This window comes from Trachypithecus francoisi, unplaced genomic scaffold, assembly GCF_009764315.1.
Source record: "Trachypithecus francoisi isolate TF-2019V2 unplaced genomic scaffold, Tfra_2.0 Lachesis_group5, whole genome shotgun sequence".
NCBI lineage: Eukaryota > Metazoa > Chordata > Mammalia > Primates > Cercopithecidae > Trachypithecus > Trachypithecus francoisi.
In genome coordinates this window covers 22,647,174-22,718,311 of record NW_022681470.1, presented here as the reverse complement: position 1 = coordinate 22,718,311, position 71,138 = coordinate 22,647,174, and the positions used below count along the sequence as shown (strand labels likewise).

General features: G+C 43.0%; 3 protein-coding genes and 2 pseudogenes across 4 annotated transcripts in view; 1 reads left to right on the top strand and 4 right to left on the bottom strand.

The window, feature by feature from the left end:
* Positions 1-4,637: 4,637 nt before the first annotated feature.
* LOC117076687 (60S ribosomal protein L17-like) lies at positions 4,638-5,265 on the bottom strand. Its single transcript, XM_033200480.1, has one exon. The coding sequence runs from the start codon at positions 5,214-5,216 to the stop codon at positions 4,662-4,664; it is 555 nt and encodes a 184-aa protein (XP_033056371.1). The 5' UTR covers positions 5,217-5,265; the 3' UTR covers positions 4,638-4,661.
* A 2,209-nt stretch (positions 5,266-7,474) lies between these two features.
* LOC117076686 lies at positions 7,475-10,912 on the bottom strand (annotated as a pseudogene).
* Positions 10,913-27,436: 16,524 nt separating this feature from the next.
* ALDH9A1 (aldehyde dehydrogenase 9 family member A1) lies at positions 27,437-55,343 on the top strand. Its single transcript, XM_033195603.1, has 11 exons — positions 27,437-27,978; positions 29,380-29,525; positions 33,592-33,721; positions 34,459-34,593; positions 36,751-36,947; positions 37,852-37,992; positions 48,622-48,810; positions 49,031-49,118; positions 50,603-50,744; positions 53,063-53,175; positions 55,025-55,343. The coding sequence occupies exons 1-11, from the start codon at positions 27,798-27,800 to the stop codon at positions 55,117-55,119; spliced, it is 1,557 nt and encodes a 518-aa protein (XP_033051494.1). The 5' UTR covers positions 27,437-27,797; the 3' UTR covers positions 55,120-55,343.
* Positions 46,391-46,903, bottom strand: LOC117074301 (annotated as a pseudogene).
* Positions 55,344-64,984: 9,641 nt separating the features above from the next.
* MGST3 (microsomal glutathione S-transferase 3) overlaps positions 64,985-71,138 on the bottom strand; it is a 25,331-nt gene continuing 19,177 nt past the window's right edge. For both annotated transcript variants that reach the window (XM_033195591.1, XM_033195592.1), the window contains 5 exons: positions 70,637-70,760; positions 69,512-69,585; positions 68,552-68,609; positions 66,251-66,323; positions 64,985-65,238 (listed from right to left, as the gene is read on the bottom strand). In XM_033195591.1, coding sequence (XP_033051482.1) covers positions 65,102-65,238; positions 66,251-66,323; positions 68,552-68,609; positions 69,512-69,585; positions 70,637-70,753 — 459 coding nt within the window. In that variant the 5' untranslated portion in view covers positions 70,754-70,760 and the 3' untranslated portion in view covers positions 64,985-65,101. The remainder of the gene's footprint in view (positions 65,239-66,250; positions 66,324-68,551; positions 68,610-69,511; positions 69,586-70,636; positions 70,761-71,138) is intronic.

Below are 71,138 nucleotides of genomic sequence, written 5' to 3'. Positions count from 1 at the left end.
AACCATTGTCAATACTTGGTTATCTGTGATGGTCACATGATGGTCAACTTTGTGTCAACTTAGCTAGGCTATAGGACCCAGTTATTTGGTCAAACACCAGCCCAGATGTTGCTGTGCTGTTATTTTTTCGATATGATAAACATTTACAATCAGCAGACTTTGAGTAACACATATTACGTTTCGTAACATGTATGGGACTCATCCAATCAACTGAAGGCCTCACAAGCAAAGACTGAGGTCTCCTAAAGCAGAAGGAATTCTCAAGATTGCAATGTAGAAACCTTAACTTAGTTTCCAAATTGCTGCCCTGTGGAATTTGACTCAAGACTGCAACTTCAACTGTTACCCTGAATCTCCAGCCTGCTAGCCAGCCCTACTAATTTCAGACTCGCCAGCCCCCACAATCACATGAGCCAGATCCTTAAAATCTCTCTCCCTGTCTTTTTATCCTATTGTTTCTTTTTCTCTGGAGAACTCCGACTGATACAGTGCCTGTATTAATGATGGAGATGGCCCTCTGTCTCGCCAAATCCATTCTTCACTCTCATAGTTAGTTTCCCTTGCAGTTCTTTGTGGCATTCAACTAAGTTATCTCTGCTGGAATGGGAAGAGAAGTGATGTGAACCATTTCATGCCTTACCAATGAAAACTTCTTGCTATATTTCTTCTCTGGATGACTGGGAGGGTCATGCTGGGAGCGTCCTTGGAAACCATGTGTTGAAGATGGCAGCCTGAGTCTTTCAGTAACCATGTGGAGCTGAGTCCCCTCTTCCCCAACCCTGCTCCTACAGATTTTGAACATTTTACTTAGTTGTCTCTGAACTGTTAGGTAAATTGCAAAAAAATTTCTATTGTGTGTAAACTATTACATTTTGAATCTTTAATACACTAGCTTAACTTACCCTAATTTAGAAATCCAACACCTAAAACATAGGGATTGGCTTAGTAGATACACAGCAGGAGGTTAGGAACTGATATCATTGACTGAAAGACGGAGCCTCTTCCTATGCCATGGCAAAATATTTGGTAAAACTGTTGCTGTGGTAACTTGACAAGCAGACACAATTCTCATGGTACTGGTACTTCTAGGGAAGGTAGATGGAATGAGCCAGAATGTAACTGTGAGTTGGCTGCTGCTGGCTGTTTTGGGCTAGGTATGTTCAAAAAAGAGATGAGCTCAGAGTAGAATCTACTGGTTTGCAAATGAAGGAAGGGAATAGAGTCCAGAAGCTTGGGGACTTAAAGATTTCTAAAAGCCAACTGCTTCAGTACCGTAATAGCCGAGACAAGACTTGTAGCTCAGAAGACTGTCATTGAGACATTTCAGTCAGACAAAGATCTTTCAATCATGCCCAATTGTTTCAGATAGTTTCAAGACAACTGACACTAAATTGAGAAAAGAGGGTTTGGGGCATGAAAGAAAAGAGATAAATAAAATAGGCTTAAGTACTCTCTCTAGAAAGGAATCCTGGCTATGGCTATTGATTGGCACATGGTACTGAATAGAAGAAGCAAACAGATTAAATGTCTTGTAAGCTTTTTTTTTTTTTTTTTTTTGAGACAGAATCTCGCTCTGTTGCCCAGGCTGGAGTGCAGTGGCACAATCTCGGCTCATTGCAATCTCTGCCTCCCAGGTTCAAGCAATTCTCCTGCCTCAGCCTCCCGAGTAGCTGGGACTACAGGCGCCCGCCACCAGGCTCGGCTACTTTTTGTATTTTTAGTAGAGACAGGGCATCACAATATTGGTCAGGCTGGTCTCAAACCTCTGACCTTCTGATCCGCCTGCCTCGGCCTCCCAAAGTGCTGGGATTACAGGCATGAGCCATGGCGCCTGGCTGTCTTGTAAGCTTTTGAAGCATAAGTATTGCTGAAGAAACCTCAGGAAGTTTGGCCTAAAAAGTTTTTGTTAAAATAAAGCAAATCTTGTTCTCCCAAACTTGCAGAAATCAGGCTGCAAAAGTTGAATAATCTTTGAAGAAGGCGTATTCCTCACCACCTCCTTTAGAATTTTTTTCTTTTCACAGCTTTTTGGTCTTTTGATTAGGATGTGTTCTTTCTTTCTTTTCTTTTCTTTTTTTTTTTTTTGGAGACGGAGTCTCACTCTGTTGCCCAGGCTGGAGTGCAGTGGCCGGATCTCAGCTCACTGCAAGCTCCGCCTCCCAAGTTTACGCCATTCTCCTGCCTCAGTCTCCCGAGTAGCTGGGACTACAGGCGCCCGCCACCTCGCCTGGCTAGTTTTTTGTATTTTTTAGTAGAGACAGGGTTTCACCATGTTAGCCAGGATGGTCTCGATCTCCTGACCTTGTGATCCGCCCGTCTCGGCCTCCCAAAGTGCTGGGATTACAGGCTTGAGCCACCGCGCCCGGCCTTTTTTTTTTTTTTTTTTGAGATGGAGTCTCGCTCTGTCACCCAAGCTGGAGTACAGTGGTGCAGTTTTGGCTCACTACAACCTCCGCCTCCTGGGTTCAAGCAATTCTCCTGCCTCAGGCTCCCGAGTAGTAGCTGGTATTACAAGCATGTGCCATCGCACTTGGCTAATTTTTGTATTTTTATTTTTATTTATTTATTTTTTTGAGACGGAGTCTCGCTCTAGCCCGGGCTGGAGTGCAGTGGCCGGATCTCAGCTCACTGCAAGCTCCGCCTCCCGGGTTTACGCCATTCTCCTGCCTCAGCCTCCCGAGTAGCTGGGACTACAGGCGCCGGCCACCTCGCCCGGCTAGTTTTTTGTATTTTTTAGTAGAGACGGGGTTTCACCGTGTTAGCCAGGATGGTCTCGATCTCCTGACCTCGTGATCCGCCCGTCTCGGCCTCCCAAAGTGCTGGGATTACAGGCTTGAGCCACCGCGCCCGGCAATTTTTGTATTTTTAGTAGAGACAGAGTTTCACCATGTTGGCCAGGCTGGTCTCGCACCTCTGACCTCAGGTGATCCACCTGCCTCGGCTTCTCAAAGTGCTGGGATTACAGGTGTGAGCCACTGTGCCCGGCCCAGTGTCATTTCCTTAATGTTTATTTTGCTTGAAGTTCATTGAACTTCTTGGGCTAGTAAGCTTGTAGTTTCCATCAAATTTGGAAAAATTATTTTAAATTTTTAAATTTACTTTTACTTTTAGAGACAGGAGGTCTCACTAATGTTACCCAGGCTGGTAACAAACTCCTGGTTCAAGCAATCTTCTTGCCTCGGCCTCACAAAGTGTTAGAATTATAGTCATGAGTCACCGTGCCTGGCCGAATGTGGAAAAAACTTTGACCATTATTTCTTCTAGCATTTTTTCTTTCTACCTCCCAACTGCTGTATCTCCTGAGACTCTAATTACATATATGTTCAGTCACTAGATATTACCCCACAGCCCACTAATTCACTTTTTCTCAGTCTTTTTTTTAATCTGTGTTTCATCTGTAGTTTCTATAAAATTACTGCTATGTCTTCACATTCACTAATATTTTCTTCTGTAGTATCTACCTGTTCATGTCATTCAGTTTATTTTTAATTTCAGATACTAAATTTTTCATCTCTAGACCCATCTCGATATGGATCTTTTATGTATCTTCCATTTTCCCATTCATCATGTTTATACTTTACCTTTTAAGCATAGGAAGTATATGTATAATAACTGTTTTAACATCTTTGTCTAATAATTCCATCATCTGTGTGTTTTCTGGGTCTGTTTCTTTTGACTGGTTTTCCTCCTGATCATGGCTTATCTTTTCCTGCTTCTTTGCATGCCTGATAATTTTTTATTGGCTCCTGGACATTGTGGATTTTACTTTACTAGGTGATAGACTTTGTTGTATTACTTTGAATATTTCAAGAGTTTTGTTCTGGGACAAGATAAGTTATTTGGAATTGGTTTGATTCTTCTGAGACTTGCTTTTATTTATTTTATTTATTTATTTTTCTTGAGGTGGAGACTCGCTCTGTCGCCCAGGCTGGAGTGCAGAGGCACAAGAGGCTTGCTTTTAAGCTTTGTTATGGTGGCCTAGAGCAGCCACTAGCCTAGCGCTAATTTGACCCCATTATTGAGGCAATAGCCTTCTGAGGACCCTACACAGTGCCCTATATTATAAGATCTTTCCACACTGGCTGCTGGGAACCCAGACTATTCCCAGTCCTATATGGGGTCAAGGGATTTTCCTGCCTACTCCTTTCTGGTGGTTTTTCCCCTGGCCCTGGGTAGTTTCCTCATTGCTGAACACTGCAGATCAGTACTCAGCCTATTCTACAAGTAGAATGATGTTTCCAGGAGCTGAGAGGGAGGGAAATGGGGAGATGTTGGTCATAAAGAACAAAGTTCCAGTTATGCAGGATGAATAAATTCTGGAGCTCTAATTGTATAGTATGGTTCCCATAGTTAGTAATACGGTATTGCATACTTGACATTTGCTAGGAGAGTAGATCTTAAATGTTCTTACCGCACACACAAGAAAATGGTAACCATGTGAGGTAATCGATATGTTAATTAGCTTGATCATGGTAATCATTTTACAATATATATATCAAAACATCACAATGTACACCTTACATACATACAGTTTTTACTTGTCAGTTATACTTCAATAAAGCTGGGGGAAATAGAGGGAGAATAGAGGGAGGAATCTCTTCAAATATCCAAAATTCTTTCTTTTTTTTTTCCTTTACATTACATTTATTTTAATGCTGAATTTACTCCCGTGCCATAAGTTTTTGTTTCTTCAGTTTCTTCTGGGATATCTTTTTCTTCTGGGCAACCTCCTCTTCTGGTTTAGGAACAATCTGTTCCTTTTCAGTAAGGATCATCTCAGTGTGGCAGGGAGAGCTCATGTATGGGTTAATCCGACCATGAGCTCTGTAGGTCCAACGGCGCATCTTAGGTGCTTTGTTCACTTGGATATGCTCGATGACCAGAGAATCTACATCTAAACCCTTAAGTTCAGCATTACTCTCTGCGTTTTTAAGCATGTGCAGCAAAAATTCAGCACTCTTTTTGGGCCATCGACCTTGTGTCCAGCCCCACTGCTTGGCCTGGATACACCTGCCAACTCCACCATTGTAACGTCGGAATGGTACACACTGTTTCTGTAAAGTGACATCTTTCAGATACTTCATGGCTTTTCGAATATGCATACCCTTGATGGCCTGGGCAGTTTCACGAGTGTTCTTAAAGTGAACACGAAAATTGGAACCTCTTGATTTGCATGATTTCGTGGGGTTCTCCGGGTCAAGTGAATAGCGAACCATTTTCACAGATTACCTCAGGCTGCTTAGGGAAAGAGCCAAAATTCTCTTTTTAATAGTTCCCTTCTTTTTTTTTTTTTGAGACAGAGTCTTGCTCTGTTGCCCAGGCTGGGGTGCAGTGGCGTGATCTCGGGTCACTGCAAGCTCCGCCTCCCGGGTTCACGCCATTCTCCTGCCTCCCGAGTAGCTGGGACTATAGGCGCCCCCCCACCATGCCCGGCTAATTTTTTGCATTTTTAATAGAGACGGGGTTTCACCATGTTAGCCACGATGGTCTCCATCTCCTGACCTTGTGATCCGCCCGCCTCGGCCTCCCAAAGTGCTGGGATTACAGGCATGAGCCACCACGCCCGGCCAATAGTTCCCTTCTTTCTGGCACTGCCCCACAAATTCTAGCTGCTTTGATCTTCCTAAACTCTGAAATACCTGTGTTCTATTTGTTTTTCCTGTTTTTAGGTAGAGAGCTGGGAAACCTGAAGAGCTTACTTTGTTTCCCTTCTCTCAGAGATGACCACCTATGCTACCTGTTGTCCAATGTTTATAAGTCATTGTTTCCCATATTTTGTCCGGTTTTCTAGTTGTTTAAGGCAGGAAGGAAAGTGTGGTTCCAGTTATTTCATCATGGTTGGAAGCAGAAGTTTCAATACCCACTTAAGATGAGAATCTGGAGGATAGAGAAAAGAGTACTTCCCAGAAGGCACCGCCAGGGACTTAACATCGCCTGGGTTCTCCCAAATCTCGATACTCCCCTTTAGCAACTTACAAGGCAGACCCTCAGATTTGTTGAGGACTTAAACACACAGCTTAACCTTTCCTTTATATTCTTTTTTCTTTTTAAAAAAATTATTATTTTTTTTTAGACAGGGCCTCACTATGTTGCCAAGGCTGGCATCAAACTCCGGGGCTCAAGTGATCCTCCTGCCTTAGCCCCCTGAGCAGCTGGGATTACTGGTGCTTGTCACCATGCCCAGCTCCTTTCTGTTCTCTTTTCTGCCGTAATTCCAGGTGTCTATACCATCCTTATAGTCGACCAGTCCAGTAATAGCAGCTCCGACTTATTGAGCCTACTGTGCCAGATATTTTATCTATGTTTTTTTTTTTTTTTTTTTTTTTTGAGATGGAGTCTTGCTCTGTCACCCAGGCTGGAGTACAGTGAGGCAATCTTGGCTTACTGTAACCTCTGCCTTCCAGGTTCAATCAATTCTCCTGCCTCAGCCTCTGGGGTAGCTGGGATTACAGACACCTGCCACCACCCCCAGCTAATTTTTGTATTTTTACTAGAGCCAGGGTTTCACCATGTTGGCCAGGCTGGTCTCAAACTCCTGACCTCAAGTGATCCATCTGCCTCAGGCTCCCAAAGTGCTGCGATTACAGGCATGAACCACCATGCCCAGTCTATATATGTTGTCTTCTTACATTGCTCCTACCAGTTAGTTATAATTTGGTCCTTTTTTTTTTTTTTGAGACGGAGTCTTACTCTGTCGCCCAGGCTGGAGTGCAGTGGCCGGATCTCAGCTCACTGCAAGCTCCACCTCCCGGGTTTACGCCATTCTCCTGCCTCAGCCTCCCGAGTAGCTGGGACTACAGGTGTCCGCCACCTCGCCCGGCTAGTTTTTTGTATTTTTTTAGTAGAGACGGGGTTTCACCATATTAGCCAGGATGGTCTCGATCTCCTGACCTCGTGATCCGCCCGTCTCGGCCTCCCAAAGTGCTGGGATTACAGGCTTGAGCCACCGCGCCCGGCAAATTTGCTCCTTTTTTTAAAAAAAAAATAAGAAAACAGACACTGAGAAGTTTTAGCGGTTTAGCAACTTGTTCAAATTCATTTGTTGTTAACGGACAGAGCCAAGATTTAAAAGTAGCCATTGCTCATCATATACCTTGTTAAACTAGCTTTGCAATTCCTAGACATCCTTTACTGTGGCAGACCTCCCCTCCACTTCACTCTAACAATTCATTCCCAAGAATTAATGTAATCACCACCTAAAGCTTTGAAATATTGAACAGAGAAATCTCTTTGAACACACATATCTTAGATGCTTCCAACCTTAACTTTTCCCCATTCTTCTCTTTTTCTTTCTTTTTGAGACAGAGTTTCACTCTTGTTGCCCAGGCTGGAGTGCAGTGGCACAATCTCAGCTCACTGCAATCTCTACCTCCCGGGTTCAAGCGATTCTCCTACCTCAGCCTCCCAAGTAGCTGGGATTACAGGCATGTGCCACCACATCTGGCTAATTTTTTGTATTTAGTAGAGACAGGGTTTCACCATGTTGGTCACACTGGTCTTGAACTCTTGACCTCAGGTGAGTCACCCCTCCCAAAGTGCTGGGATTACATGTGTGAGTCACTGCGCCGGCCTTTTTTTCTTTTATTGAAAACTAAGTTATCATTCAGTGTCACAAGGGCCTTCAGGTCCTTTGTTCCTCTTTATCTGCCCCATTACCCCATTAATCCTCAACCCTAGATGAATCCAAGCACCTGCTTGTTCTCCTCCTGGATCACTGAGCGAGGATGGAAAAAAATTTACTCAACATTCAACTCAGCATTGAGTATCGCTCAACAACTTTTTACTAATTCTTAGCAAAGTTTATTTCCCAGAAATGCTGTTCCAAAACTTTATCTTCCTTTTTCTTTTCTCCTTACTTTCAGCAGGTGATTTTCCTTCCTACTTCACAGAGAAAACCAGCTCTCTTCCAGCCCTGCTCCTTCACTTCCAAACATATATCTGTACTCATATTTTCACCTTTTCTCTTTTTTGAGTAAACGAAAACAGTATTTCTTCTCTTTACATTTTTACTTGCCCTCTTGACCCCACCTCTTTCTTGATGCCTTTGGGACTTTTCATCAGTTATTTCTTATCTCTCTCTTTTTTTTTTCTCCAGAAACTTTAGTTTCCAAATATGTTGAGCAAAAATATACAACCCCAACAGCAACTCTTTCTCCTAAGGGTAGATCCTGCAATATATCTAGGGAAAGGGACATAAAGGTGAGGGGGTGGAGGACTTTGGGGTACATCCCAAACTTCCCCTAAAACTAAACAGTTTATTCTCTGCACTAACAACACAGGGATCCCCTGATCTCCTTCTACATGTTTTGAGGGGCTGAAGGCTCTGCTGTTCTTCCTTGAATGAGAGCCTGGGTCCATACTTCTCTATAAGGGACGTCCAGAGGAAGGAGTGCCCACTACTCCTACAGTAATCCTGGCCAATCCCTGCACCCCATTTTAGAGGTTCCCTGGGGGGTGGTGAGACATGAGGGGAAAGCACCTCTGGAGGCACAAGGGGAAGGCATCCATAGCCAAGGTATCTGAGAGGGAGTTTATGCCTCAGTTGTGGCTCATGCTGAGGTGATGACCACACTCTTCTGATTTTCCAGCCTCTTCTTCTGGATCCTTCTAGCCATGAAGAAAACGGCCAGCAGAAGTCAGAGAGAGCCAACCAAGATTCCTACACCGAGGCTCAGCATTTCACCTGTAGGATACAAGGATCCCACCTGGATGAAAAAAGCAAAGGTCGTTGCTGATTGAGAGGCTGAGGGGCTCAGTAGTTCTTTACCAAGACTTGGAGGGCCCCTCTTCTGTGGAGAACAATGTCTCCTGAAGCTTTTCCAGCTGTTCCATTGAAATCCGGGCCCTTGGACTGAAAACTGTCCAGGGCACACTACTAGCAAGGGGAAGTTGTGAGCGAGCTATTGTAAAGGAAGAACTGCCCTAGCTGTCGGGGGAGCAGCTCTCTCACGGAGGTCTTCTGATCTTTATGCTTGATTTCATGCAAGTGACCCAGAATGTGTTCATAAGCTATATCCTTTTTGTTTGTTTGTTGTTTGTTTTTTGAGTCTCACTCTGTTTCCCAGGCTGGAGTACATGGTGCAATCTCAGCTCATTGCAACCTCTGCCTCCCAGGTTCAAGCGATTCTCCTCCTACCTCAGCCTCCCAGGTAAGCTGGGATTACAGGCGCGCACTACCACACCTGGCTAATTTTTGTATTTTTAATAGAGATGGGGTTTCAGCATGTTGGCCAGGCTGGCATAAGCTATATTCTTAGTCTCACTCACCTCAATTAGGATGCCCAGGACAGTCAGGCTCTGAGGCCTCTGAGCAGCTTCACTCAAGCTATCACAGGAATCAGAATCATAATGTATGATGTGGAGCTCGGTAACTGTGGCTTCACTGTTGATCTGGTGTTCTGAGCCTCCTGGGGATCATCCTGACCCCAGTGCAGGTGGAGCTGGGTAGCTACATATTTTCTGGAAAGTCTGCTTAGATACAGGGTAGAGGGCAGAGACAGTTGCATTGTGTAGCTATTCTTGTGCAGGTCTAAAGGCTCAGTGCCAGGCCAGTCATATCCATGGGGCTGCAGAGCAGTCATCTAAGGGTCAATTGTCACACTCTCTGGATATCGAAGGGGGACTGTGTATTGTTTCCACACTTCAGGGTAAGAGGCTGGCCAGTGGTCCTGACCATGTGGGCACTCGTATGTCCAGTGTTGACCCTCATCTGCAGCCAGGATCCAAATCACCTCTAGCAAGAGGATGAAGAACAACATGGTATCCCAGGAAGGGGCACAGGATACTGGGAGTCTGGAGACTAGAAGACTAGGGCAGACAGAGAGAGAGAGAGATGGGGAGAGAGGCAGAGAGAGAGGTGAGTTCCTCATGTTGAGTGTATTTATCCCTTTTTTTGTTGCTATCCCTGTCTGTGTCTCTGTGCATTTCCAAGGAATTTGATTTTCAGTAGGGTACCGTGGGTTTCTGGGTCCCCAGAACAAGTCTCTTGCTGCTTCTCTCAGCCCTCTCTCTTCATCTCCCTCTGCAGTCTCCATTCCACTTGATGACGCAGTTATTTCTTATTTCTCTTGGATTTGCAAGTTCTCCCTCTTCCTGGCTACTTTTTTCTTCCTGAAATTGTGTTGCACTTTTCTTTCTTTCACTATCCTTTTGGAAAATATAGTTGTACATTCAATGTATGCACTGCACCTCTGGTTCATTCCATAACTTATTATCGTCTGCCTTCTTCTCACCCTTCAATTGAAATTGCTCTATTTAAAGATACTAAAGATCCCTTACTTGCTAACGTTAATGATTTCTTCCCAATTTTATCCAATCTGATTCTTTTTTTTTTTTTTTTTTGTCAAATGATCCTTTATTGAAATATTTTCCTTTGTGCTTAACTGGCTGGGCATTCCACAGCACCACTGTTGATGTCATCTATGATGTCATGAGGGTGCCGGCCATCAACATTACAGCCCACAGACTGGGCAGTCCCCAGGATCTTTTTAATGGTTCCAGAGAGTTCTCTGGCTAAGGATCGGTGCCGCGCTCTGTCGAGCAATGTTGACGATCTCATCAAAAGTGATATTCCCACTGTGTTTAATGTTTTTCTGTTTTTCTGTCTCTTGATGGTTTCTGGAGGGCTTTGATGATCAGGGCAGAGGCAGAAGGCACCACCTCAATCTGGGTCTGTCTGTTCTGAATGGTCAGTTTCACTCAATCCTCAGGCCCTTCTAGTCACCTGTTGCCTTGGCAATGTCATCACCAACCTTTTTCGGGGGGGCCGATCTTGGGGGCCAGCGCAGAAGTGGCACCGACTTTGCCTCCGGTGCACCTCACGTATACGATTTTGATCTCCTTGGGGTCGAACTTCGGTGGCATGGTGGAGGTGGCTGGTGTAGGGTGAACCCAGATTCGGGACGACCGAAGAAAGTTGCACCTTGTTAGCCAGGATGGTCTCGATCTCCTGACCTCGTGATCCGCCCGTCTCGGCCTCCCCCGTCTCTACTAAAAATACAAAAACTAGCCGGGCGAGGTGGCGGGCGCCTGTAGTCCCAGCTACTCGGGAGGCTGAGGCAGGAGAATGGCTTAAACCCGGGAGGCGGAGCTTGCAGTGAGCTGAGATCTGGCCACTGCACTCCAGTCCGGGCGACAGAGCAAGACTCTGCCTCAAAAAAAAAAAAAAAAGAAAGTTGCACCTTGGCCTCCTCCAAGCCGAAAGCCGAAAGGGTTCCCAATCTGATTCTTTTTTTTTTTCTTTTTTTGAGACGGAGTCTCACTCTGTCGCCCGGGCTGGAGTGCAGCGGCCGGATTTCAGCTCACTGCAAGCTCCACTCCCGGGTTTACGCCATTCTCCTGCCTCAGCCTCCTGAGTAGCTGGGACTACAGGCGCCCGCCACCACACCTGGCTAGTTTTTTTTTGTATTTTTTTTAGTAGAGACGGGGTTTCACCATGTTAGCCAGGATGGTCTCGATCTCCTGACCTTTGTGATCTGCCCGTCTTGGCCTCCCAAAGTGCTGGGATTACTGGCTTGAGCCACGGCGCCTGGCCCCCAATCGGATTCTTAAACAGCATTTCCTACAGAGTTTAATAAGTCACCTGAAAAAACAATGCTGAGTTCAAATAAGATTGAGAAACATCGGGTTGTATAACATTGAGCAGATCTCTTTACTGCAGCACTTATTTGCGTTCAAAATATCCTAATAATCATTGTGATTTCCAAAATGGGGATATGTTAAGTACTGTTTTCCAAACTTATTTATCAACAGAATCCTTTTTATATGGAGCATCTTGCAAAATTAGTGTTCTGAGAGTCATAACATGGGAAACAATGCTTAATTGTTTTGAATGTGGTCCAAGGACGCTTGCATCAGAATCACTTTGGATGTTGATTATTGATATGAAAACTAATCACCACGTCTTGCTATGTCAGACGCTCTTCTGCCAGAAGACGAAAGAGAACAGCCTTTCAAGGAACATGGAGAAGTTAACATGTGAGGATGTCAGAACAAGAACACAGAGGGTGCCTCGGTCCCTAACACTTTGGGGGCCACCGTATTATCCCTGGACTGGACTGTTATATAATAGAAAATAAATTTATTTCCTGTATATGCCATTGCTATTTTTGCCTTTGATAATGCAGCTGATCTGAAAACTAATTAATTCAGAGATAAAAAGAGAACCTACTTTCTGACTAATCATGGTGAGCAGTCTCTGTTCTGTTCTTTATAATAAAGCATGGATTTCTCTGTTGTGATTTCTTCTTATTTAAGGTAAAAAGATAAGGTCTTTCTTCTTTTCTTCTTTTTTTAAGTTTCAGTATCTTTTGAGGTACACGTGGGTTTTGGTTACATGGATGAGTTCTATAGCGGTGAATTCTGAGATTTTAGTGCACCCATCACCCAAGCAGTGTACACTGTACCCAGTGTGTAGTCTTTTATCCCTCACCCTTCTCCCAACCTTCCCCTTGAGTCCCCAAAGTCCATTATATCACTCTGTATGTCTTTGCATCCTCATAGCTTAGCTGAATCAAGATCTATTTTAAAGGTAAAAATGTTAACACTTGATAATGGATTGGATGTGGGACATTTAGAGATTGGATAGGTTGGGATTTTTAAAAAGTTCTGAATTATAATTTATGTTAGAAATTGTCCAAAGCACTTTCATTAAACTTCTGATTTCTCTATTGTGTTTTTCTGTGACTCAAGGTTAAAAAAAAAAGGAAACTGGCTACATAATACAACAGCTACTTATTAAGTTCTTACCATTCGGGTTTGTATTCAGGAGTATTCAGGTTTGTATACTCCTAACATCTAATTCAATGCCTGGTGCAGAATGGGTTCTCAAAAAACATTGGAAAGGCAGATGAAAAACTGCCTACACATTAGATTTCTCATAGCAATTGTAAACGAGAAGATAATGGAACACTACATTCAAAATTCTAAAAGAATGTTGTTTTCAACTTGAATACTATAATTATCTATGCACACCTAGATCATCAATCATATGTGAGAGAATGAATATTTTTCATTTGGGCAGTCTCACATGATTTACCTTCCTTGTGCCCTTTCTCAGGAAGCTACTACTAGAAGATGTCTCACAGAATGGGAGAAAATTTTTGCAATCTACTCATATGACAAAGGGCTAATATCCAGAACCTACAAAGAACTCAAACAAATTTATAAGAAAAAAACAAACAACCCCATCAAAAAATGGGCAAAGGATATGAACAGACATTTCTCAAAAGAAGACATGAATACAGCCAACAGACACATGAAAAAATGCTCATCATCACTCGCCATCAGAGAAATGCAAATCAAAACCACAAGGAGATACCATCTCACACCAGTTAGAATGGCAATCATTAAAAAGTCAGGAAACAACAGGTGCTGGAGAGGATGTGGAGAAATAGGAACACTTTTACACTGTTGGTGGGATTGTAAACTAGTTCAATCATTATGGAAAACAGTATGGCGATTCCTCAAGGATCTAGAACTGGAAGTACCATATGACCTAGCCATCCCATTACTGGGTATATATCCAAAGGATTATAAACATGCTGCTATAAAGACACATGCACACATATGTTCATCGCGGCACTATTCGCAATAGCAAAGACTTGGAATCAACCCAAATGTCCATCAGTGACAGACTGGATTAAGAAAATGTGGCACATATACACAATGGAATACTATGCAGCCATCAAAAAGGATGAATTTGCATCCTTTGTAGGGACATGGATGCAGCTGGAAACCATCATTCTCAGCAAACTATCGCAAGAACAGAAAACCAAACACTGCATGTTCTCACTCATAGGCGGGAACTGAACAATGAGATCACTTGGACTCGGGAAGGGGAACATCACACATCGGGGCCTATTATGGGGAGGGGGGAGAGGGGAGGGATTGCATTGGGAGTTATACCTGATATAAATGACGAGTTGATGGGTGCTGACGAGTTGATGGGTGCAGCACACCAACATGGCACAAGTATACATATGTAACAAACCTGCACGTTGTGCGCATGTACCCTAGAACTTAAAGTATAATAATAAAAAAAAAGCCATTAAATTTCAGATACAAAACGTAAAAAAAAAAAAAAAAAGGGAGTATACCAAGAAAGAGGAAGACATGGAAGACCAGAAACAGGGTATTGGCAGGGCAGAGAACAAAGGGAATGCTTAGGATGACAGCAAAGACAAGTCCCAGGGCAACTGTGGGGGAGCAGGTGGAGAGAACAAGCAATCCAGAGTAGATGAGGAGGTCGGAAAACTCCAGTACAGGTATCTCCAAGGAAAACAAAACAAAAAGCCACATAAATTATCTAATAGGTTTGACCATATAGAAATTATATATTGACTTTGTTTTACAGAGCTGTTGGAGGGTGTGGAAGGACTTAGTCAAGTATTCATAAGAAAATTAGAAGCAACTGTGAACTGGAAAAATATAAAAATTTGTGCAAAAAAGGAAATATAATTAAAATAGACTACTTCGCTTAATGGTGATTAATATTTACAGAGTCGTATAATAAAAAAAACTCCCTGTATATCATGAATGAAGTAATTACATACCTTTGTCAAAATTTATTGCACTGTTCCCTTAATATGAGTGCATTTTATTAATTGTAAACTATACCTCAATACCTCTAGCCAAAGGCTGCCTGCTCTGTTGGACAAGACTTTTTTTTTTCTTTTTTCTTTTTTCTTTTTTTAAAGAAATGGAGTCTCGCTCTGTCGTGCCCAGGCTGGAGGGCAGTGGCGCGACCTCAGCTCACTGCAAACTCTGCCTCCTGGGTTCAAGCGATTCTCCTGCTTCAGCCTCCAAGTAGCTGGGATTACAGGTGCCCCCCACCACGCTCGGCTAATTTATTGTATTTTTAGTAGAGATGGGGTTTCACCATATTGGCCAGGCTGGTCTCCAACTCCTGACCTCAGGCGATCCGCCCGCTTCGACCTCCCAATGTGCTGGGATTACAGACATGAGCCACTGCATCTGGTCTTTTTTTTTTTTTTTTTTTTAAGACTGCTTGCAAATTGGTATCAAAAAGTTTAAAAACAATTATATCTTTAGACGTAGCAATTCCATGTCTAGGATTCTGTCCTAAGACAACAAGCCATATGGGCAAATTCAGCTTGTAGGTAGAGCAAAACTCCACTTCTTTTCTCTTAGACTCCTGATTGGGCTAGAGAATTAAAATGACATAAAACAGATTAACAGGAGAAAGCATCCGAATTGTGAGTGTGTGTGTATGTGTGTGTGTTGTTTCTTTTCTTTTTTCTTTTTCCTTTTTGTACAGAGTCTTACTCTGTCACCCAGGCTGGAGTGCAGTGGCTCGATCTTGGCTCACTGCAACCTCTGCCCCCTGGGTTCAAGTGATTCTCCTGCCTTAGCCTCCAAAGTAGCTGGGATCACAGGTGCACACTGCCATGCCCGGCTAATTTTTGTATTTTTAGTAGAGACAGGATTTCACCATGTTGACCAGGCTGGTCTTGAACTCCCGACCTGAGGTGATCTGCCTGCCTAGGCCTCCCAAAGTTCTGGGATTACAGGTATGAGCCACTGCGCCTGGCACAAATATATTTAATGCAAGTTTTAGGTGGCACACAAGAAAAGAAACAGTTCGAGTCAGTTCCTTAAATAATAAATTGGACAAACAGTGGTAAGTTATGATGAAGCAACTAAATTATGTGGAAGGACTTAACCGGGCTCATGCCTGTAATCCCAGCACTATGGGAGGCCGATGTGGGCAGATGACTTGAGCCCAGGTGTTCAAGACCAGCCTAGGCAACATGGCAAGATCCTGTCTCTACAAAAAACACAAATATTAGCTGGATGTGGTGGCACATGCCTGTAGTCCCAGCTACTTGGGAGGCTGAGGTGGGAGGATCGCTTGAGTCCAGAAGGTTGAGGTTGCTGTGAGCTGTGATAGTGCCACTGCACTCCAGCCTGGGCAAAAGAGTAAGACCCTGTCTCAAAAAAAAAACAAAAGAAAGGAAAAGAAACAGCACAAAGGTTAGAGTGATCTTTTTGCACCTGCTGTTTTTCTTTTTTTCTTTTTTGAGTCAGGGTCTCACTCTGTTGCTCAGGCCGGAGTGCAGTGGCACGATCATGGCTCACTGTAGCCTCAAGCTCCTGAGCTCAAGTGATACTCTCACTTTAGCATCCCTGTTATTTTACAAATGCCTTTAACTTAAATGGTATGCCAGAATGGCTTGGGTTTTTGTTTGTTTGTTTTTTGAGCCAGTGTCTTGCTCTGTCATCCAAGCTGGAGTACAGTGGTGTAATCATGACTCACTGCAGCCTCGACCTCCCAGGCTCAAGCCATCCTCCCACGTCAGCCTCCCAAGTAGCTGGGACCACAGTTACGCACCACCACACCTGGGTACTTTTTTATTGTTTACTTCGTGTAGATACAGGGTTTTGTTATTTGCCCAGGCTGGTTTCGAACTCCTGGCCTCAAGTGATCCTCCCACCTTGGCCTCCCAAAGTACTGGGATTACAGGTGTAAGCCACTGGACCTGGCCTCTTTGTTTGAGTTTTTAAAGTTTTGGGTATTTTTAGAATTGTGGTCTCATTGTGTTGCCCAGGCTGGTCTCAAATTCCTAGGCTCAAGCAATCCTTCCCCCTTAGATCCTCTCACCTCAGCCTCCTGAGTAGCTGGGACTATAGGTGTGTGCCCAGAAAAAACACTGACACAACCACTGATATACATATCAGTATATACAGGCAATGGCTCACACCTGTAATCTCAACACTTTGGGAGGCTGAAGCAGGAGGATTGCTTAAGCTCAGAAGTTAGAGACCAGCCTGGGCAAGATGGTGAGACCCTGTGTTTAAAAAAAAGAAAATAAGAAAAATTAGGCATCCTGGTACATACCTGTCTTCCCAACTACTCAGGAGGCTGAAGCGGGAGAATTGATTGATCCCAGGAGCTTGAGGTTGCAGTTAGCAGTGATCACACCACTGCACTCCAGCCTGGATGACAGAGTGAGACCCTTTCGTAGAACACAAAAATCATATCCTTTTTTTTTTTTTTTAAAAAAAAAAAAACCTTCTGAATCTCTCATTTTTATATCTTATACATTTGGAAGAGTTGGAATAATTTCTATATAATGCTACTGTCTTAGATAACAGACAGATTCTAAATTTCTCTGTAAGGTCAGTACCCCTTTAGTCCCTAGCTGATTATCAACTCCAAGAACAAATTCCAAAGTCAATGACCCTGAATTTCATTTGAGAAAAACAGGAAGGCACTACAAACTATGAACGTTGTTATTATAATAGCAACTGTATAGTGCTTTCTAATTTTTAGACCACTTTCACATACTCTGTTTCATATTACCTCAGGTTTATAAATTAAACCTATTTTTGAAAATATGAGTATTATAGCCTAAAAAGTTGTTAAAAATGAAAAAGACTAGATTATCCAAGCAGAGATGCCTAACTAGCATTAGGGGACATCCTCATCAGTATGGCAATTTCAAAGTCCTGGTTTGTAACACCCGACTCATGTGTTCATTCAACAAATATTCATTAAGGACCTAATCCTAGTGTCAGGCTGCCTAGATTAGGAAACCTGTTAGGTCTTCAGTGAGAAAATTATATTCTGTATATGAAGAATGTGAGGACACTCAGGCTTCAAATAAAATACAATCTGTAAATTATTGTTAAGTGAAAGGCCCTGTTAAAATGGGCAGGAACAGGATTCTGAATAATTTTTTCCTTTCTTTTTGTGTGGATGGTTTTCTGGCTCCCCACTGAAGGAGTTATTAGATTAGTAAACATACTATTGTTCAGGAAAGAAAAATAAATGTGGTGTGTGTGTGTTTGATGTATTAATAGTTCTAGAGGACAGACTAAGAGCTGGTACTCCCTAAAGATCTTTTCTCTTTCTTGCCTGCCCTTCCTTCCTTCCTTCCTTCCTTCCTTCCTTCCTGCCTGCCTGCCTGCCTGCCTGCCTTCCTTCCTTCCTTCCCTATTTCCTTCTCTCTCTCTTTCTTTCTTCCTTTGTTTTTGTTTTTGGAGATGGAGTCTTGCTCTGTCGCCCGGGCTGGAGTGCATTGTCGTAATCTCGGCTCACTGCAGCCTCTGCCCCCAGGTTCAAGCGATCCTCATGCTTCAACCCCCCAGTAGCTGGGACTGGAGATGTGTGCCACCACACTTAGCTTTTTTTTTTGTAGTTTTTTGTAGTTTTAGTAGAGACTGGGGTCTCACCATGTTGCCCAGGCTGGTCTGGAACTCCTGTGTTCAGGCAATCCACTCACCTCCGCCTCCCAAAATGCTGGGATTACAGGTGTGAGCCGCCGCGTCCGGCATTGTCTTTTACTCTGGAGGTTGTGTCCAAGAAGAGTACTGCTAATGGTGAAACTAAGCCAAAGCAACACATTGGCAACTGGATGACCTGAAGGAGAGGCCAGTGAAGGACCCTGGATCACACAGTATAGGTTCCCAAGGACTTCTTCCTTTGGGAGACCTGGAGATGGTCGAAGGGGATCCAGATGCTTTTCTTTTCCTCCACTGGTTGTCTGGGGAAGGAAATGTGGAAATGGAGGGGGCTTTGGGGCACCCAAGTTTGGCTTTAAGCAAGTTGTGAGGTAGGCAGTTTCCTCCTTGGATCTTTTACCCCTTTAGCAATGATTCCACTCCTTTTCTATCTCTTTCTACCCCCAAATCTGCCCTCCAACACATACCCATCTAAGGGGTGCTTCTCTTTTGGCATTCCTTCTGCTCCCTGTGGCATCTTTGTGCCTTTGAATTTCACCCTGAACTTGTAAACAGGCCAGCATCCTCTGTGGCTTCTGGGCTGCTTACTGGGTAGTGCTGACAAACATCCTAAGAAATTTTCATGTCCTTTAAATCTTCTCCCTAGGACCAGATTTCTGGGTTTCTGATAAATATTCACCAACATAAGAGTGAATTTTGATAGCAACCTTCATGGGGTCAACATCTCAACCTGGTGTAGTAAGAAGAAATTTACTTTGGACTTGCACAGAGCTGGACTCCAGCCTTAACTCCTCTATGGGGAAGCTCTACGACCTTTCTATTAGTTTCCTCATCTATACAATGGGGATGATAAAACCTATCTTGCATGATTGTCACTGAGATATCTGACAAAGTGCCACATACTACCTCCTAGCTCAATCTGTGTTAGTTTCCTTTTCTTTTGTAGGGTATTATGAGCATCATGTGAGAAATTAAATGTGAAAGAGCTCTGTAACCTATAAAACTCTTTCTACATATTGGATTTTGCTAATAAAAATAATACATTAATAATCTAATAATAAGGGTGGAAGGAGGCAGAGGATCAGAAAAAATAACTAATGGGTACTAGGCTTAATACCTGGGTGATGAAATAATCTATACAACAAACCTCCATGACACAAATTTACCTACATAACAAATCTTCACATGTACCCCTGAACCTAAAAGTTAAAACCAATAATTTAATAATAAAAGCACAGATAGGTAAGAGGAACAGCTAGATATTTAACAGCTAGATATTTTGGAGGAGATCTGTTTTCTTTGGGGAAGGGTCTTACTCTTTTGTCCAGGCTGGAGCCGTGGTGTCATGAGAGCTCACTGCGATCTTGAACTCCTGGCCTCAAGCAATCCACCTCAGTCTCTCAAATAGTCAGGACTACATGCTTCTGCTACCATGCAGCTAATTTTTAAAATATTTCCTAGAGACAGGGTCTCACTATGTTGCCCAGGCTGGTCTTGAACTCCTGGCCTCAAGCGATCCTCCTGCCTCAGTCTCCCAAAGTATTGAGATTATAGGTGTGAGTCCTGTGCCTGGATAGAGGTTTGCCAGTCTTATAATCTAGGAATTACTTCAATAGACATCACGACCACATTTCCAAAACAAACATCAGGAATTATGATGTGACAAGTCAAAATGCATTGGTTGGGGACAGAATCTTTTAAATAGAAATTGTCCCATAAAATTTGAGACGTATAGTTTCTGTACCTAAATGAACATTCATTGATCTTGGAAATCTATAGTGCTGGTCATCACCAACTCCTGATACGTTTCAATTCTGTTTGCAATGGACAATAATAAAATAATATGTGAGTGTGGCCTCAGGTATTCTGAATTTGGTAACTGCTGTTTCCATCTGAGGACCAAGACCTACACATCTCAGTAGCATTGAAAAAGTTAACAAACTGGTATAGAGTGCCAGAAAATTTGATCAGAATACTTTATATATACTCTAAACCGGAAAACCACACTCCCTAATATTGTGCTGGTGTGCTGGCCGGTAAAGGAAAAAACACTGAGAAAGACAGCAGCCCCTAAAAGAGAAACAATCCTAAAAGAAACGTCCAAATTGCCAATTACTTTCTGTTTGTCAAAGTCTCTACTGGAGGTGCTTGGAAGTTTGGTGAGAAGAACGAAGCTTTGTGCAAGATCCCTCAGCTGACAGGCCTGTGAGAGCCTCCGGGTGGCTGCTTTGTTTTACAGAAGGCATTCTGTTTCCTGACACCTTTTCCTATGGTCTTTGCTCTTCGTATTCTGCATGTTAGGCTTCTGTTTCTATCAATATTTGTCATTATTAGCATTTACATTGCTCCTTCAGAATTTATTTATTTTCAGACAGGGTCTCACTCTGTTGCCCAGGCCTGAGTGCAGTGGCACGATTATGGCTCACTGCAGTTTGGACCCCCGGACTCAGGGGATCCTCCCACCTTAGCTTCCCAAGTACCTGGGACCACAGGCATGTACCACCACACCTGGATAATTTTTGTTTTTTGTTTTGTTTTGTTTTGAGTTTCACTCTTGTCACCCAGACTGGAGTGCAATGGCATGGTTTCGGCTCACTGCAACCGCTGTCTCCCAGGTTCAAGCGATTTTCCTGCCTCAGCCTCCCAAGTAGCTGGGATTACAGGCGCCTGCCACCACACCCAGCTAATTTTTGTATTTTTAGTAGAGACGAGGTTTCACCATGTTGGCCAGGTAGGTCTCAAACTCCTTGTCAGGCCTCTGAGCCCAAGCCAAGCCATCACATCCCCTGTGACTTGGACGTATATGCCCAGATGGCCTGAAGTAACTGAAGAATCACAAAAGAAGTGAAAATGGCCGGTCCTTGCCTTAAGTGATGACATTACCTTGTGAAAGTCCTTTTCCTGGCTCATCCTGGCTCAAAAAGCTCCCCCACTGAGCACCCTGTGACTCCCACTCTTGCCCGCCAGTGAACAACCCCCCTTTGACTGTAATTTTCCTTTACCTACCCAAATCCAATAAAACGGCCCCACCCTTATCTCCCTTTGCTGACTCTCTTTTAGGACTCAGCCCGCCTGCACCCAGGTAATTAAAAAGCTTTATTGCTCACACAAAGCCTATTCAGTGGTCTCTTCACACGGATGCGCATAACATTTTGGTGCTGTGACTTGGATCGGGGGACCTCCCTTGGTAGATCAATCCCCTGTCCTCCTGCTCTTTGCTCCGTGAGAAAGATCCACCTACGACCTCTGGTCCTCAGACCAACCAGCCCAAGGAACATCTCACCAATTTTAAATTGGGTAAGCAGCCCCTTTTTACTCTCTTCTCCAACCTCTCTCACTATCCCTCAACGTCTTTCTCCTTTCAATCTTGGCACCACCCTTCAATCTCTCCCTTCTCTTAATTTCAGTTCCTTTCATTTTCTGGTAGAGACAAAGGAGACACGTTTTATCCGTGGACCCAAAACTCCGACGCCGGTCATGGACTCGGGAAGGCAGCCTTCCCTTGGTGTTTAATCACTGCAGGGACGCCTCTCTGATTACTCACCCACGTTTTAGAGGTGTTTGACCATGCTGCAGGGACACCTGCCTTGGTCCTTCACCCTTAGCGGCAAGTCCCGCTTTTCTGGGGGAGGGGCAAGAACCCTGACCTCTTCTCTCCCTGTCTCTACCCCTTCTCTGCTTTTCTGGGGAAGGGGCAAGAACCCCAACCCCTTCTCTTCCTGTCTCTACCCCTTCTCTGCTTTTCTGGGGGAAGGGCAAGAACCTCAACCTCTTATTTTTGTGCCCTGACCCCTTATTTCCGCACCCCGACCTTTTATTTTGGCGCCCCAACCCCTTATTTCCATGCCCTGACCTCTTATTTTTGTGCCCCAACCTCTTATTTTTGCACCCCAACCCCTTATTTCTGCGCCCCAACCTCTTATCTCTGCACCCCAACCCCTTATTTCCGTGCCCCGACCTCCTTTCCCACTTTTCTGGAGGACAAGAATCACCCAACTCCTTCTCTCCATGTCTCTACTCTCTTTTCTCTGGGCTTGCCTCCTTCACTATGGGCAACCTTCCACCCTCCATTCCTCCTTCTTCTCCTTAGCCTATGTTCTCAAGAACTTAAAACCTCTTCAACTCACACCTGACCTAAAACCTAAATGCCTTATTTTCTTCTACAATGCTGCTTAACCCCAATACAAACTCGACAGTAGTTACAAATAGCCAGAAAACGGCACTTTTGATTTTTCCATCCTACAAGATCTAAATAATTATTGTCATAAAATGGGCAAACGGTCTAAGGTGCCTGACGTCCAGGCATTCTTTTACACATAAGTCCCTCCCTAGTCTCTGTTCCCAATGCAACTCGTCCCAAATCTTCCTTCTTTCCCTCCCACCTGTCCCCTCAGTCCCAACCCCAAGTGTCGCTGAGTCTTTCCAGTCTTCCTTTTCTACAGACCCGTCTGACCTTTCCCCTCCTCGCCAGGCCGAGCTAGGTCCCAATTTTTCCTCAGCCTCCGCTCCCCACCCTGTAATCCTTTTATCACCTCCCCTCCTCACACCCCGTCTGGCTTACAGTTTCGTTCCTCGACTAGCTCTCCCCCACCTACCCAGTAATTTCCTCTTAAAAAAGTAGCTAGAACTAAAGGCATAGTCAAGGTTAATGTTCCTTTTTCTTTATCCGACCTCTCCCAAGTCAGTTAGCGTTTAGGCTCTTTTTCATCAAATATAAAAAACCCAGCCCAATTCATGGCCCGTTTAGCAGCAACCCTGAGACGCTTTTCAGCCCTAGACCCTGAAAGGTCAGAAGGCCGACTTATTCTCAATATGCATTTTATTTTATTACCCAATCTGCTCCTGACATTAAATAAAACCCCCAAAATTAAATTCCAGCCCTCAAACCCCACAATAGGACTTAATGAACCTCGCCTTCAACGTGTACAATAATAGAGTAGAGGCAGCCAAGTAGCAACTTATTTCTGAGTTGCAATTCCTTGCCTCCACTGTGAGACAAACCCCAGCCACATCTCCAGCACAGAACTCCAAATGCCTGAACCACAGCTGCCAGGGGTTCCTCCAGAACCTCCTCCCCCAGGAACTTGCTACAAGTGCCGGAAATCTGGCCACTGGTCCAAGGAATGCCAGCAGCCTGGGATTCCTCCTAAGCCGTGTCCTATCTGTGCAGGACCCCACTGGAAATCGGACTGTCCAACTTGCCTGACTGGAGCTCTGGCCCAAGGCTTGCCCCTGGAGCTCTGGCCCAACTTGCTCCTGGAGCTCTTGCCTGACTGGAGCTCTGGCCCAACTTGCCCCTGGAGCTCTGGCCCAAGGCTCTCTGATTGACTCCCTTCCAGACCTTCTCGGCTTAGTAGCTGAAGATTGACAGTGCCCCATCTCCTCGGAAGCTTCCTGGACCATCACAGACGCTTTGAGTAACTCTTAACAGTGGAGGGTAAGTCCGTCCGCTTCTTAATCAATACGGAGGCTACCCACTCCACATTACCTTCTTTTCAAGGGCCTGTTTCCCTTGCCTCCATAATTGTTGTAAGTATTGATGGCCAGGCTTCTAAACCTCTTAAAACTTCCCCACTCTGGTGCCAACTTGGACAACGTTCTTTTATACACTCCTTTTTAGTTATCCCCACCTGCCCAGCTCTCTTATTAGGTCAAGACATTTTAACTAAATTATCTGCTTCCCTGACTATTCCTAGGCTACAGCCATACCTCACTGCCACCTTTTCCCCCAGTTCAAAGCCTCCTTCACATCCTCCCCTTGTATCCCCCCACCTTAACCCACAAGTATAGGATACCTCTACTCCCTCCTTAGCGAGTGATCATGCGCCCCTTACCATCTCATTAAAACCTAATCACCCTTACCCGACTCCACGCCAATATCCCATCCCACTGCACGCTTTAAAAGGATTAAAGCCTGTTATCACTCGCCTGCTACAGCATGGCCTTTTAAAGCCTGTAAACTCCCCTTACAATTCCCCCATTTTACCTGTCATAAAACCAGACAAGGCTTACAGGTTAGTTCAAGATCTGCACCTTATCAACGAAATTGTTTTGCCTGTCCACCCTGTAGTGCCCAACCCATATCCTCTCCTATCCTCAATACCTCCCTCCATAACCCATTGTTCTGTTCTGGAACTCATACATAACTTTCTTTACTATTCCTTTACACCCTTCATCCCAGCCTCTCTTTGCTTTCACTTGGACTGACCCTGACACCCATCAGGCTCAGCAAATTACCTGGGCTATACTGCTGCAAGGCTTCATGGACAGCCCCCATTACTTCAGTCAAGCCCAAATTTCTTCCTCATCTGTCACCTATCCCGGCGTAATTCTCATAAATACACACTTACTCTACCTGCTGATCGTGTCTGGCTAATTTCCCAAACCCGAATCCCTTCTACAAAACAACAACTCCTTTCCTTCCTAGGCATGGTTAGTGCGGACAGAATTCTTACACAAGAGCCAGGACCGCGTCCTGTAGACTTTATGTCCAAACAACTTGATCTTACTGTTTCAGCCTAGCCTTCATGTCTGCGTGCAGTGGCTGCCACTGCTTTAATACTTTTAGAGGCCCTAAAAATCACAAACTATGCTCAACTCACTCTCTACAGTTCTCATAACTTCCAAACTCTATTTTCTTCCCCCTACCATTGCTCTAGGCAACGCTTACGCCGATAAGGTGACTAGAAAAGCAACCAGTGTTCCAACTTCTATCCCCACAGCAGTTTTCCTCCTTCACATCAGTCACTCTCACCTACTCCCCAGCTGAAACTTCCACCTATCAATCTCTTCCCACACAAGGCAAATGGTTCTTAGACCAAGGAAAAGATCTCCTTCCAGCCTCACAGGCCCATTCTATTCTGTTGTCATTTCATAACCTCTTCCATCTAAGTTACAAGCCGCGAGCCTATCTCTTAGAACCTCTCATTTCCTTTCCCTCCTAGAAATCTATTCTCAAGAAGGCCGGGCGCGGTGGCTCAAGCCTGTAATCCCAGCACTTTGGAGGCCGAGACGGGCGGATCACGAGGTCAGAGATCGAGACCATCCTGGCTAACACGGTGAAACCCCGTCTCTACTAAAAATACAAAAAACTAGCCGGGCGAGTGGCAGGCGCCTGTGGTCCCAGCTACTCGGGAGGCTGAGCAGGAGAATGGCGTGAACCCGGAGGCGGAGCTTGCAGTGAGCTGAGATCCGGCCACTGCACTCCAGACCGGGCGACAGAGCAAGACTCCGTCTCAAAAAAAAAAAAAAAAAAAAAAAAAAAAAAAAAAAAAGAAATCTATTCTCAAGAAAATCACTTCTCAGTGTTCCATCTGCTATTCTACTACCCCTCCCTTTCCTACACATCAAGCTGGGGGATTTGTCCCTGCCCAGGACTGGCAAATTGACTTTACTCACATGCCCCGAGTCAGAAAACTACAATATCTCTTAGTCTGGGTGACACTTTCACTGGATAGGTAGAGGCCTTTCCCACAGGGCCTGAGAAGGCCACCGCAGTCATTTCTTCCCTTCTGTCAGACATAATTCCTCAGTTTGGCCTTCACACCTCTCTATACAGTCTGATAACGGACCAGCCTTTAATAGTCAAATCACCCAAGCAGTTTCTCAGGCTCTTAGTATTCAGAGAAACTTTATATCCTTAACCATCCTCAATCTTCAGGAAAGACAGAATGGACTAATGGTCTTTTAAAAACACACCTCACCAAGCTCAGTCACCAACATAAAAGGGACTAGACAATACTTTTACCACTTTCCCTTCTCAGAATTCAGGCCTGTCCTCAGAATGCTACAGGTTCCAGCCCATTTGAGTTCCTAGGTGGACACTCCTTTTTATTAGGTCCCATCTCATTCTAGACACCAGACCAACTTGGACTGCACCCCAAAAAACTTGTCATCCCTACTATCTTCTGTCTAGTCATACTCCTATTCACCGTTCTCAACTACTCACAAATGCCCTGCTCGTGTTTACACTGCTAGTTTACACTGTTTCTCCACGCCATCACAGCTGACATCTCCTGGTGCTATCCCAAACCGCCACTCTAAATTCCCTCTTAAAGTAAATAATCTTTGCTGGCAAGGCTATTCTGAGCCTCCTTAGGCACTCTCTAATTAAATGTCCTAGGTCCTCCCAATTCTTACTCCTTTAATACCTGTTTTCTCTCCTTCTCTTATTCAGACCTTGTGTCTTCTGTTTAGTTTTTCAATTCATACAAAACCATATCCAGGCCATCACCAATCATTCTATATGACAAGTGCTTCTTCTAACAACCCCACAATGTTGTCTCTTACCACAAGCTCTCCCTTCAGCTTAATCTCTCCCACTCCAGGTTCCCATGCTGTCCCTAATCCCACTTGAAGCAGTCCTAAGAAACATCACCCATTCTCTCTCCATACCACCCCCCAAAAATTTTCGCCACCCCAATACTTCATTATTTTGTTTTATTTTTCTTATTAATATAAGAAGGCAGGAATGTCAGGCCTCTGACCCCAAGCCAAGCCATCACATCCCCTGTGACTTGCACGTATACGCCCAGATAGCCTGAAGTAACTGAAGAATCACAAAAGAAGTGAAAATGCCCTGCCCCGCCTTAACTGATGACAGTCCACCACAAAAGAAGTGAAAATGGCCGGTCCTTGCCTTAAATGATGACATTACCTTGTGAAAGTCCTTTTCCTGGCTCATCCTGCCTCACAAAGCTCCCCTACTGAGCACCTTGTGACTCCCACTCCTGCCAGTCAGAGAACAACCCTCCTTTGACTGTAATTTTCCTTTACCTACCTGAATCCTATAAAACGGCCCCACCCTTATCTCCCTTTGCTGACTCTCTTTTTGGACTCAGCCTGCCTGCACCCAGGTGATTAAAAAGCTTTATTGCTCACACAAAGCCTGTTTAATGGTCTCTTCACACAGACACACAAGCATGACACTCCTGACCTCAGGTGATCCGCCCGCCTCGGCCTCCCTAAGTGTTGGGATTACAGGCGTGAGCCACCGCGCCTGGCCCAATTTGTATTATTTTTATTTTTTTTGTAGACACTGGGTCTCCCTTATGTTACCCTCAAACTCCCGGGCTCAAGCGACCCTCCAGCCTTGGTGAGAGCCACAGCGCCTAGCCTCTCTAAGAATTTAAAAAGCAGTTTCAGATCACAATATCATCTATCTCGTTCACAGTCCCCTTGCTTTTTACTGTAACCCTTTAAAAAGCATTATACAGATAAAGAAACGGTGGTTTCACAGTGAAGTAACCACCAAAAACTCTTGGCATGCCAATCCTCTGCCTTCTTCAGGCGACAGGATTAAGAATGGGATCCTAGGATGCTTATATGCAATGATGAACCCGAAAACGCTTGCAAACTGCTACACAAATATTAATCACGAAAAAGGAAGTCCTCTTCCCACCTGGAGACTCTGTGGGGTATGGCGAGGTCGGCAGGCGAATCTCGTGTCTTGCTCCACCCTCCTGACGAGGCGAGGGCCTAACCTGGACCGCGGACGAATCGAGTGACTGCCTCAAAAATCTCCTAGAACCTATCCCCGTGGCCCCGCCCTTCGCGGCCTCTCAGTCTCTGCCGCGGAGCCCCGCCTGCCCCTCATGTTTCTCCGAGCAGGCCTGGCCGCCCTCTCGCCGCTTGTTCGCAGTCTTCAGCCCTCTTCTGTCGCCGCCATGAGCACTGGCACCTTCGTCGTGTCACAGCCGCTCAATTACCGCGGCGGGGCCCGCGTGGAGCCGGCTGATGCCTCCGGCACTGAGAAAGCTTTCGAGCCGGCAACCGGTAACTGCCCCAAGCCTGGGAGGCTGGGGCGCCGCGGGGACGGGTGCGCGGATTTCCCGGCCAGCCCCCGTTTCCTGTGTTCTGCAGGGTTGACCTGAGCACAGACTGTGACAGTGGAGAGTCTAAGGTTGTGTGTGTAGGCAGCTAGCGATTCTGGGGCAACGCGAGTGCCTCTGGGCAGGGATGGGAAGGGAGGAAAAGGAAAAGCTGATGGTAGGATAGTGAAGAGTTTTACCGGGGCCAGAACAGAGTTCGCAAAGTCCTGGTGTGGGAAGTCGTGCGTCTGTTAACTTCCTTTTTTTTTTTGAGACAGGGTTTCGCTCTGTTGCCCAGGTTGAAGTGCAGGGGCACGATCTCAGCTCACTGCGCCCTCGACCTTCCGGACTCAAGTGCTTTTCCCGCCTCAGCCTCCCTGGTAGCTGGGATTATAGGCTCCCAACCACGTCCGGCTAAGTTTTGTATTTTTGGTAGAGACGGGGTTTCAGCATGTTACTCAGGCTGGTCTCCAACTCCTGAGCGTAGGTGATCCTCCCGCCTCGGCCTCCCAAAGTGCTGGGATTACAGGCGTGAGCCACCGCGCCCAGCCAGCTGTTCCCCTTTTAAAACTAGGACTGATGTATTATTGTCTTCAAATGTGTGCATAGGAGAGAAATTCTAAAAGAACCGGGCGGGGTTGTGGGGAAGATAATTACTTGTGCTGGGAATGAAGGAGCGCGCTCATAGATGGTTTCTTTTTTTTTTTTTTTTTTGAGACGGAGTCTTGCTCTGCCACCCAGGCTGGAGTGCAGTGGCCGGATCTCAGCTCACTGCAAGCTCCGCCTCCCGGGTTTATGCCATTCTCCTGCCTCAGCCTCCCGAGTAGCTGGGACTACAGGCGCCCGCCTCGTCGCCTGGCTAGTTTTTTGTATTTTTAAGTAGAGACAGGGTTTCACCGTATTAGCCAGGATGGTCTCGATCTCCTGACCTCGTGATCCGCCCATCTCGGCCTCCCAAAGTGCTGGGATTACAGGCTTGAGCCACCGGGCCCGGCCTCTTTTTTTTTTTTTTTTGAGACGGAGTCTCGCTCTGTCGCCCAGGCTGGAGTGCAGTGGCCGGATCTCAGCTCACTGCAAGCTCCGCCTCCCGGGTTTACGCCATTCTCCTGCCTAAGCTTCCCGAGTAGCTGGGACTACAGGCACCCGCCACCGCGCCCGGCTAGTTTTTTGTATTTTTTTAGTAGAGACGGGGTTTGACCGTGTTAGCCAGGATGGTCTCGATCTCCTGATCTCGTGATCCGCCCGTCTCGGCCTCCCAAAGTGCTGGGATTACAGGCTTGAGCCACCGTGCCCGGCCTATAGATAGTATTTTATTTAAATATGTGACAACAATTTGAGATAAAACTGATGTTTCCCCTCTTTATAGGCCGAGTGATAGCGACTTTCACATGTTCAGGAGAAAAGGAAGTAAATTTGGCTGTTCAAAATGCAAAAGCTGCTTTTAAAATATGGAGTCAAAAATCTGGCATGGAGCGTTGCCGAATCCTTTTGGAGGCTGCCAGGATAATAAGGGTATGTTTCAATTTATTCCCTTCCAGAAAGCTCAGACATTGCTCTGAGGGTTCTTTGTGCTCTTTGCAGTTCGACTTTGATGCAACATTAGGCCATAACGTTTTTATAAAATGGAAAAACATTTCCACATGCTCACCTTAGTATATAAAACAAGTTTTTGTTCAATGCTTCCCATCTGGATCTTGGCCCTTGGACATCTCCTTTGGCAGGTTTTCATGTTTGTAAAGCTTTGTGTTGAATTTTGCCCTGTTATTCAATACCCTTCTGACTGCTTAACCCTGTAATCTGGGTGTTAAGGAGGTTTCTCACTGTGGCTGGTCAGAACATGAACTATACCTGGCCCTGTGTGAGTTCTGGGGCTTTTGTTTTTTAACCTTTTCTTCTTGGGTAGTCCCTTTCCCAGTCTTGGGTAATTTTTCACACTGGTACTCAAAGGAGAATCTGCAGATTTCTGGGGTTCTCTATCTGTGCAGCTCTTTTCCCTTCCATACTCAGCCTTGAAGAACTGTAGCCACTCAATGTTCCCTAAACTCCCAACCTGTCTTCTCAACTCCTGTGTCTGCTGGGCCACCTAGCTTCCTCCTCCCTGCTCTGTGGCCTGAAAACTTTCTCTAGGCAGAAGGCTGCAGCAATTGTAGGGCTCATCTCATTGGTTCCCTCCTCCAGGGACCACTGCCTTAAGTTGCCTAATGTCTGATGTCTGAAAATGGTTCATGTATTTTATCTGGTGTTTTTAGTTGTTTAAGGTGGGAGAGTGAATCTGGTCCCTGTTACTCCATTTTGGCTGGAAGCTCATTGATTCCTAGTGGAAATGAACATTTTTTCCCATATCTTCTCATTTTTACTTTGGATCCTTTGGTACTTTTACCAGATTGTACAGATCTTGTCTGTGAGACCCAGTCGTTTTTCTGTTGGAGACCCCTTATGAAGTAGCTATCATTTGGATTAAAAGGAGAAGGAGAATGTTACTTAAAATGATGACAAAACTATCTAAATAGAGAAGAGAGTGTGTGTGTAGGTTATCTGCTTGCCTCCAGTCCTGACCCAGGTTGGTTTGTCTTGTACAGCACCACCAGAGTGTTCCTACAGACGCACATTTGATCATGGAACAGCCCTGGGTAAAACTGGACATGGTCCCCCTCCTTAACATGGCCCTCGGGCCTTGTTTCTTCAGCCTTGTCTTTTCTCTTCACACACTGTAAGACCCAGCTCTCCTGCACTGCTGGTCCTTCTTCCTTTACCATGTGTATACTCTCACACCTCATGCTTTTGCAGTGCCGTGACGCTGAGTTTGGTGCTATTCCTTTGTTTTTCTTGCGTCTTGTGCTTACGTGTTTAGCATTTAGCGGGCTGTACTGTAATTTATCTCTCCCTTCCTCCAGTTTTTTCCTTCTGGGCAAGGTGATTTTTGTACATAATTGTATTATCAAAAGCATCTTGGGATGTATATAGCTATTTTACCTATTTGAGAAATGAGAAAATGCTCAGAAAGGTTAAATAGCTTGTGTTAGGTCATATAACTAGTAAGTATAAGAGCTAGTCTGTTGGGCTTCAAAGCTAGACATTAAGGCCTGCTGAGGGGTTTGAAGTGAAAGGGAGAAGTGAGGGACTTACCCTTGGCTTCTAATCTTTTATCCCGGTGGACACCTGGTCAAGTTCATATTGTAAAGCAGGGTGATATAGAAGAGGAACAGGGTTGGGGACAACACATGTATTTCCTAAGAAATACTTGTAGCAGTATGTTGTTATGGTGAACAATTTTATCTTATGGTTGTTCTTGTAATAGTAGCTGGCAGAAATTTTTGTCAGAGACATCTTTGATGATCCTTACATATTGTATCAGAAGATCTCCTACTGCTCTTTAGTAGATAACTTTTTTTTTGTAAGGATGGAGAATAATAGAATGACAAAGAAAACATTTCCCAAGGCCATCTAGTAAACTGAATTTTCTCTTGAGAGTTGAAACCCCAAAACGTTACCAAAGCTGCTTGCCTATCCATTATTTTAAAAGAGAAAAAAATCTCAAGAGTGAGTTTCTATTCTCTTGGTAAATGTTCCAGGACTAAGCAGCGACAGAATCACAGATTACTTCCTTTTTGTTCATTCTTACACTGAAGTGTAAGCAGAACTGTGTTTCACTATTACCAGTGTAATATCTCTTCCCTGTATTTGAAATGTTTTGTACTGATTCATCACTTTATTCAACCAATTAATGCACTAGCCTCTCTAGGGCCTAGTTTCCTCTTGAATTCAAGAAACAAAATTTAAGCTACTATGGTTGATTATACCTTTGGAAAGCTTTCGTGTTAATTATACTCAAGAAACTTAAGAGTGGGGAATAATTTATGCTTGGTGTAAGAACTGATGTGTGTTGTCCTCCTCGGGTAACCTCTTTCTAGTGTCAGCATACTGGGAAACAAGTTAATTGTCAAAAGATTGTTTTGTTGAGTATAGAATCAGGAAGGGAGAAGGTAAATTGTTGGTTTAAAAGAGAGTTTAATTTAGACCAGGTTTGATTGTAAACACATTATCCTTTCCGAAGGAACATGTCTATTCAATAATTCCAATATTTATTTAAAATGTACTAACTTGCCCTTTTAGAAGTAAGCTCTTAAAGGGATAGACAGGACTGATACTCTTTTCCCTAGTAATGAATGTAGAATGAATGAGTCAAAGCACTTTATACCTCTGGTCTTTATAGAAATACAGCATGTCCAAATCTCACTATCCAACTGTCCTTTCTTGTATTTCATGTTGGTTTTCATATTCCTACTTTCATCTTTTCTGAGCTTTGTACTGTGGTTAGATGGTTGAGTTAGTTTCTGTTGCACTCCATTTTTCTTCTGGCCAGCCTTACTGCTTATCAGTTTTATAAAGAGAATGTTCCTTCTTGTCAGTTGCTTGATTCATCTTTTATGTATGTTCTGATATTCACCCTATTATTTATTTTAAATTGGACCCATAATAGCAACTGCCTATTTCTTACATATTCAATTCTTTTATCATCTTTAGACCAAAGAAAGGCATTATTTAGCGTTCTTTTTTAGGTCTAATTTCCTAAACCTTTAAGCTCATCCGTGGACTATCTGTTGAATATCTTTATCCTTAGTAAGTTGTGGAGCCCAGAACTAAAAACAGTATTTGAAAATACTATTGATTGAATGCTAAGTATTAGAAAGTATTAGAAGAGAATATGCCGCAATTCTTTGGGTGAATTAAAGTGATGCATATTACAACCTCTTAAATGCAATTGTGTGTTAGAATATTTTGTATAATTTCCCTAAGAACTGTTTTCTCCTACCATATATGAGCAAACATATATAGATATTTATGTACATATACGTATTACTTTCATTTTCCAAAATGAATTATTCGTCCATTTACGAGCCATTCATTTTCTCTCCATTTTCTTTTTTTTTTTTGAGGTGGAGTCTCGCTCTTTCGCCCAGGCTGGAGTGCAGTGGCCGGATCTCAGCTCACTGCAAGCTCCGCCTCCCGGGTTTACGCCATTCTCCTGCCTCAGCCTCCCGAGTAGGCGCCCGCCACCTCGCCCAGCTAGTTTTTGTATTTTTAGTAGAGACGGGGTTTCACCGTGTTAGGCAGGATGGTCTTGATCTCCTGACCTCGTGATCCGCCCGTCTCGGCCTCCCAAAGTGCTGGGATTACAGGCTTGAGCCACCGCGCCCGGCCTTTCTCTCCATTTTCTACCCCTCACCTCTTCAATAAATACACACTTCAAATCAGAATGGGCCTGCCCTGCGACTCTCAGAGCCGCAGAGGGCATGGGTTCATTCCTGCCCGGTCTTGCCCTTGTTTTACTGACTGATCTTGATATAAAGTTGTGGTCTTAAATCTTTGTCAGTTAATTCACGAGGGAAGAACAGGGCTGCTGCTGTTCAGCTATAAGCTTTTATCTCTCTTCTAAATGTAACACTGCCATTTCTTTTCATTTAAAGTGAAAACTATTTTTAGTTTTAAAAATTGAGCAATGTATTCTATTTAAGCATTAATTACATCAAGACATATTGGAATATGTCTTAAATCTAGTCTCCTGCTTTACCCAAAGGAACGGGAGGATGAAATTGCCACTGTGGAATGCATCAACAATGGCAAGTCCATCTTTGAGGCCCGCTTGGACATTGACACTTCCTGGCAGTGCCTGGAGTATTATGCAGGTTTGGCTGCATCCATGGCTGGTAAGTCCTCACCTGGTGTCTGTGACCAGCTGATAGTGAGGCAGAAGAGCAGGGCCTAGTAGTGAAGGGCAAAGATTTTGGAATTAAGACAGAACTGGGTGAAAGTCTTGGGTTTGTCAGTTTCTACCTGGGTGGCCTGGGAATTACTTTATGTTTCCTAATCTAAACTGGAGATAATAATTCATACCTTCTTGGGTTAAGGATTAAATGAGATAGTGCATGTAAAGCACCTAGCATGATGCCTGAGCTTTAGACCAAATTGCTGAAAAACCAGTTTTCACAAGAATCAGTTTGTCATATTTACCAGTTTTATCTATTTAGCAAACTTTTTTTGACAGTGTATAAAGTTTTCGACAATTGATATTGGATGGTTGGTAGGGCCTAGGAAGATTGCAGGGAGCTCACATGCTTCCCCTGCTGTTGAGTGTTCCTCTCATTTCCATTTTGTTTCATCTAAACTATCTAATAAAGGCTCAGTAAATTCTTAGAGCGTTGTTAAATCAAATAGGATGATCATGTGTTTGAAGGATAGGCAGGATTCTCTATGTGGAGAGAATATGTGGAGCCAGTGGAAGAGTGACTGGGACAAATAGAAGAATGGAGACAGGTTGAGCCTGGTGTATTGGGAGCAGTGGGGAGGCTGTGTTGACTAGAATACAAGTCAGACTGGTACAGATGTTGGTGAAATCTTGGGGAACACAGACCTGCATCCTGCTTTATTCCTGTTTTCCCTGTAGGTGAACACATCCAGCTCCCAGGCGGATCCTTTGGTTATACCAGAAGAGAACCACTTGGGGTATGTGTGGGAATAGGAGCATGGAACTACCCCTTTCAGATCGCCTCTTGGAAGTCGGCTCCAGCGTTAGCCTGTGGTAAGAACGAATTATCCCTGCATTTGAGAGCCATTTGTTCATTCTCTCATTCATTCTTTCCCCGTTCTCTACCCTTCACCTCTCTATAAACACACACTTTAAATCGGAAGGGGCCTGCTCTGGGATATTCAAAGCCTCAGAGGACATGGCTGGTTCTTGCCCTGTCTTGCCCCTCAAGGAGCTTATAGTTTAGGTTGTACACAATCATGTCTAGATATTCCCAGGTTTTATTTATTTAATTTTGTATATGAAAAGGAAGAAATTTAACTTTTTCTTATTACATTGAATTAGATTTGTGCTACTTATAAATTCTTTTCCTTTCTGGACAAGAATTTTAATGTAGGGGTTAGCACTTAGGAGTCTGACTTCATTTACAAAGCAGAAGAAGAACTCCTTTCTTCATTTGGGTCTTTTTTTTTTTTTTTTTTTTTTTTTGTATTTTTTAGTAGAGACGGGGTTTCACCGTGTTAGCCAGGATGGTCTCGATCTCCTGACCTCGTGATCCGCCCATCTCGGCCTCCCAAAGTGCTGGGATTACAGGCTTGAACCACCGCGCCCGGCCTAGTTTTTGTATTTTTAGTAGAGACGGGGTTTCACCGTGTTAGCCAGGATGGTCTCGATCTCCTGACCTCGTGATCCGCCCATCTCGGCCTCCCAAAGTGCTGGGATTACAGGCTTGAACCACCGCGCCCGCCTAGTTTTTGTATTTTTTAGTAGAGACGGGGTTTCACCGTGTTAGCCAGGATGGTCTCGATCTGCTGACCTCGTGATCCGCCCGTCTCGGCCTCCCAAAGTGCTGGGATTACAGGCTTGAACCACCGCGCCCGGCCCATTTGGGTCTTAAGAGAAATGATAAGCAAGGCTTTGATAAGCTCCTTATCAAAGAGGAGCTCTGGTTGATTAACATAAAATAGTTTTCTTTCTTTTTTTTTTTTTTTTTTTTTTTTTGAGACGGAGTCTTGCTCTGCCACCCAGGCTGGAGTGCAGTGGCCGGATCTCAGCTCACTGCAAGCTCCGCCTCCCGGTTTACGCCATTCTCCTGCCTCAGCCTTCCGAGTAGCTGGGACTACAGGCGCCCGCCTCGTCGCCCGGCTAGTTTTTGTATTTTTAAGTAGAGACAGGGTTTCACCGTATTAGCCAGGATGGTCTCGATCTCCTGACCTCGTGATCCACCCGTCTCGGCCTCCCAAAGTGCTGGGATTACAGGCTTGAGCCACCGCGCCCGCCCAATAAAATAGTTTTCTTACAGTATTTAAGGAGAAGAATCTTTGAGGAAAGAAGACTAATTATATCTTAGAAAAAAACTATAATGTTAAAAAGCATTACTATTAGGACGTTATATTGAAATGCAGCTTTTTTCCTGTTGCCATTGCATGTTCTTGTTTTAGCCTGTTTCTCTTTGAGAGACAGCCGTGAAAGAGGAAAAATAGGCCCAGCATTAACTTTGGGGACTTTCATCAAGTGAACCTTTCTGGTCTTCAGTGTCAACTTTTATAGAATGGAGCTAATGATACCTACTTCATACTGCTGTTGAAAGTGTTAAATGATATAATATATATGAAAAGGCCTAGATATGCAAATATGAGACTGGGCAACTGTAGGGTTTGAGATCTGTTTAATGAGAGAAACCAAGATGAAAAGGGCAAGATTTGTTTACTTATTGATATGATTTGGCTGTGTCCCCATCTAAATCTCAACTTGGATTGTATCTCCCAGAATTCCCATGTGTTGTGGGAGGGACCCAGGGGGAGATAATTGAATCATGGGGGCTGGTCTTTCCCATGCTATTCTCGTGATAGTGAATAAGTCTCACGAGATCTGATGGGTTTATCAGGGGTTTCCGCTTTTGCTGCTGCTTCATTTTTCTCCTGCCACCAATGTAAGAAGTGACTTTCACCTCCCACCATGATTCTGAGGCCTCCCCAGCCATGTGGAACTGTAAGTCCAATTCAGCCTCTTTCTGTTCCCAGTTTCAGGTATGTCTTTATCAACAGCGTGAAAACAAACTAATATGGTTATTAATAACATTTTTGGTCTAGGATTTGGTTGGGGAAGAGAAAACAATTGGAATTGTTCTTGAATTGTCCTCTAGTCCTGTTTTCAGGGGATCACTGGTCTTAGAAAGTCTTTTTATGTTTGTGTCTTGGGTTTATGCAGGTAATGCCATGGTCTTTAAACCTTCTCCCTTTACACCTGTTTCTGCATTGCTACTGGCTGAAATCTACACTGAGGCTGGTGTGCCTCCTGGGCTCTTCAATGTGGTGCAGGGAGGGGCGGCCACAGGCCAGTTTCTGTGTCAGCATCACGATGTGGCCAAAGTCTCCTTCACTGGAAGCGTGCCCACTGGCATGAAGGTGAGGATGAAACCAGTATTGGTCAACACACATGGCATTTGGATATGGCAAAGTTGGTCCTACCCAGAGTATATTTTGGAGGCTTCTCTTTTGATTTTACCTAGCCTGAATTGGGAATGGGAAGGAGATTTTATTAGGCAGAGGTGTGAAGTTTCCTATAAAAGTGTGAAGGGGGAAAGGGAGTACACATGGGGTGATTTGTGTTAGGCCAGGTTGGGGTGGAAATTAACAGCTCCAGCCTAAGGAGAGGATGTGTCTGAGTGGACAGGGGCCTGGGCTGCCACCTGTATTGTTTGGTGACTTAATTTCTTGTATGGAAAGAAGGATTTTTACTCAGGCTATTTCAGATTCATTATTTTGACATGAATTTGTGTTCTGAACTCTGTCAGCCTTAAACACAGTAACAATAACACAGAATAATTTCTGGCTATGACAGTCCTGTGAATTGACAGTATTTTTTATTTTTATTTTTTTGAGACAGGGTCTCACCCTATTGCCCAGGGTGGATTATAGTGGTGTAGTCACAGCTCACTGCAGCCTTGAACTCCTGGGCTCAGGCAGTCCTCCTGCTTCAGCCTCCTAAGAAGCTGAGACTATAGTCATGTGCCACTGCGCCTGGCTAAGTTTCTTATTTTTCTGTAGAGATAGGGTCTTGCTATGTTGCCCAGGCTGGGACAATATTTTTTAAATGAGCTCCCTCTTCCAATGTCAGTGCAACTCTGTGGATTTGCTTCAGTTTTCTGGAATAGAATATTTTAATAGACAAAAGGCAAAGGATATTAACAAGAATAAGGCTACAGGTCACACACAGTTTAAGCTGATTTTGTAGGTTCAGGGTCTAATTGACCTAGCATGCAATATAATTTGTGTTAAAGTTCTAAATACCTTGTTCTTGTTCTGTAAGATCATGGAGATGTCAGCTAAAGGAATCAAACCTGTTACCTTGGAACTTGGAGGCAAATCTCCACTCATCATCTTCTCAGACTGTGATATGAACAATGCTGTGAAGGGGGCACTGATGGCCAACTTCCTCACACAAGGCCAGGTATGTACCTATCCCTGGAAGAGGTGTAAAAGGAATCTCCACCCCCTCATCCAACAGCATGTTTTAAAGCTTTTTGTTTTGCAATACTTTCAGAATTACAGAAAAGGTACAAATAGTAACTTACAGACTTACAAATAGTACAAGGAATTCCCATGTACCTTTGAACCAGATTTTTCAAATATTAACATTTTAACACATTTACTATATCTTCTTCTTTATCTGCCTGTACATACATAGGCATATTAAGTTTTTCTGAACCTTGAGAGTAAATTGTAGACATAAGGCCCCTAACCTCTAAATATAAAGTTCCTAAAAACAAGTGCATTCTTTTACATAAGCACGGTACACTTAGTAAAATTAAAAAATTAACATTGATATAGTACTGCGTTACTGAATCTATAGCCCTTACTCAATCTACAGCCCTTATTCAATTTTGCCACTTGTTTGACTAATGTCCTCATAGCAAAATAGAACAAAAATTTTTTTTTTTTTTTTTTTTTTCTCCTGGTCCACGATCCAGTCAAGGATGATGCATTGCCTTTGGTGTCTTTAATCTCCTTTAGTTGAGAACAGTCCTTCAGTTATTCTTGTCTTTCAGGACATTGACAGTTTGGGAGAACAGGCCATTCATTTTGTAGAATGTTCCTTAGTTTGGGTCTGTCTGATGTTTCCTGTTAGATTCATATTGTGAATTTTTGGCAAAAATACCACAAACATGATGTCATATCCTACTCAGTGGTGATTTAACTTTGATCACTTGCTTTAAGGTAAATCTTCACTGTAAAGTTACTGTTTTTTACTTTGTGGTTAATAAGAACTTGTAGGAGGTATTTTGAGACTATCCTGTTCCTCATCAAACTTTCATGTAGTAAATACTTCTGTCACCACTGACGATCCTTGCTGAAAACAGTTTTTATTATGGTGGTTGCAAATGGTGATTTTCCAATTCCATCATTTCTTCTATATTTGTTCACCTTCTACTGTAAGAAAGAACTTGCCCTTTACCCCTGTTTGTTTTCCATTCATTTATTTATATCAGTATGGACCCATGGATTCTTATTTCATTCTATAGGTTATAATCCAGTACTATCATTTTTATTTATCATTTTTATTTTTATTTATTTGTTTTTTGAGACAGAGTCTAGCTCTGTTGCCCAGGCTGTAGTGCACTGACATGATCTCGGCTCACTGCAACCTCTGCCTCCCAGATTTAAGTGATTCTCCTGCCTCGGCCTCCTGAGTAGCTGGGATTATAGGCGCCTGCCACCACACCCAGCTAATTTTTGTATTTTTAATAGAGATGGAGTTTCATTGTGTTTGCCAGGCTGGTCTCGAACTCCTGACCTCATGTCATGATCCACCTGCTTTTGCCTCCCAAAGTGCTGGGATTACAAGCGTAAGCCACTGTACCCGGCCTTTATTTTATTTTTTTATTGAGACGGAGTCTCACTCTGTCACCCAGGCTGGAGTGCAGTGGTACGATCTCGGCTCACCACAGCCTCCACCACCTGGGTTCAAGTGATTATCCTGTTTCAGCCTCCCAAATAGCTGGGGCTACAGGTGTGTGCCACCACAGCCAGTTAATTTTTTTTTTTTTTTTTGAGACAGAGTCTCGCCGTGTCACCCAGGCTGGAGTACAGTGGCGTGATCTTGGCTCACTGCAAGCTCTGTCTCCTGGATTCATGCCATTCTCCTGCCTCAGCCTCCTGAGTAGCTGAGACTACAGGCACCCGCCACCACGCCCAGTTAATGTTTTGTGTTTTTTGTAGAGACGAGGTTTTACCGTATTAGCCAGGATGGTCTGGATCTCTTGACCTCGTGATCTGCCTGCCTCGGCCTCCCAAAGTGCTGGGATTACAGGCGTGAGCCACCACACCTGGCCTCAGCCAGCTAATTTTTTTTTATTTTTAGTAGGGACGGGGTTTCGCCATATTGGCCAGTTTGGTCTTGAACTCCTGACCTCAGGTGATCTGCCCACCCTGGCCTCCCAAAGTACTGGGATTACAGGCATGAGCTACTGTACCCAGCCTCATTATTTATTTTGATGCTAAAATAATTGCAAATGGCTAGTAGGAATCCCTTTCTGTGACCTTTTGATATGTCCTCATTATTCTTTGAATACTTCATTACTTTCTGGCATAGCAAAGTGTTCCAGACTCATCTTATACTTCCCCTGGCTGCACTCTGGAATCAGCCATTTCTCTGAAGGAGCCCTGGTTCCATTATTTTTTTTTTTTTTTTTTTTGAGACGGAGTCTCGCTCGGTTGCCCAGGCTGGAGTGCAGTGGCGGGATCTCAGCTCACTGCAAGCTCCGCCTCCTGGGTTCACGCCATTCTCTTGCCTCAGCCTCCCGAGTAGCTGGGACTACAGGTGCCCGCCACCACGCCCGGCTAGTTTTTTGTATTTTTTTAGTAGAGACGGGGTTTCACCGTGTTAGCCAGGATGGTCTCGATCTCCTGACCTCGTGATCTGCCCGTCTCGGCCTCCCAAAGTGCTGGGATTACAGGCTTGAGCCACCGCGCCCGGCCGGTTCCATTATTGTTTATCTGTTTATTATTAATTTTTGAGACAGTCCTGCTCTGTTGCCCAAGCCGGAGTGCAGTGGTGCCTTCTTGGCTCACTGCAAGCTTGGCTCCCCCAGGTCGAGCAATCCTCCCACCTCAGTCTCTGGTGTAGCATGCCACCACATTGAGCTAATTTTTGTGTTTTTTGTAGAGACAGGGTTTCACTGTGTTGGCCAGGCTGATCTTGAACTCCTGGGCTCGAGTGATCCACGTGCCTCGGCCTCCCAAAGTGCTGGGATTGCAGGCATGTGCCACCATGCTTGGCCTGTTTTTTTATTTTTTGTAAATTATTTTATGATTATTTAGAAGGACTACCTTCAAACCAGTACAAGTATTTCATAAATAATATCTGGTTGTTTTGTAACCAGTTGAGTAATTTGTTGCACAATAAGCCACCTCACATCTTTCAGCAAGAAACACGCTAAGTCTGAACAGTAAAGAAATTACACAATGAGTTAGGACACAATTAAAATGTGCTTTAAATATTTTTGGCGGGGGAGAGGACACCACACTTCTCTACTCAATAAAGAGAAACAATTTTGCAGTCCAGAGGTCTTTTATTTTTTCACACCTATCATGCCATGAGTTCATAGGGAATAGGTTCCAGCAGCTCAGGCTCCTTCCCATTGGTTCTCACACAGTGTGCTTCCCTGGTGGAGTAGGCTGGTGCTTCAGCTGAACCTAGGTACCTTTCTCTTTGGCTTCCTTCTTTTTCTGATCATCTTCTTTCATGCATTTCAGAAGCTATCTTGGGTCTGAGAGTGCTTCATGTGTTCAATGTGCATATTAATTATCTTGGCAAGAATTTTGCCCTTAATTTGTTTACAACAATGCCAGTAACATGAGTAACATTGTAGACTCTTCCAGTTTTGCCCTGGTCATGCTTGTGGGGCATTCCTTTTTGAATAGTACCCATCTCTTGATGTCTACAATATTGCCTTTCTTATAGATTTGCATGCATGTGGCCCAAGCAACAACTCCATGTTTTCTAAAAGGCCTAGAGAACATGTATTGGGTACTTTTTGTCTTTCCCTGTGTTTTTCATTTTGGTGAATTACTGGAAGATGGCAGTACTGACCAAAAGTGCTGGTTCTGTTTAGTGGTGAATGGTATTTAGAAACCAAGATCTCAGTACCAGGTGTGCTTATTGCTAGTGCGGTATCATTGCTTCTAGGCCCTCTCAGAGTCCAGTGCTGGGAAATACATATTTGTATATATGTCTATGCACATATCTATTTCTGTATCTATCTACATAAAAATAAGTTCATCCAGATACTTTTAATTACAGTCGAATACCACAGGGTTCATTTCTGCCTTCTCCCTTTCCGTATTTGTATTTCTTCTCTGACAGTAAGAAATTGGACTCCCATTATCCACAATATGTTTATGTAATTGCTCATCATAGAATACATGTAGTATTCTAATAATAGTAGTTTCAGATTTGTAAATCCATACCTCTGTGGAAAATAAACCTTGTAATTAGAGCTCAGAATTTTTTTACAGTTCTTTTTATATTTAGCTGGAGGGTATAGTCAAAATACTATATTCAAAAGTTACTTGGGTCAATTCTACCCTTCCTTCCCCCTCCTTCAGTGTGGTTATGATATTCATTTAAAATAACAGATTCACTTGTTTGTGTTTGTATTCATTTGGGTTTTATTTTCCCCATCCTTGCCGATTTTAAAATTTTATTTTCATTAGGCGAAACACAAACATGGTTCTAAACATCAGAATTTTACAAAAACAGACACTTAGAAGTGTTACTTCTCCCCATCTTGTCTGCTCTGTTTCCAGTACCTCCTTCCCACCCAGTCTTATCCATCTCCTTTGGGTAGCTAGTCTGATTTGTTTCTGATTTTTCTTCCTGTGTTTCTTTTTGCACAAATAAATAGGTACTTGTATATTTCTTACTCTTCTTTCACACACAAAAGGTAGCACATTAGAGGTACTCTTTTGTACTTTGCTTTCTTTGCTATGTGTGTATGTGGATGAATATATACACACGCACAAAGAATACATATAGTATAGCATATGTAGAATAAATATATAGAATATTCTACATAGTCTGTACTATGTATATATTCTTTGTACAAATATGGAGAGAATGCTAAAAATAATTGTGATGTAATGTGATTTTATTTTATTATTATTATTTTTTTGAGATGGAGTCTCACTCTGTAGCCCAAGTTGGAGTGCAGTGACGCAATCTCGGCTCACTGCAACCTTCACCCCTGGAGCTCAAGCGATTCTCCTGTCTCACCCTCCCAAGTAGCTGGGACTAGAAGCATGCCCTACCACACCCAGTTAATTTTTTTGTATTTTTAGTAGAGACAGGGTTTCACCATGTTGGCCAGGCTGGTCTTGAACTCCTGAGCTCAGGCAATCCACCTGCCTCGGCCTTCCAAAGTGCTGGGATTACAGACATGAGCCATCGCGCCCTGCATGAGCCACCATGCCTGGCGTGATTTTAAGTAGGTATCACAATTTATCCGTTCATCTGTCAATGGGGTTATTTCCTTATCTTGGTTATTGTGAATAATACTGCACTGAGCATGTGATTGCAGATATGTCTTTAAGGTACTGATTTCATTTCCTTTGGTATATACCCAGAAGAGGAATTGCTGAATCATAGGATAGTTCTATTTTTGATTTTTTTTTTTTTTTTTTTTTGATTTGGAGTCTCACTTAGTCACCCAGGCTGGAGTACAATGGTGCGATCTCAGCTCACTGCAACTTCTGCCTCCTGGGTTCAAGTGATTTTCCTGCCTCAGCCTCCTGAGTAGCTGGGATTACAGGCATGCACCACCACGCCTGACTAATTTTGTTTTTTTTGTTTTTTTTTTTTTTGAGACGGAGTCTCGCTCTGTTGCCCAGCCTGGGGTACAGTGGCCAGATCTCAGCTCACTGCAAGCTCCGCCTCCCGGGTTTACGCTTCTCCTGCCTCAGCCTCCCGAGTAGCTGGGACTACAGGCGCCCACCAACTCGCCCGGCTAGTTTTTTGTATTTTTTAGTAGAGATGGGGTTTCGCCATGTTAGTCAGGATGGTCTCGATCTCCTGACCTCGCGATCCACCCGTCTTGGCCTCCCAAAGTGCTGGGATTACAGGCTTGAGCCACTGCACCTGGCCTTAATTTTGTATTTTTAGTAGAGACGGGGTTTCTCCATGTTGGCCAGGCTGGTCTCGAACTCTTGATCTCGAGTGTTTTGCCCACCTCGGTCTCCAAAGTGCTGGGATTGCCGGCGTGAGCCACTGTGCCCAGCGAAGTTTTAATTTTTTAAGGAGCCTCTATCCTGTTTTCCTTCATGGCTATACTACTTACATTCTTTTTTTTTTTTTTGAAAGGAAGTTCATTAATAAAGTAAAGGACTAAAGAATGGTTACTCCGTAGGCAGAGCTGCCCCAAGGGCTACTGGTTGCCCTTTTTGTGGTTATTTCTTGATCATATGCTAAATAAGGGGTGGGTTATTCATGCCTCCTCATTTTAGACCATATAGGGTAAAATGACATTGCTATGGCATTTGTAAACTGTCATGGCGCTGATGGGTGTGTCTTTTAGCATGTTGATGCATTATAATTAGCGTATAATTAGCAGCAAGGACTACCAGTGGTCACTCTCATCGCCATCTTGGTTTTGGTGGGTCTTAGCTGGCTTCTTTACCCCAGCCTGTTTTATCAGCAAAGTCTTTATGACCTGTATCTTGTGCTCACCTCCTATCTTATCCTGTGACTTTGAATGTCTAACCTCCTGGGAATACAGCCCAGTAGGTCTCAGCCTTATTTTACCTAGCCCCTACTTAAGATGAAGTTGCTCTCGTTCAAACACCTCTGATATTTCCCCCTTCCCTATTATAAAAGAACCCTTAATCCTATGGGTTGCAGAGGGACAAAGATCCATCTTCTGTAAACTTCTTCATGCTGAATAGGGGCGATGATATTCCTGCCTAATTATTAGGGTCTCTTGTATTCAGGGTAGAGAAGAGCTCAGTCAGAAAGTGTCAGGGTGAGTGTCGCTTATAACTCTGAGTTCCGAAAAAAGGTGATATCCAAAGTTGGCCAATCAGTGCTGCAGTCTATTTCTTTTGGGTTGGGAGGGTCTCCTCAGTATTGTCCCTTCCATGGTTTGCCAGAAAGATGTTACTGGAAAGGGGCCCTGATGAGACCCCAAGAGAGGGTTCTTGGATCTTGTGCAAGAAAGAATTCAGGACAAGTCCATAGAGTAAAGTGAAAGTAAGTTTATTAAGAAAGTAAAGGAAGGAATAAAGAATGGCTACTCCATAGGCAGAGCAGCCTATACTAATTTGTATTCTCACCAGCAGTATACCAAGATTCCCTTTTCTCCACATCCTCACCAACACTTGTTATCTTTTATCTTTTTGATAATAACCATGCTAACAGATGTGAGGTGATATCTCATTGTGATTTTGATTTTCATTTTCCTGGTAATTAGTGATGTGGAGGATCTTTTCATAAACTTCTTGGCCATTTGTATGTTTCTGGAAATACGTCTATCCAGGTCTTTTGCCCATTTGTAATCAGAAGGTTTTTTTTTTCTTTTTTTTGCAATTGAATAGTGTGAGTTCCTTATATATTGTGATTTTTTTGTGTGTATGGTAAAGCATAACATAAAATTTACCAATTTAACCGTGTGTGTGTGTGTGTGTGTTTTTTTTTTTGGAGACAGGATCTTACTCTGTTGCTCAAGCTGGAGTACAGTGACATCATCCCAGCTCACTGCAGCCTCGACCTCCCAAGCCCAAGTGATATTTCCACTTCAGCCTCCTGGGTAGCTGGGATTGTAGGCATGTGGCACCACGCCTGGCTAATTTTTGTATTTTTTGTAGAGATGAGATTTTGCCATGTTGCCCATGCTGGTCTTGATCTTCTGAGCTCAAACAATTCTCCTGCCTCAGCCTCCCAAACTGCTAGGACTACAGGTGTGAGCCACCACTCCTAGCCTTTTTGAACCATTTTTAAGTGTAGAGTTCAGTGACATTTAATACATTTACATTGTATACAACTATCATCATTATTAATCTGTAGAACTTTTTCATCACCCCACATTGAAAACTGTGTACCCCATTAAATAATAACTCTGTTTCTCTTTCCCCTCAGCCTCTGGTAACCACTAGTCTAATTCCTGTCTCTATGAATTTGACTATTCTAGGTACCTTTTATAAGTGGAATCATATAATATTTATTATTTCATGTCTGGCTCGTTTCACTTAGTGTAATATCTTCAGGTTCATCCATGTTGTAGCATGTGTCAAAATTTCTTTCCTTTTTAAGGCTTAAATAATATTCCATTGTATATATGTGTACACACACAGCACACACACACATGCACACACATACATACCACATTTCGTTTATCCATTGTTTTATTTGTGGACACTTATGTTGTTTCCACCTTTTGGCTATTGTGAAAATGTTGCTGTGAACATTGATGTACAGATATCTGTAGTAGAAGTGTCTGCTTTCAGTTCTTTTGCGTATATACCCAGAAGTGAAATAAGTGGATCACATGATAATTCAGTGTTTAATTTTTTGAGGAACCACTGTACTGTGCTCTACAATGGCAGCACCATTTTACATTTCTATAAGCAATGCACTGAGTTTCCAATTTCTCTGTATCCTTGCCAACACATGGCATTTTCTTATTTTCTTGCTTACTTTGTTTTTGATAATAGTTGTCCTAATGGGTATGAAGTGGTATCTCATTGCGCTTTTGATTTGCATTTCCCTAATGATTTGTGTTGTTGACTGCATATGTAATTTTATAAGATATTGCCAAATCCCTCTCTGAAAGGAAATGTTGCATTCTTTTTTTTTTTTTTAGTTAAGCAATTATTTTATTGCTCAAGTACATAGACAGATTTATGTAACCAGGGCAGAGGCTGTAGATGATTCATATTTCCAGTTGGGAGAGAGAACTCACTTGGTCTTATAATATGGAGCCAAACAGTGAATCTGGTTTTCTATCATAATCAGATGGAATTTAGCATCCTTATCCTTTCTCTTCCTCTCAAGAAGCTTACTTATGCAGCACCATGTGAATCTCTCAGGATCCCACTGATTTGTGAAGGAGTCAGACCCTTCTTGGCCAGTTTTTAAATCTGCTCCTTTGTGTTGTCAGATGTCAGCTTCAGCCAAGTGGGGACGCTGCAGTGATAGGGCAAAGCCGACTGGGACAGACCCTTCCCGGAAGCGTACATGCGACCCATGATGGCAGCTGTCAGGCAGCAAAAGGAACATTCTTACTAACGATGCATGTGTACCTATTTCCTAATAGCCTTTCTTAACAGCATATATAGTCACAATTTAAAATTTTTATCAGATAGATGAGAAGTGGTATTTCAGTATAGTTTTAATTTCAGTTTGTTTGTTTGTTTATTTATTTATTTGTTTATTATTTTTGAGACAGAGTCTCGCTTTGTCTCCCAGGCTGGAGTGCAGTGGGATGATCTCACTCAGCTCACTGCAACCTCCACCTCTCGGGTTCAAGTAGCTCTCCCAACTTAGCCTCCCAAGTAGCTGGGACTACAGGTGTGCACCACCACATCCAGCCACTTTTTTTGTATTTTTAGTAGAGATGAGGTCTTGCCATGTTGGCCAGGCTCGTCTTGAACTACTGACCTCTAGTGATCCGCCTGCCTCAGCCTCCTAAGGTGCTGGGATTATAGGCCTGAGCCACCATGCCCAACCTAATTTCAGTTTTTATAATTATGAATGACATTGAACATCTTTTTCAAAATTCACATATAATAAAATTCACATTTTTGGTGTGTTATACTATGAGATATGATTTTCAATTAATTTTTAAGAGTTTTTTAAAATTAGTGATAATAGCCTTTTATCTGAGATAAATGTTGCAAATAATTTTATTCCAATGTTTTAATGGTCTTGGTTTAGTTTAAGGTATTTACCACGCATAAAATTTTTGTTTTTCTGTAGTCAAATTTATCAGTGTTTTTTCTTTAACTATGTCTAGATTTTGGATAATAGAAAACCTTTTTCTACACCTAGGTTTTAGAGGAATTACCAGTATTGTCTCTCTCTCTCTCTCTTTTTTTTTTTTTTTTTTTTTAAGTCTCGCTCTCTCATCCAGGCTGGAGTGCAGTGACGCAGTCATGGTTCACTGTATATATTCTTGACCTTTTAGGCTCAAGTGACCCTGCCACCTTAGCCTCCCAAGTAGCTGGGACTACAGGTGCATGTCACCACACCCGACTAATTTTTGTACTTTTTGTAGAGATGGGGTTTCGCCATGTTGCCCCAGCTGATTTTGGACTCCTGAGCTCAAGTGATCCGCCCACCTTGTCCTTCCAAAGTGCTGGAATTACAGGTGTGGGCCACTGCGCCCTAATTTCTTATTTTATATTTTGATTCCTGATACGTTTGGAGTTTATTTTTATGTATGATGTAAGATGTGTATCTTATTTTATGTTTTCCACATTACTGATGATTTGTTCTAGCACCATTTATTTAGTCCATCTCTGTCCTAATGGTTTAGCTTTCGCCTTTATCATAGACTAGATTTCCATGAGCACTTGGATCTGTTTTTGGACTTTTCTGTTCTGTGTTCTTACAGCATTTGAACAGTGTTTATGTTCCTTTCTATAGGAGGGTCTAAATAGTGATTATTAGTGATTTCAGAGACAAATTTTTTTAACAATTAGATTTAAGACCACAATTCTTGATACAGTTTTACTTTTCAGTTCCCTTCCATTCTTAAAATATACAGCCAGGTTGAGCCCTGATACAAGGAAGTAGGAGAGGTGCTGTGGGTTATATGTATCTAGTAATGGCCTTAACAAAATTTAAACAAGCAAAATAAGAACTAACTTTTACCTCAAAGGGCAGATTTTGCTTGTGGAGTGGCATGTCCACAATTACGTGTGTGATCCTTCTTATTCAGTATGGAGACAATTTTTAGAAATGGAAATACCCTTAAAAAAATGTATAGTGTCTCTTTTCAGTTTAAAGTTTTTAGATTGTGTTCCTTTTTCCTTTTCCCTTTTTTCTCCTTACACACATAGAAATTAATGTCTTGTGTTTGTCCTTTAGGTTTGCTGTAATGGCACAAGAGTATTTGTGCAGAAAGAAATTCTTGATAAATTTACAGAGGAAGTGGTGAAACAGACCCAAAGGATTAAAATTGGAGATCCCCTTCTGGAAGATACAAGGATGGGTCCACTCATCAACCGACCACACCTGGAGCGAGTCCTTGGGTTTGTTAAAGTGGCAAAGGAGCAGGTAAGAAATAATTGGCAGTAGGGTGGGGTTGGGGAAGATTATACTGCTTTGTGCCCTTTTCATGTTAATATTCATTGACTATTAGCATCCCTGGCTGTGTTCTGCTTTGTACCTCCACTGGGAAGACTAAGTACGAGTTTGTTTGGGATACAATTAACATTTCAGGAATGCATTTTGGAGTTGTATTTGTAATGCAAAATACTTTTTTCCTCTTCGGCAGGGTGCTAAAGTGTTATGTGGTGGAGATATATATGTACCTGAAGATCCCAAATTAAAGGATGGATATTACATGAGACCTTGTGTATTAAGTATGTCCTCTTTTTGTTTGCTTTTAGATGATTTGAATTAAATACTGAATAGACAGAGATGAATATTTATAAAATATGGACATGGTATAAAGCAAAGGCTGGCAAATTATGTGGTCCTATTACCCAAGTTTAAGAAGTAGAACTACTCCATTATCTTCGAAGCCTTCTGTGTGCCCCTCCTTTAGGGCACCCATATGTATTAGTTTATCCAGGACCACAACTATTGTTCTGGAAGCAAGGAGCTCAAAATGTGAAAGTGCCTATTTGATTTAAAAAAATGAAGTAATAAATCTAATTCCTTGAGAAAATAAAGAATGTTTCTCATGTGACCTGTAGATCATTGTGTTAGACATTTTGCATTGCTATGAAGGAATATCTAAGACTGGGTGAGTAGAAGAGATGTTTCTTTGGCTCATGGTTCTGCAGACTGTACAGGAAGTGTGGCACTATCATCTCCTGGTGAGGTCTCAGGAAGCTTTCAGTCATGCTGGAAGGTGAAAGGGGAGCAGACAAGTCACATGGTGAGAGAGAGAGCAAGAGAGGCGCCAGGCTCTTTTAAACAGCCAGCTCTGTGTGAACTCACAGAGCGAGAATGCACTCATTACCATGGGAAGGACATCAAGCCGTTCATGAGGGATTTGCCCCGGTGACCCAGACACCTCCCACTAAGCCCCACCTCCCAACAGTGGGGATCATACTTCAGCATGAGATTTGGAGGGGAAAAGCATCCAAACTGTATCGGTCATCAAGATAATAAAACCAGTGTGTCAGATAATATACTAATCTTTTTAGAAATTACATAATTTAATAATTTTTAGTACCTCCATTCAATCTTAAAAATCTAGTTTTGACAATCAAGGTGTATGTAGTCGTCCTACTCCCACCCATCTACTTCCCTCCTACTTCAGAGATAACTACTATTCTCAATGTTGTTTTGTCATTCTTACGCTTTTCTCTATCATTTTATAGTGTGTGTTAGTATCCCCTACAAAAATGTTGGTAGTTTTGTAGGCTTTAAACAATTATATATAGGTTGAACCATGTTGTATAATTCCTTACATCTTATTTGAAGATAAATTAAGCTGGTTTTTGCCCCTAAGGTTGATAGTGGTGTCAGTTTTTAACAACTTCATATTTGATACAGTGTATAACCTTTAACCCCCCCCTAAAAAGAACCACTGATGTTTAAAAGCTGAAAACCTAATGTTTATTCCATGAATTAGGTTGCAGTTATTACATGAATATTTAATAAATAGGAAAAGCTTACAATACATTGTTAAATTAAAAATATTGGGGCCAGGTGCAATGGATCACTCCTGTAATCCCAGCACTTTGGGAGGCTGAGGCAGGAGGATCGCTTGAGCCCAGGAGTTTGAGACCAGACTGGGCAACATAGTGAAACCCCATCTTCAAAAAATTAGCTGGGGGTAGTGGTGCACACTGTGGTCCCAGCCACTCAGGAGGTTTTATTTTAATGTTTGCAGCTAATTGCAGAGATGACATGACCTGTGTGAAAGAAGAGATCTTTGGGCCTGTTATGTCCATTTTATCATTTGACACTGAAGCTGAGGTTCTAGAAAGAGCCAATGATACCACTTTTGGACTAGCAGCTGGCGTCTTTACCAGGTATATGGGGTGGGACACTGAGAGCAGTTTTGAAGGAGCGGGGGCTGCAGTATCTGCTTAGATATGTAATTGATGTTATTCTCTTACTTTAGTTTGCCCTCATAGGAGCCGTCAGCACTTTCTGTTTGCTTCAGGTTAAGTCAGAAGATACGAAAGCAGCATTTTGTAGTTTGCTGTAAATGGCCAGAGAACCTGCTATTGAGTTTTAAATTGAGCTTGTTTAATAAACATTTAAGATTCTGATCTGTGTAAAGCATTGGGTTAGATGTCTTTTGAAAACACACATGACAAGGAATTTAGAAACCTGTTAAGTATATAAATTGTGTGCAGTATTCTTCAAAAACATAATTTTTAATGGCATTATAATAGTTCCTAATTGGAATGCATTATAACTTATATAGCCATTTCTTCTATGGTTGCATATTTAGGATGTTGTTTCCAGTTTTAAATATTACAGTATTACAGTAATGTGATCAATATCTTTGTGCATAAACTTACCCTCTACTGTAATGTAAAATGGCGCTGCCAATTTGGAAGAGTTTAGCAGTTCCTCAAAAAGTTAAACATAAAGTTACCATGTTACCCAGCAATTCACTACTAGATATACACCCAACAGAAATGAAAATATATGTCCACACAAAGGCCTGTACACATTCACAGCATGATTATTCATAATAGCCAAAAAGTGAAAACAACCCAAATGTTGTTTTCACTTTTTGTGAAAACGCTTTGGGAGTGCAATTTCTTTGAAACCAATTGCAGATTGCTTGGTTTTATACAAACTTTGATTTGTCTTTGGCAGTAGAAGGCAGTTTGCTAAAGCTGCTTCACACTTGGAATTATGCTGTTTCTTTGGTGATACATAAAGTTGCTTCCCTTTGAGCTTTGAAGAAAAGATTGAGGAGCTGCTCTTTTGATTTGGGGACTGAGCAGGTTAAGTGCTCTTACTTTGCCACCCTCATACAGACAAAGTCCAGTTACAAAGGCGGGTAACTCCAATGTGCTATTCTTTTCTTCTTACCAGCTTTACTGGGACAATGCACATACTGTACAGTTCACCCACTTAAAGTGTACAATTCAGTGTTTTTTAGTTTATTCATGGAATTGTGCAACCATCACCATAGTCTATGTTTAGGACACTTTCATCTCAAGAAGAAACCTTGTGCCCCTTAACAGTTGCTTTTCATTCCCACTCCCCACCCCCAGCCCTTGGCATGCACTAAACTACTTTCTTTCTCCATGGATTTGCCCATTCTGAACATTTTATATAAATGGAATCATACAGTATGTATTCTTTTGTGACTGGCTTCTTTCACTTAGCATAATGTTTTCAAGGTTCATTTGTGTTGTGGCATTTATCAATACTTTATTCCCAAATAATATTCCGTGGTATGGGTATGGACCACTTTTTGTCCATCCATTCATCTGTTACAGGCATTTGGGTGGTTTTCACTTTTTGGCTGTTACGAATAATCATGCTGTGAACATATGTGTACAGGCCTTTGTATGGACATATATTTTCATCTCTGTTGGGTGTATATCTAGTAGTGAATTGCTGGGTAACATGGTAACTTTATGTTTAACTTTTTGAGGAACTGCTAAACTCTTCCAAATTGGCAGCGCCATTTTACATTCCTCCCAACGACATATGAAGGTTCTAATTTGTCCACATCCTCACCGGCCCTTGTTATTGTCTGTCCTTCTGATTTTAGCCATCCTTGTGGGTGTGAAGTAGTATCTCATTGTGGTTTTTATTTGCATTTCTGTGGGTTTTCTTTTTCACTTTCTTGATAGTCTTATTTGTAGCACAAAATTTTAAATTTTGACCAATTCCAATTCTGGTTTTTTTTTGTCAGTTACTTTTGGTGTCATAATCTAAGAAATCTTTCCCTGACCCACGGTCATGGTGATTTATTCCTCTGTTTTCTTCAAAGAGTTTTATAGTTCTCAGTCTGACAGTTTTAGGTCTGTGATGCGTTCAAGTTAATTTTTGTGTATAGTGTAAGAAAGGGCTCCACCGTTATTTTTTGCATGTAGATATCCACTTGTTTCAGCACCATTTGTTGAAAAGACTGTTTTTCCCCCATTGAATTTTGGGCACCCTTGTTGCTGTTACTTATTTTAAAGATGCCTTGTGCTTGGGACTATAAAATCCAATCCATGTCTTTTTGCCTGGATGATCAAAGATTTTAAAACATTTTGAAGAAATGAGAATTTAGTAAGATTTGGGAACCCTAGAACTGGCAGTGTAACTTTTCCTGTTAAAGTAGTAGACTAAGAAACTTTGAATAATGCACACATTCTTTTTTTCTTCATAGGGACATCCAGCGGGCTCATAGAGTGGTAGCTGAGCTTCAGGCTGGAACGTGCTTCATTAACAACTATAATGTCAGCCCAGTGGAGTTGCCCTTTGGTGGATATAAGAAGTCAGGTAAGGAGCTGGGAGGTGTGAATGCAAACCAGGTCTCTAGAGATAGGTCGTAATGCAGACCTTACAAACCAGTATTCATAAATGCGTCTGCAGATCAGAATCACCTGAGGAAATACAGGTTCCTGGTCCTTTCCCAGATCCACTGTGGCAGTCTCTGGGAATGGAAGTCAAGCATCTTCCCCTACCCAACACTCCCTAAATCTTTCCAGAGGGTTCTGACATATAGCCTGGCTTGTGAACTGCTGATAGATATCTCAGAAAGGTTTGTCTTGTGGGTAGAATACTTTTTCTGCACAGCCTGTGATTGCTGTAAGCATAAAATAAAATCACTCCCTTAGGGGTTCCATATCAGGGATGTCCATCATCATCCACTGTGGAGGTTTTAGATTCCATTTAGGTAAAGTGTCTCTAAAGTAATATCTCAGTAACTTTGTTTCCTCTGTTACATCAAATTAAAATCTTTAAATTTATCATTAAGCAATCAATTATGATCGTTTTCATTACCCTCGATGGCATATGGGAGTGTGTTTCCTTAGCCACTGCTCATTCATTTCGTTTATTCTATAGTCAGACATATGTTACCACAACATACAAATTTATAAGTCTGGTATGTCAGGAGAGGATTTGAGGCATCAGGAGTATAGCCAGAACCTTTGGAGTTTGTTGCCTGTAAATATTCATTTACATATTTCTCATGCTGTTCTTCTAGAGTGAAAATTGGTTTGGACTTTGTTGAGGCATCATTCTAAGAGTCTGACCTCTAGTTTCTGTGAGAAATATTTACAGCCATCACAGTGTTGGCAAATATATAAACCCTGATGAACACTGATGAGATGGTGGGTGTTAATTTGACAGTCTTATTTGTCCCTGTGGGGTACTCACAGGAGTCGTACACACAGGCACAAGTGCAGGTGGGAACCAAGGTGCCATCTTAATAACATGTAACATGTAACATTACATGTTAAGTTTCTGATAGTCCCTCAGGGCAGGGAATTGTTTGTTTGGAATCAGCAGCTTAGGCCTTTGGAGGGCCTCCTAACTTTCCCTTTCCTTTGGACCAGACCATGCTATATCGAATGAGAGAGCGAGAAAGATGACCAGATGTGCAGAGCAGCACCTGGCCTAACAGGCCTGACCAGCTGTGTGCTTAGGGGATTTGGAAAGCAACAAAACACAGAGTGAGGTCTTCCCAGGACCTTTGTGTGTGATACCATTTGAGTGGTGCTCCCTGGAAATGCACATATTTGGGACCTCAGCCTTGCCCTTAGAAGGCAGAGCCTGCCTAAGTCTAGCGCAGGGTGTACAGGCAGGGCCAAGGTTGGGATACTACCTTTTAGCACAGTAACCTCATCCACTAGTAGTTGGGCAGTGTCTTGGACTCTGAGTAATCAGAGGGACCTTCAGTGCCCCCTCCCCAACATGAGTGGGTACGTTAAGTTAGTAGGTTGCTCTTACAGGTATATAAGAAATGGTGAATAAGCCTATTGTGTAGAGTTAAGTTTTAAATTAGCATCAGTTTTCAAGGGTGTCAGGTTGATTGCTGTAGAGATTGCCTTTAACACTTGATACAAAATCTGAGCATTTTTCAGACCTCAACCCAAAATAGTAGATACCTGAAATTAAGATTCATATTGGTAAGAAAGAAGACCTGTATATTTCCCTGTCCCCATCCCCAAAGGCCAGTGGGTCATTTTCCCCATGCCTAACTCCATTCATAGCTAATATGTGGATTGAGGACTTTATTCCAAAACATTTAGGTTCTATATTCTTCCTTAGCCCTTTGAAGATCATTGTGACTTTTCAGACTATTGTAGTGATGGCTCAACCTGACCGCTTCTCCTCCTTTCAGGATTTGGCAGAGAGAACGGCCGTGTGACAATTGAATATTATTCACAACTGAAGACTGTGTGTGTGGAGATGGGTGATGTGGAATCTGCTTTTTGAAAACCTGCAGTGAAACCTACTGACATGGCCAGGCTGTGGAATGATGCGAATCAGCCCTGTTTACAGAGGCAGTACAACTGAATGTTATTTTAAATTCAGAATTTTGGCATTCAGGATAAGAGAATGGTTCATGTTACTCTTTTTCTCTCCATCAGCTTCGTCACTGAAAATGTGCATTAAGTGCCTTGTAGATACTAATCAAGAAAGTTGTCATTCTCCTCAAAGTATATTTTTGTGAAATCTTTTAAGAGCCAGTAACAGGCCGGGCGCGGTGGCTCAAGCCTGTAATCCCAGCACTTTGGGAGGCCAAGACGGGCGGATCACAAGGTCAGGAGATTGAGACCATCCTGGCTAATACGGTGAAGCCCCGTCTCTACTAAAAAATATTTTAAAAAACTAGCCGGGCGAGGTGGCCGGCGCTTGTAGTCCCAGCTACTCGGGAGGCTGAGGCAGGAGAATGGCGTAAACCCGGGAGGCGGAGCTTGCCGTGAGCTGAGATCCGGCCACTGCACTCCAGCCTGGGCGACAGAGCGAGACTCCGTCTCAAAAAAAAAAAAAAAAAAAGCCAGTAACGGACTTCTAGAGAGCAGGAAACGGGGCTGGGCTAATACATCTTCCACACATTTGGCCCACTGACGATGTTAATTCTCTGGCATATTTCAAAGAACTTGTTCCTGGCTGATCCAAGTGCAGTGGTATTTACAACTAATTGATCACAACCAGTTTCTAGATTACTTTGTTCCTTCTCCATTCCTACTGCTTCACTTGACTAGTCTTGAAAAACAACAACAACAACAACAACAAAAAACACCTTGTTCCTTTGTAGGTTCCTGGTAGAATCAATAGAGATGATTTCAGCTCATTTACTTTCTTTTAAGCCATATCCCTTGTCATTTCATTGAGAAAGCTGATAACCGGGATAGGGAGGGGATTAGATAATAGACGGGGTCAAATTCTGTGTGAATGTTAACTTGCCTAGTAAGCACTTTGTCTCTGTTCACCACCGCAATAGAGGAAAGCTATCTCCCTATCTTGGGTCCTTGAACTACAGCCTGCTGTCTTACACCAGCAGAGCTACCCTTTAAATGTACAAATTATTTGTATGCTAATGTAATATGGTGAAATTAAAATAAATCACACTGCTAATTCTTTTGCTTTCGTGTTTTGAAACTAAACATATCTTGAGGTTATAGGAGGACAGAGGATAGGGCTGATGTTAAAAGCACAAGGCAGGGGGATTTGATCTTTGCAGTAAGAACAAAAGGACAGGTTTGGTTGCAGTGATGAACTTTTTATGGTCCAGGTAAGCATTCAGGCTCCATGTGCATTCTCACCTGGATAAGCAGTGCCTGTCCCTGAAGAGCTGTCAGATCACTGTGGCTTTTCAGACTATTGCAGTCATGCCTCACTCTGCCCCCTTCTCTTCCTTTCAGGAGAAGAGTTTATAAATCATAGCTAATTTAGTAGTCAGAGATAAGGGATGCTTGTTGTCACTGGGCCTGGATCTAGTTATGTATTATGATGAGCAAGTACTGTAGTTTTAGAGCATAAGAACAACCGAATCAGCCTTTCTTGGTGTTTCTTTGCACAGAGGACACATATGTGATACTGGACAAAGCCAATAGCGTTATCTTACCCTGTGTCCGAGGGGATCCTGTGCACCTTAAGCAGTAGGAGCTGCCTGGAAGAAGGTAAGTTTCTGATAGTCCCTCTAAAGCAAGCTTGTCCAGTCTGCAGCCCACGGTCCATATGCAGCCCAGGACAGCTTTGAATGCAGCCAAACACAAATTTGTAAACTTTCTTAAAACATGAGGTTTTTTCCTTTTAGCTGATTGACTATCGTTAATGTTAGTATATTTTATGTATGGCCCAAGACAATTCTTCTTCCAGTGTGGCCCAGGGAAGCCAAATGATCAGACACCTTTGCAAGAGAAAACAGCAGGGGAAAGGGAAGCAATATTTAAGTACTCACTGTGTTCCTACTGCTACACTCCTTCTCATTTATTACTCACACTAAGCCTAAGAAAGGGATTATCCCTGATTTTCAAATGAAGAAACAGATTTGGAGACATCTTGGTCCCAGGCAAGTGTGATATTTTATGCCTCTATATAAAATTATGTATCTTTTCATCCATGGTTCCTGGCTCATAACTCCCTTGGTATGGTTTTTTGTTATAATGTTGGGGCACTTCAGGCCTCAGAAAACAGAATGTCCCTCTCTGACCTTCTGTCCTCCTTTTCACCTGCCCAAGGCAGGCTCCAACCTTCCACCACTTTTCTGATTCTGGGTCCTAACACTCCCATTTCAGAAGGGGTCCTGCCTGCTGGCCTGCAGGAAAAAATGCCATACAGAGAAGCCAGGAATCTGAAGACAGGCCTTGCTGGGTTTCCCCACTGAGCCTCCTTTGTATTAGATCATACCCCTTTAGTCCAGTCACATTTCTACATGGTGTCCGTGTTTCAGTCATGCCTCTCTAATGAAGTCTAAGAGGTCCAGGAGGACAGGCTTCAGGGAGCGTCTGGAGAGCTGAACATGTGGGGGCTTACAGGAAGGTGAATAAGAACACGTGCATGTGCCAGGAAGGTGGTGCACCCCAACTCCACGAGAACAGAGGCTCCTGTGCTTGGGAGCCTTCCAGACCTGGCTGTATGTATCCCTTCATTTAGTTGTTTATTTGTGTCCTTTAAAATACATTTTATTTTTCCAGAAACAGGGCCTCACTCCATCACCCGGGGTCTCCCTCTGTCACGTCACTGAACGAAAGTACAGTGGTGTGATCATAGCTTACTGCAGCCTCGACCTTCCTGGGCTCAAGTGAACCTCCCACCTCTCAGCACCCCCAGTAGCTGGGACTACAGGTGTGTGCCACCAGGCCTAGCTAATTTTTCTGTTTTCTGTAGAGAAAGGGTTTCACCATGTTGCCCAGGCTGGTCTTAAACTCCTGGGCTCAAGTGATCCTCCAACCTTGGCCTCTCAAAGCACTGGGATTACAGGCATGAGCCACTGCACCTGGCCTAGGATATTCTTTGTAATAAACTAGTAAATGTATTTCTGAGTTCTGTGAGCCACTGTAGCAAATCAATCGAACCTCAACTTGAAGCCAGTCAGTCGAGTTCCAGAAGCTTGGACTTGCAGCTGGTTGGAGCCAGGGGCAGTCTTGGACTGAGCCCTCAACCTGTGGGATCTGATGCTATCTCCAGATAGATAGTGAGAATTGAATTGGAGGATGCCCAGCTGGTGTCCACTGCAGAACTGATTTGCCTGCTTGGTGTGTGAACAGAAAACTCCAACATTTGGTCACAGAAATCTTCTGTGTTGATTGTTGTATGAGAGCAGAGGAAAAACCGTTTGTCTTCCACATCAACAAGTCTGTAAGTTGGCAACTTCAAGCCAGGTGTGAGTCTCCAATTCCTGTGCTTTCTGCTACCCTCTCTGTTTCCTAGAACTGAACCCAGTATATTAGTTTCCTATGCTTGCTATAACAAATTACCACCAACTTAGCAGCTTAAAACAACACACATTTATTATCTTGCAGTTCTGGAAGTCAGAAATCCCAAAATGGTTTCACATGGCCAAAACCAAGAAGTTGTCAGGGCCACAGTCCTTGAAGAGGCCGTAGGAGAGAATCCTTTTCCAGCTTCTGGAGCGGCATTCCTTGCATTCCTTGGCTCGTGTCCCCCTCCTCTTAGATGCCAGCAGCTTAGCATCTTCAGAATCTCTCCCTGCCCCTGCTGCCTTCTTTCCTGTGTAGTCAAACTTCCCTTTGCCTCCCTCTTAGAAGAACACTTAAAGGGCATTTAGGGCCCATGCCTATAATCTCAGCAGTTTGGGAGGCCAAGGTGGGAGAATTGCTTGAGGCTAGGAGTTTGAGACCAGCCTGGGCAACATAGTAAGACCCCATCTCTACAAATAAAAAATTTTAAAAAAAGGAGTGTGGCAGCCCAAATGTGTAGTCACAGCTATGCAGGAGGCTGAGGCGGGAGGAACACTTGAGCCCAGGAGTTTAGAGTTGCGGTGACCTAGGATCATGCCACTGCACTCAGCTTGGGCAACAGGGTGAGACCCTGTCTCCAAAAACAGAAATGAAGACTCTCATTTCCCTCCTCAGACCTGTGAATCGGAATCTGCATTTTAACAAGATCCTCAGGTGACTCATAAGCACAAGAGTCTGCCAAGTACTGCTTTTAGAGCAATGGTTCTCCACTTTCACTGCACATTAGAATTGCCCAGTGAGAGCTTTGAAAATACCAAGATTCTCATTTAATTGATCTGGGCATCTGGAATTTTTTTTTTTTTTTTTTTCTGAGGTGGAGTTTCAGTCCTTTCGCTCTTGTTGCCCAGGCTGGAGTGCAACGGCACGATCGCGGCTCACTGCAACCTCTGCCTCCTGGATTCAAGCAATTTTCCTGTCTCAGCCTCCCGATAGCTGGGATTACAGGCATGCGCCACCACACCTGGCTAATTTTGTATTTTTAGTAGAGACAGGGTTTTTTTTTTTTTCTTTTTTTAATTTTATTATTATACTTTAAGTTCTAGGGTACATGTGCATAACGTGCAGGTTTGTTACCTATGTATACTTGTGCCATGTTGGTGTGCTGCACCCATCAACTCATCAGCACCCATCAATTCGTCATTTATATCAGGTATAACTCCCAATGCAATCCCTCCCCCCTCCCCCCTCCCCATGATAGGCCCCGATGTGTGATGTTCCCCTTCCCGAGTCCAAGTGATGTCATTGTTCAGTTCCCACCTATCAGTGAGAATATGCGGTGTTTGGTTTTCTGTTCTTGTGATAGTTTGCTAAGAATGATGGTTTCCAGCTGCATCCATGTCCCTACAAAGGATGCAAATTCATCCTTTTTTATGGCTGCATAGTATTCCATGGTGTATATGTGCCACATTTTCTTAATCCAGTCTGTCATAGACGGACATTTGGGTTGATTCCAAGTCTTTGCTGTTGTGAATAGTGCCGCAATAAACATACGTGTGCATGTGTCTTTATAGCAGCATGATTTATAATCCTTTGGGTATATACCCAGTAGTGGGATGGCTGGGTCATATGGTACATCTAGTTCTAGATCCTTGAGGAATTGCCATACTATTTTCCATAATGGTTGAACTAGTTTACAATCCCACCAACAGTGTAAAAGTGTTCCTATTTCTCCACATCCTCTCCAGCACCTCTTGTTTCCTGACTTTTTAATGATTGCCATTCTAACTGGTGTGAGATGGTATCTCATTGTGGTTTTGATTTGCATTTCTCTGATGGCGAGTGATGATGAGCATTTTTTCATGTGTCTGTTGGCTGTATGAATGTCTTCTTTTGAGAAATGTCTGTTCATATCCTTTGCCCACTTTTTGATGGGGTTGTTTGTTTTTTTCTTATAAATTTGTTTGAGTTCTTTGTAGGTTCTGGATATCAGCCCTTTGTCAGATGAGTAGATTGCAAAAATTTTCTCCCATTCTGTAGGTTGCCTGTTTACTCTGATGGTAGTTTCTTTTGCTGTGCAGAAGCTCTTTAGTTTAATTAGATCCGATTTGTCAATTCTGGCTTTTGCTGCCATTGCTTTTGGTGTTTTAGACATGAAGTCCTTGCCCATGCCTATGTCCTGAATGGTACTACCTAGGTTTTCTTCTAGGGTTTTTATGGTATTAGGTCTAACATTTAAGTCTCTAATCCATCTTGAATTAATTTTTGTATAAGGAGTAAGGAAAGGATCCAGTTTCAGCTTTCTACTTATGGCTAGCCAATTTTCCCAGCACCATTTATTAAATAGGGAATCCTTTCCCCATTTCTTGTTTCTCTCAGGTTTGTCAAAGATCAGATGGCTGTAGATGTGTGGTATTATTTCTGAGGACTCTGTTCTGTTCCATTGGTCTATATCTCTGTTTTGGTACCAGTACCATGCTGTTTTGGTTACTGTAGCCTTGTAGTATAGTTTGAAGTCAGGTAGTGTGATGCCTCCAGCTTTGTTCTTTTGACTTAGGATTGTCTTGGCAATGCGGGCTCTTTTTTGGTTCCATATGAACTTTAAAGCCGTTTTTTCCAATTCTGTGAAGAAACTCATTGGCAGCTTGATGGGGATGGCATTGAATCTATAAATAACCTTGGGCAGTATGGCCATTTTCACGATATTGATTCTTCCTATCCATGAGCATGGTATGTTCTTCCATTTGTTTGTGTCCTCTTTTATTTCACTGAGCAGTGGTTTGTAGTTCTCCTTGAAGAGGTCCTTGACATCCCTTGTAAGTTGGATTCCTAGGTATTTTAATCTCTTTGAAGTAATTGTGAATGGAAGTTCATTCATGATTTGGCTCTCTGTTTGTCTGTTACTGGTGTATAAGAATGCTTGTGATTTTTGTGCATTCATTTTGTATCCTGAGACTTTGCTGAAGTTGCTTATCAGCTTAAGGAGATTTTGGGCTGAGACGATGGGGTTTTCTAAATATATAATCATGTCATCTGCAAACAGGGACAATTTGACTTCTTCTTTTCCTAACTGGATACCCTTTATTTCTTTCTCTTGCCTGATTGCCCTAGCCAGAACTTCCAACACTATGTTGAATAGGAGACAGGGTTTTTCTAAGTTGGTCAGGCTGGTCTCAAACTCCCGACCTCAGGTGATCCACCTGCCTCGGCCTCCCAAAGTGCTGAGATTACAGGCATGAGCCATCACGCCTGGCCTGGATTCTTAAAAGGCACCAGATGAGCTTAACAGGCAGCCAAGGTTGAAAACTGCTGCTTTAAGAGCTGTGCTATCCAAGTATAGTAGCCTTAGCCATATGCATCTACTTAAATTTAAAAATCCAACTCATCAGTTGTTGTAGCCGCACTGAGCTCAGCCACACGTGGGTAGGGGTTACACTTTATTGGACAGTGCCGACAGAATATTCCCATCATATCAGAAGGTTCTGTTGGATAGTGCTGTTTAAGAGGAAAGGAACTGAGAGACTACTCAGTTTTTTATTAAGTTAGGAGAGCATCTTTGGAGGCGAGTGTTACTAGGGATGAAATAGAAAGCTGGGCAAACTCTGTGGGTCCTTAGAACATAAAGAAGATAACCCGTTGCTGACTTGCTGAACGAGCTACACCAGCAGGTGGCCACAATTTGCATGGCTACAAGACCCCTGGTAGGCACTGTGCATGCATTACCGTTTGATCCTCACGAACTTTATATGATAAGTATTTTCATTATCTCCAACTTACAGCTGTGTAAGCTGAGGCTTAGGGAGGCTAATAAGCTTGCCCAAGGGCACACAGGCACCTGAAGGTGGGAATACTTAAGGTTCACTATGGCTCAATTAGGCATTTATAGGCTGGTATGGCTGTCTGATTTTCATCTAGCAAAACTCAGAACGTGTTTCTCTTATACAAATAAATGGACTGTTCGGAATGTACACTGCCAATAGATTAGTAGTTAATGGTAGAAATACTTATGCCAAGTTTTTCTCCACAAGACAAGGGACTAGCTTGTAAGAGTTATTCTCTAAGCAGTCTTTACCAACTGGATTCTGCCAAGCCCTAGGGTTCCCTGGAAGTGCAGTGAGTGGGGAAGTAGGGCACTGAAAGGCAGAGCTCTCAGTTCTGCACTTCAACCACAGCGCCCTTTATGTACTGAGCTTCCTTACAAAACTCCATCTGAGTCCAGTGTGCAACAGCAAAACGACAAACTGGGATCACATTACAGATGCTCCTCGACTTTTGATGGGGCTACATCCTGAGAAACCCAACACACGGTGCAAATATTGTTAAGTTGAAATTGCATTTAATACACCTAACCTACTGAACATCATAGCTTAGCCTAGTGACCTTTAACATGCTCTGAACTCTTACATTAGCCAACAATTGAGCAAAATCATCTGACACAAAGCCTCTTTTATAATAAAGTGTTGAATATCTCATATAACATTGAATACTGAAAGTCAAAAACAGAATGTATTGGTACTCAAAGTATGATTTCTACTGAATGAATATTGTTTTTTTTTTTTTTTTGAGACAGTCTTGCTCTGTCACTCATGCTGGAGTACAGTGGTGTGATCTCAGCTCACTGTACATTCTGCCTCCTGGGTTCAAGTGATTCTCCTGTCTCAGCCTCCCAAGTAGCTGAGATTACAGGCATGCACCACCACACCTGGCTAATTTTTGTATCTTTAGTAGAGATGGGGTTTCATCATTTTGGCCAGGCTGGTCTCGAACTCCTGACCTCAGGTGATCTGCCCGCCTTGGCCTCCCAAAGAGTTGGAATTACAGGCGTGAGCCACCATGCCCAGCCTGAATCTTGCTTTTGCACCATCATAATATTAAAAAATTAAGTCGAACTGTCAGAAGTTGGGGACCATCTGTAGTGTGAAAAGTATATACCCTGTTAAGACTTGTAAAGGTGAAAAGCCAGCTTCATCTCCAGATCTTCCTTGCCCTGCTTCACTGATGCCTGCTGTTCTTTGTGCAGTGAGAAAGGAAACCTCGGCAAGTTCTCTGACCTCTCTAAATGTGTTTCTTACGAAGCAAAAACCAAAACCCTGTCTTATTGTAAATTCTCAATTATATCATTTTTCAAGCCAGGACCAAAAATCCCTACCATTCATCATCACCATCGTTTCATAAAGAACGTTTTAATGTAAAAAATACAAGTAAAAGCTTTATGAAAAACAGTCCTCATTTTTCTTATTTTACTCTCCACTGGTGAAACTTTCTCATGAACTAACACTGGAGTGTGTGCTGGTCTGGTCCAGCCTCTTCATCAAATGCCCCAAGGGCTCCAGGTGGCCATTTGGCTAAGGCTGACCATCTTCAATGGCTGGCCATGGCATTCTATCCTTAAATGCTTCATCTTTGGAGCTTAAGCAATAAACTGGTACCATGGAAAAATGCATGGATTTTAGAGTCAGGACTGGGTTCAAATACTGTCTCTCATCCTCACAGGCTATTGAGCATTTGAAAAAGCGCTAGTGCAACTGAAGAACTGCTCTTTTATTTACATTTTATCAATTTAAATTTAGATGGCCACATGTGGCCAATTGGGAAGCGCAGGTCTAGACACTATATTTCCTATTAAGGTAGTTTATGGCCACATAGTGTTTTGGAGTAACTATCTTATTCTGCCAACTTGGCAGTGTTCTCTAAACCAGCTGAAATCTTCTAAGTCTTCCTCATTTGCACCTAGGCAGTCAGATCTTTATTTCTAAATGTAGAAAGTTACATTCATCTCTGTCAAGTTTCATCTTAGTCTACTGCTTTAGCTTTTAAGCAACAGAAACAATCTTTAATGGAAACTTAATTTGTATTTATTTGAGACAGGGTCTTGCTCTGTCACCCATGCTGGAGTGCAGCAGTGTGATCATAACTCACTGTAGCCTTGACATCCTGGGCTCAAGTGATCCTCCCACCTTAGCCTCCCAGGTAGCTGGGACTACAGACATGTGCCATTATGCCTGGCTAACTGTTGTATTTTTTTTTTTTTGTAGAGCCGGGGTTTTGCCATGTTGCCCAGGCTGATCTTGAACTTTTGGGCTCAAGCGTTCCTTTGGCCTCCGCCTCCTTTCAAAGTGCTGGGATTGCAGGAGTGAGCCACTGTCACAGCTGATATTTTTTTAAAAAGATCTTTACTGTTATCCTAAGTATCTGTAGCAAGTGATAATAGCATATCCTGAGAGCTAAAATATTTTTCTTTAATTTTTCACCACTGTGGCATGACTATACATACATCACCACAACAGACTTTTTCTCAGCCTCACATACTACAGAAACATCTGCTGGAAGGGTGAGGAGAGGGCGCACTACTTGTGGCTCCTCTCTCATCTAGTAGAACTAGCTACTGATTTCAGATACAGACTCAAACGGAAATGAGTGGTAAGAGTCAGGAATTTTAGGTATGAGGCTGACGCCAGGTAAGTTTTTATTATATTTAGAAAAAAAAATGTAACTGGAAATAAAGGTAAGTCATTTAAAATGAATGAGAGTTTTTAAACCCCTAAAATTCTTTAATGGCAGCATTTGGATCCACTGCCCAAGCCACTTTTAACCCAACCAAGATGCTGGAAAGCAGAGCACACGGTTGTGCCCACCAAGCCCAGGAGGGCGATGGACCCCAGGGCTCCTCGACTACGCTTGCTGGGTTCTGAAAAAGAAGAAAGAACAAGTTACCAGGAGTGCTCCAGAATTACGATGCTTTCAACATTCGCAAGTCATTCTGTCATGGCATCTGAGGTTGTACATTAGACAAACTGGCCTTAGGAGGTTAACTAACTCTTTAGCCTGAAGCTGTTGGCAAGTCAGATACCACATGCCAAGTAATGTGCCACAGTAGTATTGCCAGGATCTTAGAAAATTATGGGATAATAATTACAGCAACTTTGCTCCAGGACCTTTGGAAGGAGTTCCCTCTGTTTCAAAGAAATACGGCCAAAAATGGCTTTTCCTCCTCCTTACTCAGATATAGCAGGTATAGTAATGGTGAGGCTCTGGAGTTGAACTGCATGGATTTGATTCCTAGTTTACTAGTTTATGCTTAGTAGCTCTGTGACCTACAGCTTTAATCATGCTGAGTCCCAGTTTCCTAATTTGTAAAATGCAGTATCTATATTACAGAATTGTTGTAAGGTTAAATAACATATGCAAAGTTCTTATAGTGGTTGGCACATAGAAAATGCTCAATAAAAGTAAGTTTTGTTACAATTGAAAGATTAATAAAAAGAAAACAGGCCTTTTACCTAAATATCAAGTAACTTCCCCTTTTCTCGAATTCCCAAGAAGAAAAATACAGTAGCATAAGATTTTATTTTATTTTTTTTGAGACAGGATCTTGCTCTGTCTCCCAGGCTGGAGTATAGTAGTGTAATCATGGCTCACAGCAGCCTGAAACTTCTGGGCTGAAGCAATCATCCCACCTCAGTCTCCCAAATAGCTGGGACTACAGGTGTGCACCACCAGATCCGGCTAATTTTTGTATTTTTTGTAGAGACAGGGTTTCACCACGTTGCAGAGGCTGGTATCCAACTCCTGAGCCCAAACAATCTGCCTGCCTTGGCCTCCCAAAGTGCTGGGATTACAGGTGTAAGCCACTGTGCCTGGCCAGCATAGGATTTAAAATTTAAAATTTGTTTCCTTGGCAAATATCAATATATACTAACCTCCGGTGTAATAGCCATAAGCATAAAGAACTCGTCCAACAATCCAGGCCAAGCCCAGGCCAGAAGCTATACGCTAAGAAAAAAGGGCTACATTAGTATTTGCATGAAACAAACAAGCAAACCTTTATTAACATCTAGGGTTGATTACACAATACATTAGCAAAAAGTTAGTAATTTCATGGTTTGGCCAACCACTCCCCACCCAAACTAGGTAGAATTAACTTAGTTTCAGTCAGGAAAATAAAATATCTGTGATTCTTCTATGAATGGCTTGGCGTGTGGACCTCAGAGATGAGTACTGGCCTTCTCCTAGACAGGTGGGATGGAAGGAATCCCCCCACTTGCCCTGGGCATCTTGGGGAACTTGTGCTACAGCAAGAGAAGGACATGTGGGCCAGGCGGTCTCAGGGCAAGCCGGAAAAGGGAACTGGCCCAAAGTCAGGACGAGGCGAAATGCCGTTTCCTCAAATGGGCCTTTGAGCATGAGACTGACTGAAGACTCAGCTGCTGTTCTATGTAAAGTCAGTCACTGGCAGGGATGGGTGCAGGTGGTTCTGCAGGCTACACTAGGGGTGTAGCTCCACCAGAAAGAGGGAGAGAGCTTCTTGTATTGTGAACCCCAGAATACATGGTCTCCGAGAGAAAAGTCTCCCTGTTCCCAATGCCCTTGAGAAGAGAGAATAAAAACTTAGATGAAAAATCCATCCCTTTGGCTGCCATGCTGGGTTGACTTCTTTGGTTAAGAAAAGCAAGAAGAGAACACAGAAGAGAGCATGTGAGAAGGCCGCCTTCCCCAGTGTCTTTGCCACTCAGCAGTGCTACTGGTAGGGATAAGGTTACTGCATCGGGGTTTTTGTTTGTTTGAGTTGATTTTGGGTAACGTTAAATATCAACAGGAGGGTGAAACAAATGAAAACAAACGCCAGTCCCTCAAGTCACGATTTAGCAGCTCTAACCTCTGCGGGGCCTTTCTTTACTATAATGTTGCCTAATGATTGGCAACCTAGGAACAATTGTTAGGTGCTTGTCCCCAGACTAGCTCTTATTTTTCAGAACTACCCACAGGAATGGGGATGGAGTGGGGACACCAAATGAGGCCTAATCTAGAGACCTGGGCTATTCAGATCAGCTAGTCTAGTCACTTGCTAGGAATGGGGGTCTTGAGAGGCACCAGAAAGATACTCTTTCCTAAGAGATACAAGAGCAGTAGATGTTTCTTTGAAAAAAAATGCAGGCCTTCAAGGTCATGAGCAGTAGATGTGCCATTCTGGCAGCTTTTTAACAAAAGTACAAGGCATTCAGGTATGGACCAGATGGTTAGGCAAGGCTTAGAACCAGAAGTCTGAGGGGCCACCACTCTGATCAGGACTCAATTTCAGGAGATAATCTGGCCTCGGAAAAGGGAACACTTCTGTCCAAGACCCAAATGACAATTAATTAGAGGCAGATAAACGTGCTTTATTTAGATATGTTTAAGTGCAGACTACATCTCCAGCCCACGGGCCTATCTGTACTGCAGAGGCCTGCAAGGCCCTGGTGATCTGCCTCATCACCCCTCTGCCCTCTGTTGCTGACCCTCTCCTGGCTCCACTGGCTTCTCACTGCTCACCAAACAAACCAGACAGATGCCTGCCTCAGGCCTTGCTTGTCTTCTGGCTGGAGGGTGGGAGACACGTGCAGCACCTGCTCCCTCACCTCCTTTTACACTTGCTTAACTATCATCTCAGCAAAGCCCCCCTCCCTGACCACCCTATTCAAAATTATCCCACTCCACACCCCCTTTCCACCTCTGCTGCTTTGTTTTCTTCTCTGCACTTACCACCTCCTAACACATGATGTCATTTACTTAGGTTTTGCTTTTTGTCTGTGACCACCCCATCCCCTACAACAAAAAGGCAAGCTCTATGAAACCAGGGGTCTTCATCTGCTTTGATCACTGCTTTACCCCAGGTGGTGAGTGAAAGTTTGCTGTGTGAATGAATTAATGCAACAAATGAACTCTTATAGACATGAAACTCAGAACCAGACAGACCTGGGTTCAAATTCTAATCCTTCTACTCTGTAGCTATTTGACCTCGTGAAGTTTAAATAGTATCTGAGAGGCTTTTCCTTATCTGTAAAATATGAGGAAAATCCCACCTACTTTAAAGAACTCTGTAAGAAATAACTGAATAAAATCCTTTTAAATATACGGTGCCTAGACACTGAAGATATTCATTACATGTTTATTTCCTCCTCCTGTCCCTGATAACAGCTCAGTGAACTACATCCAAATAGATGAACACCTCCTGGAAAACTTACCGGGTGGTAAATACCTCCAACAGCTAGAAAAAATAAGAAGGGAGGATACACTTCCAACCTGGAATTGACAGAAAGAAACTTTTAAAAAGTGCCCTTTTTAAGTATGCCTGTGTAGAATTATGAATCTTTTTTTTTTTTTTTTTTTTTTCTTAGAGAAGACGGAGTCTCTCTGTCGCCCAGGCTGGAGTGCAGTGGTGCAATCTCGGCTCACTGCAACCTCCGCCTCCTGGGTTCAAGTGATTCTCATGCCTCAGCTTCCTGAGTAGCTGGGATTACAAGTGCCTGCCACCATGTCTGGCTAATTTTTGTAGAGATGGGGTTTTGCCATGCTGGTCAAGCTGGTCTCCAACTCCTGACCTCAAGTGATCCACCCACCTCAGCCTCCCAAAGTGCTGGGATTACAGATGTGAGCCCACCTCACCTGGCCAGCACTATGAATCTTTACATCTTCCTTGCCAAGTTAGAAGCTTGGGGGTAAAAATAAACATTGACTGCAGGGAGAAGACCTGGTCACTAACATCCACCCTCCTTTGCTCCGCATGGGATTAGAGGTCACTTGGAACATGCTGAGTAAAAGGACCTCACATGTAACCAATGGAAGTGGAAGGTCCTGGTGAGTCAGAGTGGATTTCCTTACAGCATTCAAAACCTCTTTACTCCCTAGCCATAGGAGAGTCAACATCAGTTTAGATGGGTCATGCTGAAAAACTGTAGTAGGTAATGCAACCATGAAGACACTTTTGGAAAAGAATATCCAGAAATCCCACCATTCCAACCACTCTTCAGTTCGCTTGATAGTCAATGTGTTCACATACATAATTTTTGAAGACTTTTAATGAGGTGCCCATGATTATCACCATCACTATGATTCAGCAGATACAGCGCACTAAGGGCTGAGGTGTTAGACAGAAAACACCCACTCTGCAGATGTCTTTGGTGCCCGGCAGGGCTGACACTCACGTGTTCTGGTGGGCTCGCTGAATGCAGTTGAAGAGGTGCCCATTTTCAGGGTCCGTGCTGTACATGGTAGGATACTGTCACAACAAAGCACAAACTGATTAGATGGTCAAGAGTAGCATTCAGTGTTGAAAGTTAAAATCAACCTTAAAAATAATATATTCCAAAGTATCTTCTTTCACACCCTTGATAGATGACCATTCGATTTCTGCTTAAATATTTACAGTGACAAGGGTCTCAATTCTCAGACGCAGATTCAATGTTTCTATTAAATATCCAGGAATAAGAATGTATGTCTGTGCTGTAGTTGCACAAGGGAAAGAGGCAGCTTTGTGCTAAACTCGGCTTTTCATTGACGTTAAGCATCAATGGTGGATTTCAGATGCATTACAAAGATACCGTAGGGAAATAGAGCCTTCCTAAGAGTCATCAAATACCACATCCTTTTAAGATTTCCCTTAATAGAAGAACAGAAATTGAGTGTGTGAGAATCTTAATGGAAGTGTCCATTGGAAGGAAAAAAAAAGAGGAAACTAAATATAAGAACTTAAAAGAAGCTCTAGTAAGGGAGTTTAATTATTAAGGTGCTAAACAGAAACAGACATTGAAAATTGCTCACCAGGGACAACCTTAGTAATTATCCCTTGTAGATCACCTAAAACTAAAGGAAGTATTTAATAGACCACCTTCCTATGTCTAAGTGCAGGCTAATCTCAACACCACATACCTCTTTTCTACTTGGAAAACAGGAAAATCATCTTACGACATCATTTTTAAAGTGGCACACCATGAAACAATGTTGCTATTTAACCCACTGTAGAAAATACAGTAACTCTCTTCCTAGCAAATAGCTCCAGCCAAAAGTGTACTCTTGGAATCCCAGCATACCTGGTCTTTCTACAGAAGAGACAAAGTCAAACAAGATGGAAACTGCTCCCTAGCAGGGCCCCATATTTCTTGCCTCCTTCCCACCACGAAGAAGCAGAATCGCTAATAGATATAGTCCTGAAACTGCCACTTTTCACAACTAACTCCTTGCCTCTCCCTCCATGGCTGAAAACAAGTTCTTGGCTAAGCCTGTGGCCCCCAGACAAACCTACAAGGGTACCAGCTTGTGTTCCCACTTACCTCCACTTTGTACTTCTTGCGGGCCTTGGAAACATTGATGGCTAGGTGGGCCACCATTATAAAGCTGGCAGCACCAGTTAGAAGCACAAAACCATATTCCTTAGAGAGGACAGCCATCTTGCGTCTGTGGAAGAAAGAACATGTTGGGACAGCCCCCAGCACTGTGGTTATTTCATGGTGTGAAGCCTTAGGGAGCAAGATGCTTTATTAATGGGAAATGCATAAATACAGACCAAAAAAAGGTATGAGTCAATCTGATGTTTCTAAGAAGTTATCAGAGACAGTACCATATAAAATAATTTAAAAATTACTCAACTATGCAGTCTATATACAGAAAAGTATACAATCATGTATCTTTTTTTCTCTTTTGTGCCTGGGAGATTCTGATCAACATTATGAGGTTTATCTACATCACTGCAGTAGTCATTGCTGTAGAATAATATAGCCAACAAAAATCACATTATTGAAAAAATATTTAACATGGTAAAATGCTAATGTGTAC

Excerpts from the sequence above, each read along its gene's own strand:
- LOC117076687 (XM_033200480.1), bottom strand. The coding sequence starts at position 5,216 with ATGGTTCGCTATTCACTTGACCCGGAGAACCCCACGAAATCATGCAAA.
- ALDH9A1 (XM_033195603.1), top strand. The coding sequence starts at position 27,798 with ATGTTTCTCCGAGCAGGCCTGGCCGCCCTCTCGCCGCTTGTTCGCAGT. Across the intron at positions 27,979-29,379 it reads AGCTTTCGAGCCGGCAACCG|GCCGAGTGATAGCGACTTTC; the intron begins GTAACTGCCCCA and ends CCCTCTTTATAG. Across the intron at positions 37,993-48,621 it reads ACTTCCTCACACAAGGCCAG|GTTTGCTGTAATGGCACAAG; the intron begins GTATGTACCTAT and ends TTTGTCCTTTAG.